The sequence below is a fragment of the Vombatus ursinus genome, unplaced genomic scaffold, assembly GCF_900497805.2.
Source record: "Vombatus ursinus unplaced genomic scaffold, bare-nosed wombat genome assembly UNPS02009173.1, whole genome shotgun sequence".
NCBI lineage: Eukaryota > Metazoa > Chordata > Mammalia > Diprotodontia > Vombatidae > Vombatus > Vombatus ursinus.
In genome coordinates this window covers 4,766,432-4,824,527 of record NW_020948951.1, presented here as the reverse complement: position 1 = coordinate 4,824,527, position 58,096 = coordinate 4,766,432, and the positions used below count along the sequence as shown (strand labels likewise).

Genomic DNA, 58,096 nt, shown 5'->3' with positions numbered 1-58,096 from the left:
GAGAGAGAGAGAGAGAGAGAGAGAGAGAGAGAGAGAGAGAGAAACGTGTTTCCCTGCATATATCAGAGCATGCACGTCTTTTCCTTTGTGTGAGGGGTTGAGAGAGGGTTGCTCTCATTTCTACTGTGCTGAGGTCTTGCCTCACCACAAGTGGGTGAGGCAGGGGGTGCTAGCATTATTATCCCCATTTTATAGATGAAGCTCATCTAGGAGAAGTGACTTGCACAGAGTCACCTAGCTGATGGGTATCTACTCTGATTTTTGAACCTTTAAAGCCCTGCTGTCTTTAGATTATGCCCACAACAGCATGTCTTAATTAGCTCAGGCATATGCGTGCTTGAGGCAGTTGGCTTAGGAATATGTGTGTAGTCAAAAGCCTTGAATGTCAATTTGGATGTTAGCCTGAAGAGGGAGAAGAACTGGAGGTGTTGAAGCCAGAGCCCTGGGTCAAATCCCCTTCTGCCTGACCCTTGGCTTGACCCTCACCTTGACCTTAGCCAACCCCCTACCACATGCTCTTCAGGAAAAAAAAGTGGAAAATTCAGGTATGCAGGACACACCTGCAATTCCCTCCCATCATGGGGATTCCAGATCTCCTGTTACTCCTGCTGTGATTGACCAGGTTGTGGTTGTGATGTGGTTGTGATTGTGAGATGGGTGTGTGTGTATGTGTTTGTGAGTGAGTATTTGTATATGGGTCAGAGGTGGGATCTGTGTCTGCAATTATACAAATGTGCACACATGTGCCTGGGTTTGGGGATGTTCGTGTATCTGTGTGTGAGAGGTACTGTGTAAAGGTGTGTGCTGGTGATGTGTGTGCCTGTGTCGGCATGGTTATCTATAAGGGTATGACTTTGTGTTTCGGAGTCTGTGTGAGCGTGCATCTGTGTGTCAGTGTGAGCATGTTCTAGATTGGGCCTTTGTGTTACAGTGTGGGAGTGTGTGTGTGTCTGTGTGCGCCCCTTTCTCGTCTTTCCCTGACATCTCCCCACCTCTCAGATGACAATGAGAGTGAGTAGGAGGATCCGGGAAGGGGAGGGGAGCAGGGGCAGCAATTACTCTGTCAGTGATGGGAGGAGGGCGGGCGGGAGCCATGTCAGGTTTCATCTAACTATGTTCCCCCAAATCCCCCTGAAACTTAACCCATCCTGAATATACCATGGATTCCATACCCAGACAGACACAGACACACTCACATATGCAGAGACACCCGGTCACAGACACACACACACACACACACACACACATATCCCATCACATTCACATACACAATTACCCTCATACATAGTTACACACCTACTCAAGAAACACCCACACTTACATCTCAGAGCTGGAGGGGACCCCAGGAGGCATCTAATTCTATCCCCAACTCCAAGCAGACCAAGAATCCTGTCTCCAAGATCCCAGATAAGTGTCCACAACTTGAGAGCCCCCCCCATGGGAGCAGCCCATTCTCATTCCAGGCATAGCCTCTGGTTAGCTAGCCTCTCTACAACTTCTCCCCAGTGCTCCCAGGTCAACCTTCTGAGACCAGGTGGGCTACATATGCCTGATCCCTCTCCCCTGGGAGAGCCCTTCCGGGTACCTATTATCAGCCCCCTGGTCTTCTCCAACCTAAACATCCTCAGCTCCTTCAACTGACCGTCTCCTGTCCTCTACTCTTGGCTACCCCTCTGTGGATGCTCCTCAGTTTAACTTCCTCAAATGTGGATGAACACAGTACTCCAGATGTGGCCAGACCCAGGCAGAGGGCAGCTGGGCTGGTCAGTCTCTAGCTCCGGTGCTCTCTGTGCTTCGTTTAATGCAGTCTTCAAGAGGCTTTTTTGGGCTGCTGTATTACGCTCAAGGATATGTCTTTACCCAACTAAGTTGCCAAGGAGCCCTCAGCCTGCCACCTATGTCCAAAGTGAACAGGAAGATTTATGTTTCAAAAGCCCAGAGAGAATGAAGCAGTAATGGGAGTGAGGAGAATTTAGGGGCAGGGATTCAAGCCATAGACAATCTCCAACTCTACCTTGGTATAGATAGGGTGGACCTTAGGCTACAAAGTCCTGAGCAGGAAGGGGAAATGAAGTAAACACAATTTTATTAAGGGCTTACTATGTGCCAGACATTGTGCTAAGAGCTTTATCTTATTTGATCTTTACAACAACCCTGAGTTGGTAGGTGGTATTATTATCTCTATTTTACAGATGGGGAAACTGAGGCAGGCAGAGGTTAAGTGACTTGCCCAAGGTCACACAATTGTGAGTATCTGAATTTGGGGGCAACTGGATATCATAGTGGATAGAGCACCAGGCCTGGATTCAGGAAGATTCATCTTCCTGAGTTTAAATCTGGCCTCAGATACTTACTGGCTGTGTGACCGTGGGCAAATCAGTTAACCCTCTTTGCCTCATTTTCTTCATCTGTAAAATGAGCTGGAGAAGGAATGGCCAAGAAAACCTCAAATGGGGTCACAAAAAGTCGGACACACGTGAAAATGACTGAACAACAACACAATGAGGCTGGATTTGAACTCAAGTCTCCCTGTTTCCAAGCCCATGCTCTATCCACTGTACCACCTGGCTGTCTGGGTTTAGGCCACTGTTTTCATCCCCAGGGCTGGACACCAATTCTAATCCCAACTCTTACTTTGCCACAGTGCAGGGCACTGATCCCAGACTGTCTAGATTGTTCCTTCAATGTACACCCTCCTCCATGGCCAGGCTTCTTTTCCTGCCCTTCCTGCTACTTCTCAATCCATACCCTGGACTGACCAAGTACCAGAGACTGAAGATGGGGAGGAAAGATTATTACAAGCTTGTGTGATGTAGAAGACCTGGGCATGGTGGCCTAGAGAACTCTGGGATTCACAAGGTTGGTACTCAAATCTGGGCTCTGTTACTAACTTATTGAGTGACCTTGGTTATGTCTCTTTTCTTCCATGGGGCTCACTTTTCCTGTCTGAAAAAAATGAGGCAGCCTGACATAGTGAATATAGGACTAGCCTTGGAATCAGCAAGTCCTGGGTTGGAGCTCTGCCTCTCCTTCATACTGGCTGTGCTGCCACAAGCAAGCCCCTTAACTTCTCTGTGTCCTAAGCAAATTTTTAAATCAGGACTCACTCACACTGATAAAATCACCTTTTAAAAATGGAGGCAATAATGCCCACTTCCCAGGGCCGTGGTGAAGCAAGTCTTTACAAACTTTAAAATACTGGAGGAACTGGACTGATTTATTGACTTGACGGTAAAATGATGATACTCAGAGAGAGGGGTGAGGAAATAAATGTCTTTCCTCCTAATCTGTTTCTTTATTTTAATAATAACAACTTACATTTCTATAGCACCTTAAGATTTACAAAGTGGCTTTCTCCCCACCCCCACAGGGTGGGGAGCACAAAGGTTAATAAACCTTTTTTACAGATTGAAACTGAGGGTCAGAAAAGGAAATTTTAGTTTGAAAACTAGGATATTATTCAGTCTTCATTTTATAGATGAAGCTAAGACTTAGGTAGAGAAAAGGTTTCTCTCTTTTTTTGGAGGCAATCAGGGTTAAATGATTTGCCCAGGGTCACATAGCTAATGTCTGAGGTTGAATTTGAACTCAGGTCTTCCTGACTAGTGTTCTATCCACTGTGTCACCTATCTGTCCTGAAAGGGGTTGCTCACAAGGTCAGACCAGTAGTAGCCAGAGTTGGATTCAGGTCCTCTGACTCCCAGATCAGTCAACTGAGTCTTGGAGCCCCTTAGTAAAGGTGAAGTCTATCTTTCCCAGGGCAGCCCATTCTACTTGGGTGTAACTTTCCCCTGCATAGTCTAAATCTGCATCTTCGAACCATTGCTTTCCATTCTGCTGTACAGGGCCAAGAAGGACAAAACTAATCTCTGTCCCATATGACATTCCTTCAGGCACTTGAAGACATCAGTCATGTTCCCCATCCCTCAACCTTCAAATATCATCTTTAGGCTAAACGTGCCCATTTCTTCCAAACCAGTCATTATGTGGGAAGGTCACAAGGTCCTTCACCATTCTCATTGCCTTCCTCTGGATACTCTGCATCTCATCTATGACTTCCATCCACGAGGGCTACCAGGCAGGGACTAATGGCAGCAAAGACAAAGTGTCCCCCAGCAGATGGGGGAAAACCTTCCCACAGGTAGCTCCAGATCAGCCAGGCTAGTCCCCCTTTCCACCTGAGAGTTGGGAGCTGAATTCTTAATATCTTCAATGCCCCTAAAATCCAGGCAGCAGGCCCCAAGAAAATAAGGCAGCCAGCTCCAGAGAAATCAGGCTGCAAGGCCAAAGTGAAACCAGGCAGTGCCCAGGGCGAACAGAAATCGACCTTAGCGTTCCAATGAGTACAACAGTGGTTCCTGCCAGGTTCCTGGGAATGGGGGGGGGGGAAGAGTGGTGGTGGCCAGAGACAAGTGTTTCTGTGTCACCTGGTGATGTGCCCAGAGGAAGAGGGAAGAAGGGAGTGGGCAGGGCCACGGGGGAATGAGGTGTGGCCAGGGTAGATTCCTCCCTGTGCCCAGTAGGTATTCGGCTTCGCCCCCCAACACCCCCGCCCATGTCTTGTCCACACCCCCCCCCCCCCCCCCCCCGCTGGAGTCGTCCTGGAGGACCAGATGGGGTTGGGGCCAATGGGGAAGACTGCCCTGGGCCAAAATAGAGGGCACCGTCCTTGATCTGCCTTGGGAGAGATGGGGCGCTATTCCTGTCTCCAGACTGTCGAGGACCTGCCTGGTAGAGGTTTCTGTCTGGCGCCTGCAGAGTGGGGCTAGGGGTGTTCTCCCAGACCTGCCTGGGGTGGAGGGGCGGGGCTCTATCCGGCACGGGCAGGGGATGGAAATGACCTTGCCCCGGGCCTGCCTGTCTTGGGGATGGCGCCCTCCCGGGATGGCACCCGGAGGGCGATGGGCGGCTTGGATGTTGACAAGGGGCGGCGTGCTTGCTCCTTATCCTCCCCGGGACCCTGCAGCTCCGGTCCTCCGAGTCACCTGCTCCCTGAGCTGCCGGTGGCCTCTGCCGAGGCTGAGCCTCTGGCCCTTGAAGGCAGACGGTCGGAGGCGGGCGTAAGGGAGGCGGGGCGGGACGAGGCGGGGCCGCGGGAAACCCGACCCTCCCAGGCCCCCAGCAGCCCGGGCCGCCCCCTGCTCCGCCCCCCGCGCGCTCGGAGCCTCCTGCGGCTGAGCCCTGCCGCCCCGGGGGAGCCGCAGAGCCGGGAGAGCGGGAGGGTGGGCGAATCGGGTTAGAGGGAGCCCGAGCTCGAGCCGGAACCTGAGCTGGCTAGCAGGGCAAGCCCTAGGCGCCGAGCCCACCGGCAGCCGCCCGCGGGACCCGACACAATCCCCTGGCTGCCCCCGGGACCCCCGGCCTGAACCTCTGCTCCGCCGTCTGGGAGTCGTCGCCTCCAGCTGCCCCGCTAGGAGAGCGCTTGGACATCGCCCGCCGTCTAGGACGTCTGAGGCCCCCGCCGTGTCCGCCGCTGCCCCCCGGGCCCGGCATGACCGGGGCTCGGGGCTGAGGCCGGCGCCGGCGCCAGGACTGGACGGGGCGGCCCCCCGGCCCCATGGGCCAGCCGGCCCAGCCCCCCCGCGGCCGCCCCCTCCGGGCTGGGCCGGGTGGGATGGAGCCGCGGCGCTGCCCAGGGGTTCCCGGGGCTCGGCCGGGCTCGGATGGCCGGGGCCGGCGCCTCTGAGGGACAGCGCGGCCCGGGAGCCAGGTAAGGACGCGCCCTCTCTCCCAGTCCTCCCTCCCTCTCCTCTCCCGGCAGCCTTGGGGTACGGGGAGACCTCACGAAGAGAGCTGGGGTCTGGGCCGCTGTGCCTGGGAAGTGGCCCGTCAGTGACACGGGGAGAAGATCCGGCCGGGGAGCGGGCGGCTCCTGGGGAAGGATTGGTTAGGGGAGTCAAGTAGAAGAAGGAGGATTCGTCCGGGTTTGGGGCTCTGGGACAGTGAGACTGAGGAGTGGGGTCTGTTTGGGATGGGTCAGTGTGTGACCAGAGGGACTTCTGCAGGTGGGGACTGGCTGGAGGGCTAGTGGGAGGGGGTTGGGATCACGGGAGGGAGGGGGTCGGTCTGGGGAATGTGGGGTAGGGGGTTGATAGCCTATGGACTGAGGAGGACTGACTGGAAGGTCAGCGTGGGAAGAGGGGGATTACAGAGGTCTGGATTAGTGGGAGGGGAGGGGTCCTAGTGGAGACGCTCAGCATGAAAGGAGGGGGCCTGTTTGTGTGATGGGGGAATTTGGAGGGTTTGTAGGGAAACCCAGAGGAGGAGGGCCCCCATGGATCTCCTTGGGTCTCAGCTCCCTAAGGGGTGGGGGAGGGCTCTGGTCAGGGGTCTGCTGTCTTCCTCTACCCCTCACTTTAGCCAGGCTTAGGGAGGGCCAGTACCTTCTGTCCCTCCTGAGCACTGAATGCTGCTGAGTTCCTGGGGCTTCCCCTCCTATCTCAGCCCGTTTCCCTCCACCACCACCTTGCCCATTCTGACCGCCGCCACCTCCCCACCTCCCCGCAACCCCGCCTGCCGGGCAGAGGAAACACAGTCCTTGTCCCTTTGTCCCCCCTCCCGGAGTGGGAAGGGCTTGGTCAGGGACAGTAGTGAGGGGTGGCCGCCTGCTCCCCTTCTCAGATACAGCTGTGGTGCAGTAAACATCTGTCGGCAGCCCGTTCCCAGCCACCAGACTGCCTTCTTGCCTGCTCACCCGGGGACACGGTGTCCTCCCCCCAGGGCGAGGCCCTCCCCCCCACTCCTGGGGCGCTGCAGCCAGAGGCCACTTGGGGGCACCAGCGAGTAGGAGAAGCCAATTCTGGTGGGTCTGGGGTGGAGGCGGTGGGGGTGTTCGAAGGTGCTGCTGTCTGGCCTGGAAGGGGGACGGTACCTGGCCTTTCCTGAAACCAGGGAAGCCAGGTGGAGGAGTGTGTGGCTTTAAACAAAACACCAGCTCAGGCGATCTTTCCCAGTTGCTAGGATCTTCCTTTTACAGGCTCTTAGGGACCATTTAGACCAATATCCTTTCCCCTTCCCCACTCTCCGAAACACAACACACTCCTCATACCTGGTTTGGTAAAACCAGGTAAAAACTAGGGGAAACTGAGACCAAGAGAGGGAAGAGACCTAAGGACATAGAGCTAATAAGAAACAAAGTTAGAATAGCGTCTAGTGGGGAAGCTGGGTATACAGAAGGGGGTATAGTTCAATTTTTTTTTTCTTTAAAAAGCTCTGTTTTCAACTAAGAAGGATTTAAGCTTAAGACAGGAAGACTGAAAGAGAGGTACATGGAGCCAGGGAATCTCCTAGTGAGGGAAAATGCCCCATCTCAGTGTGTTTGTCTCCAAAGGGAACAACAACCAGACGTATCCTTGAGCCTAGAATGTAGAGGGCCAGTCCATATCAGCTGGGTCAGTGTTTGTCTACAAAGCTGGCTCAAAGGCCTGGGATCCCAGGGTGGAGGGGGGCGGCAAGCCCGGGCAGGTACAAAGGGTTGTGGGGAGAGGGAGGAGGCTAGGGACTGAGACCCCTGAGGGTCTTCCCTCCATGGCCTGTCTACCCTGTCCTGTGCTGTCCTAGGTCCTGTTACTTTCCTGGCCTCAGTGGGCCTCATAAGCTGCATTGTTGTATCCTAAACATTGCCATGAAGGCGAGGGAAGCTGAGATATGAGAGTTGAGGCTAGAGAAACAGGATGGTGAAAATGAGGAGAGACTTGGCTGTCGAATCTCTGGAGCGTCTTTCTCTCTGAGATTCCCACATCCTTGGAACACAAGATGTTAGATCTGGAAGGGACCTTAGGACATAAAATATCTGAGCTGGGACAGGCTTCAGAGTAGCAGCTAATCTAACTCATTATTCTACAGATGAAGAAACTGAGGCATAGGGAAGTTTAAAAGCTTACCCAAGGTCCCAGAGCAAGTAAGATCTGAACCCAGGACTTCTACCCCTAGAAACTGGGTCTTTTCCACTATGCCATGCTCCCTTCCTATGCCTTATCACAAGTGGGACTCACCCTACCGTCGTCACTTGAGAGTGTGTGATCTGCTTCATGGCTGGAAGTTCCTTACAAAAGCCACAGAATTTCAGATTTGAAAGGGTGCTCAGAGACCATCTTGTCTAAGCCATACACCCCTCATCCCCAAATAAAATACCTAACATGGGGGCAGCGAGGTGGCACAGTGGATAGAGCATAGGCCCTGGAATCAGGAGGATCTGAGTTCAAATGTGGTATCAGACCCTAGTTGTGCGACCTTAGACAAGTCACTTAACCCCAATTGCCTCCAAAAACCAACAACAAAAATTAAAACTGAAATAAAATACCTAACATCTATGTACCACTTCAAGTTTTAGAAAGCACTTTATATTTATATGTATATATACATATGCATGTGTATATATATATACATACATATATGTATGTGTGTGTATGTGTACATATATTATATATACATATATATATATATATATATATATATATCTTACGCACTCCTTCTCACAACAAGCCTGTGAATTAGGTGATAATATTATCCCCATTTTGTAGATGAGGAACTGAGGGTCAGATAGGTTAAATCCTTCTCCCAAGTTACCCCATCCAGTAAGTCTATGGAAAGATTCAAACTCAGGTTTTAGTGACCCCCAAGTCCAGTGCTGTCTCTATTCTGGAAGGAGTTTTATTTTATGTTTTTGGTTAGGCAATGGGGTTAAGTGACTTTTCCAAGGTCACACAGCTAATAAGTGTCAAGTGTCTGAATCTGGATTTGAACTCAGGTCCTCCTGACTCCAGGGCCAGTGCTCTATCCACTCACTATACCACCTAGCTGCCCCAGTGTCTCCATTCTGTCATGTAGTTCCCACCTCTCTACAAAATACCCAACAAATTGGTTGTCTGGCCTCCAGTGAGGGTCAGCTCATCAGCTCTTGAGGCAACCCATGCCCCTCTTGGGTAGCTCCAATTGGTTGAAAGTGTTCCCCATGACATTGACTTCGCAGGTTGTTAAGATGTGCAACCACTTCCTAACAGAAAATCATGACTCCCAAAGGAGAAAAGCCTTGTCAAAGGTCACCGGAAGCAAGATACAGAACTAAGGATTCGAACTCAGGTCTTTTGGAATGCTCTTTCTCTACAATGCAAGCCTGGTCCCCTGCCTCTGAGTCCAAGACTCAAGGGTAGGACTGAGTGGCAGATAGAGACACCCTTGCCCTTTGCTACTACAAAGCTGATAACCTTAGATCCTAGGCTGGCCCAGAGCTCTGATACTTTGCCCACTCATACCCTTGCATAACTGGTGGTGTGACTGACAGAGTCCTGGATTTGAACTCAGAGCAACTGGGTTCAAAGCTCAGTTCTGCCATTAGTAGCTGTGGGACCCTGGGTAAGCCTTTTGACTTTTCAGTAGCATGTAAGCTTCTTGAGGGCAGGGGCTAATTCATTTCTGTATTTATATCCCTGGCACCTAGCACCATGCCTGGCACATAGTAGGTGCTTAATAAATACTTGTGATTTAAAGTCTCAGCATCCTCCCCAGTAAAATGGGGACACTAATACTTTCGACCTCAAAAGATTGTTGGGAGAAGTGATCTGCAAACTTTAATAAGCCTTATACAGAGTGCAGAGCTGGAAGAGACTGTAGAATTAATGTCATTTAGGGAAACTGGAGCCCAGAGAGGGCAAGTACCTTACCCGAGGTCACACAGCTAGCAAGCAGAAGAGCAGAAATTATATAATGCAAGTTACTACGACTGGTGGGAGGCGTTTGGGAGCTGGAATTGGAAAGACTGAGAACAATGGCGGGGGGAGGTTGTGCTGGGGAGGAACTCAGAAGAGGAGGAACCATAGTGATGGATTGGAAGCCCTCTGCAAACCTCAGAGCGCTTGTGTGTGTACATGTTGGCTTTGCTCGATATTCCTGTGGGACTGAGGCAATCAGGGAGGGCTTCCTCGAGCATGTGAGCCTTGAAGGATGGGAAGATTCAGATATAGGAAGAGGACAGGGATGAGCATGAAGGCATGAGATGAGAGCTGATGGGAGAAAGCAGAGAGGAGAAAAGGGGGTCTGGGAGTGGTGGGAGCAGCCCTTACGAGGAGATGGGGAGCTGGAGGGGAGGTTAAAGGTCATGTGGTCCAACCCCCTTGTTGCACTGGGAGGAACAAGACCCAGAGAGGTCACAGAGGCAGCGCAAGGAAGGACCAAAGCAGATGAGCTGGGATTGGAACCCTGGTCCTCTGGCTAGAACCAAGGGTCTTTTCACCCCGCCAAACTGTCCTGAACTGGCTGTCCTCTTTGGAGTAAAAGGCCTGGGATGCTTTTTTCTCCTAGGCTGCAGACCCTGGCACACCCCAGGGCTGGGATGGCCCTTGGAGAACACATCGCACCATTCAAATGCCTCGTTTGACGGCTTCTGGGAAGCTGAAGGCCAAGGCACCAGCGCTGCTGCTGGGGTGTCCCCGCTCCTCGAGCCTGGGGGTGGGATCTGGGGAATTGAGACGATGTGCCGCCTAGGACTGGGTGGTCACCTAGGGCTGAGCGCAGAGGAGATCTTCTTCCTCTCAGTGTTCTTGAGCCTCTGGCAGTATGGCCTAATCCCAGAGTGCCAGGTGCTCCCAGGGGGAGGCGGCCTTGGGCTAGAGGGAGTGGGGTCGCTCTGGGTCACCGAGGGCATCTGAGGCCTGTAGGAGGCAAAGGATAGGGACTGTAGAGATCTTCTAGAGATGGGTTCTGGGTCCCTAATAGAGTGACAGAGCCACGGAATGTTGGGAAATCCATAGAACATAGAATGTCAGAGCTGGGAGGGCCTTTAGAACATGGAATGTCAGAGCTGGGAGGGACCTTAGAATGTGAAATGTCAGAGCTTAGAAGGCTCATAGAACACAGAATTCCCATACCCCTTGAGGACAGGGCCAGTTTTTTTTCTTCACTTCTTTGTATTCCATTGCTTAGCACAATGCCTAGCACATAGTGTTTAGTAAATATTTGTTCCTGATCAACACAGAATGCCAGAGCTAGGAGGGATCTTAGAGGTCATTTCATCTAATCCCCTCATTTTACGGATGAAGGCCCAGAGAGGGGCAGTGACTTACCTAAGGCCACACAGCTTGTAAGTGGCAGCCTGTGACTGGGTGTCAGGTCTTCCCTGCCCTCCCGAGCCCAGATGCCCTTTGCACAGGCAGGGGGACCCTTTGCAGGCAGTTCCGACTTGTCTGCCTTGTAGATCAGTTTCTCTGTCTGTGGGCTCAGGACTCCACAGAAGTCAGGCTCTAAGTACAAACTCTTGGCCTCTAGACTTGACTCTGGACCATTTCCCCAATTAAGGCTTGGGGAAAGGGGGATGTGCTAAGGGTTCAGAGTACATGCGGATGTGTGTTCTCTAAGTTGGCTGGAGTGTGTGTAGGTGGAACCTGAGGGAGAGATGGCAGGGTGGCCCAAGGTAAAGAGATCTAGGAGCTGGGAGCATTGGATCCTTGGTCCAGCTCCGCCACTGATTCCTTGGATTAGTTTAGGGAAGTCCCCTCCCCTCTCTCGGCCTCAGTTTCTCTGTCTGAGAAATGGAGGAATTGGACCAGAAAGTGTGGAAGGTCCCTTTATCCTTTGGCATCTCAAGAATCTAAAATCCCCCTCTCCTCCTCCCCAGGCTTCTAGAAAATTCTCATTGGATTTAGAGCTGGAAGACCTTCTAATCCAGCCCCTCTCATTTTACAGATGAAGAGACCAGGGTCCAGAAGGGCCCCACAAGTCAGTAAGCAGCAGAGCTTAAATTCAAACCCAGGTCTCCTGATTCCACATCCAATGTCCTTTCCACCATCTTCTTCTAATCGCCCTCCGGAGGAGCGATTTCCCGAAGCCCCCGGTGTAAGGGGAGGGGGGGACAGGGAGGCTGCTTCCCCCCCCTCGCCGTCAGGATCCTCCACAGCAGGGCTCGGCCAGGAGGCTCAGCAGTGCCAGCCCCAATTACGCTGATCCTGTCACCTCCCTCCTGCTCCCCTCCCCCGTCCCAGATGCTGCACTGGGCTGGTGCCAGACCAAGGCAGCTTGGTCAAGGTGGGAACTTTATGGGGAGGCCCTGAGGAAATAAGTGGAGATCAAGCCTAACCCCACCTCCCTCCGCACACACTTTACCCAATGCCCGGGACCCATCAGGTTTTTTCCACTCCCCATCACTCTGCCTAACTCCTTCCACTCCCTCCCCCTCAGATTTCCACGCTCTCCAACCCCATTGCATTTGTGTCAGTTGAGGCTGAGACCAAGATGGTTCAGAGTCTTTGGCTTAGGCACTCAATTCTCAGAACAGGAACAGTCCTTAGAGACCCCTTCATCAACCTGCTCATTTTGCACGTAAGGGCACTGAGGCTGATAGCTTCAGGTTACATAGTCACATCTCCTCTGGCTTCAAATCCAGTTCCCCTCTGGTGAGGTAAGACTTTGGGCCTCAGATTTGAGAGCTGCAAAGGGAACTTAGAGGCTGTAGAATCCACCCCTCTGCCTCATTTTACAGAGGGGGAAACTGAGGCTCTCAGGAGTAAGGTAATCACCCAAGTCATTGACAAAGCTTATACAAAGATCTAACTTGGAACTCTGACTTCTAAGTTCTAGGTTTTCTCACCTCCTCTGGAATTCTAGAACACTGGTTTTACAATCAGGAGAACTGGATTCCCATCCCAACATTCCTCCTTCTAAGCTACGTGACCTCGGACAAACCGTTTCTCTTTTCTGGGTATTGGTTTTCTTGTCTGTTAAATAAAGGGGCAGAACTAAATTATTTCTAAGGTCCTTTCTCCTCTAAATCTTAAAACTCAGTGGACCTCTCAGTCCTGCTTGGTTATGTGACCATGGAGAAATTACCTTCTCTGTCTGGCTCTGTTATAACCCCCACCCCACCCCGCAATACCCCATTGTGGTGGAATAAGGGCTGGGGAATGGTGAGGAGCAAAACGCCCAAGTTATCCCACCCTAGGCTCCTGGCAGCCAAAGCAGAATGAGCTTCTAAGGGTAGTGAGCTCCTTGTCACTGGTCATATTCAAGTAGAGCCTTGGATGACATGTCAATTTGGGGATAGATGCCCTTGGAGGTCTCTGTCAACTCTAAGATTCTATAATTCTATGATTACTGTTGTAACTCCCAGTGCCCAGCCCAGAGAGAGAGACTGATATCTGAATCTCAATAAAGCAAATAAATCCAAGCCTACCAGTCTATACTGAACTCCCCTCCTTGCCCCCCTTTGTACCTACCTTTGAGCAGCGCCCTGAGATATGGAGGAGGAGCAGACCCTGTCTTACCCTCAGGGAACTTCCAGTCTAGAGGTTACGAGAAGGGATTGACCCAGGCTCTGCCTGGGGTGACATAAGACCCACACTCAGAAACAGAGAACAAATGAGAATTAAAAATGGAGGGGGGGAAAGGTGAGCAAGTTCTTGGACTTGTGATTCAGACAGTCCGCAAACTAGATGGAAGAGGATTCTGAAAACTTGTAGTGGAAGGTGGGGCTTGAGCCTCGTCTGGATTGGGACGGTTGCTAAAGATTGCTCCAGAAGGTCGGTCAGCCTTCTTCTTGACAGGCCAAAGAGGAAAACCCTTTACGGCTCATCTGGTCCAACTACCTTATCTTACCCAAGGGGAAATGTCTCCCAGATGAGAGAAAGGACTTTTGCCAAAGTGTCTAAGTTACTGATTAAGATTGAGTGGGCTTACCAGGATGGGGAAGGGCTGGAGAGCTGACGGGGAGGGACAGGGCCTCCCAGGAGGAGAGAACAGCTCCTGACCCAAGGTTCATGGGCCAGAATAAATCTAATGTGTTCAAAACAGTGAGGAGCCCAGCCTGGGGGTGAGGGGGTGGGGTGGTGTCAGGATATAAGATGGCAGGAAGGGTTAAATCTGGGGCGAAGGTTGAGGCTAGGCTATCAAAGGTTTTAAATGCTGGACTGAGTTTGGACCTGATCAGGTGGGCAATTGGGAGTCACTGCAGTTTCTTGAATAGGGGAGGGGACTGAATCAGAGTTGGGCTTCAGTGGTCAATATAGAAGGGAGAGATAGGTGGTGGGAAAAGAAGGTAAGATTCTGGCTCTCTGGGGGTGGGGGCTGGTGCCTTTGGGGGCAGTATGGTGTAGTGCTGAGAGTTCTGACATGGGTTCGAATCCCCCTTCTGCAACTATTTTATTGTGTGACCTTGGTCAAGTCATTTCCTCAAGGGCCTCAGTTTCCTAATGTGTACAATGAGGAATTTAGAAGAGATGCCTTTTAAAGTCTGTTGAAGTTCTCAATTCTCTGGTTATGTGATTCCCCCTCTCCACCTTTTCTCACCTCCCACACAACCTTTCACACCTCCCCCCCAGTCCATACAGACTCTCAGGTTTTGTCCCCAGCCTCATCGGAGGTAAGCCGGGCCTCTGCCGTCTGGCCAGACCCCCCTTCCCCCCTTGCAGAGCGGCCCCCGCGTGCCCAGGCCCCAACAGACAGAGCATCGGAAACAGCTGGCCGTCCAGATGTTGTTGGTTTTCTCCCCGCATACTTGCATGTTCCTCGCCGTTCCTGTTGGGTCACCCCTTTCCTTTCTCTGTTCCCTGCCACCCACCCCCAGCTGGCTCAGAGCTAGCTCCCTGTCCAGGCTGGTCCCCTCGGGGGGCTGAGGGAAGGGGGCTCTGCTCTGGGTCAGGACACAGCAAAGCCAGAGCATTCTGAGTCTCCAGGAGAAAGAGAGGGAGAGAAGGAAGAAGGGAGGGATGAGGAGCACAACAGCATTTTTGAGGACTAAGAAATTTGTTTCTTGTTGGTAAGGCTGTTCTTGCTGTGAAGGAGTGGCCCCTCCTTGGCACAGTGCTCAAGGGGATTAGGCCCCCATTAGGGAGACTGAGTCGGCTAGTGGTAAGAGCAGATGTATGGGGGTGGGGAGTGGGGATCTGGGCTCCAGGCCTGGTCCTGTGTGACCTCAGGAAAATCACTGTACCTCTCTGACCCTTTTTCTTCTCAGCCAGACCAGGCTAATCCTTCTGGCAATGCCGGCCTCTGAAGCTTTTTACGAGGCTCAGACAGATAATGGATGTCAAGGGCTCTATACACCGGACAGCCCAGTAGAAATGTCGGCTGGTGTCCCTGCTCATGGATGAATCCAGGAACTTGGAAGGACAGACTCTTGAGCTCCCCGGGCTGGAAGGCCCCCCAAGGCCTTCTGGGGCGACCTGGGCCCTTCTCCACTGCCCTGACAAGGGCTTATCCAGACTCCGATGGAGAAGGCCAGAGGCAGGCGGCTCATTCCACTTTGGGACAGCTCGGACGCTTGGGAAGTTTTTCCTTACATGGAGCCCCAGTCCGCTTCTTGGCCGCTCCCCGTGTTCCCTCCATCAGGGCAGACCATGGCCCCTTCGTGACTTCTCCTCTTGTCTGTGTCTATTGTTTTTATTATTTTTGGACTGGGACCTGTGATTTCATCGCTATAAGGGAGCTCCTGGTAGGAAAACTCCCTCTACCAATTCAGGTCAGCACACTTAACTTAACTCACAACTTAGAAGTCTTGGAGTTGTCCCTTAGGCCTAGGGAGGTTATTAAGTGACTTGTCCAGGGTCACACAGCCGGCAAATGTCCGAGACAGCACCCGCACCCGGGTTGGCTGGACCTCAAGATTGGCTGGTCTTTCTACTATGTCTCATTATCTTTTGTTAATAATGGAACTTGGCAGTTCTGACTTGTTTCTTGCTTATCTTAGGACTCCCTGCTCCCCACATCCCCACAAACAACTTGATTTCTTCAAGCCTCTCTTTACCTACCTATAAAATGGGAATGCTAAGGTGACCCTGTATCTGTGGGTAAGGGACCTGGTCCCTGTGGGTTGAAGTTTCTCAATTCATTCATTAACAAGGTGATAACTCCTCCCACCCCCAGATACCCTCGGCTTGAGGAAAGGAAAAGATGATGGGTTCCAAAGGTCCAGAGCCAGTACTAGGCCCATAGAAGTGGAGGGAACTTCACAGGCCATCTGGTGCAAGGCTTTTGTTTTTCAAGCAGGAGAATCGGGGCCCTGCAGGGCAGGGGATGCTGCAGACACCCTGTGGTACCCTAGAGACATCGTTCCTTCTGGAGCTACTTTGTCCTTATCTGTTAAAGGAAGGGGTTGGATTGGATGGGGAACCTGCAGCCTCGAGGCCACATGTGGCCTTCTAGGCCCTCAAGTGCAGCCCTTTGACTGAGTCCAAATGTCACAGAACAAATCCCCTAAATAAAAGGATTTGTTCTGTAAAACTTGGACTCAATCAAAAGGCCGCACCCGAGAACCTAGAAGGCCACATGTGGCCTCCGATCATTCCTCAGGTCCTTCTGGCTTGAAATCTTATTACCCTCTGGTCCCGGTGAGGACCCATCCAGAACAGTGTAGATGGTGTATGGGAGGCATTCTGGTTGAGCTGGAAGAGCATTTGATTTGGAATCCAAGGACCGAGGATAGAATCTCTGCTATGTGTGACTTTGGGCGAGTTAACTTCCTTCCCATAGGCCCTAAATGAGGTAGACGAATTGATTTCTCAGATCTCTCCCAGTGCCAGGCTTGCCCAGGGTTACACAATGGGTCAATGGCAGAGCTGGGGCTCAGACCCAGGGCAAGGTGTGCTTTAAAAAAAAAAAGTAGCCCTGTCCCTTTGAAGTTTAATCTGCATTAACATTTTCTGTATCACCTTCTTAAATCTAGATAATCAGCAAAACAACAAATCAAGCCCTGATTTGGAGCCTTTGATGATTTTCCAAGGTGTCAGTGTTAAGGCTGAAGATTTAACCATTGGCTGTCAATAGCCAGTAGGAGCTGGTTTCAGCACGGCGCAGAGCCCAGGACGCCTAACTCCCAGTCCAGTGTCATCCCCCATTATGTGATGCTGTCTCTTATGACAGAACATCTCCGGAGCCCATAGACTCAGAGAGCAAGATCCCACCCTGGAGGTGGCTGGCTGTGAGTGGATAGTCACAGTCTGACTGCCTGAGGCTCTCTTAGGGCTCTGAATGAACACAAGCCTGGTCTCCTCCAGTGTCAGGCCTGGTTATGCCAGGAGAACATATAATACATTGGAAGGCGTATGGGGTTCGGGGTCACGGGAAACAAGGTTCAAATTCCAGCTTCCTGTCCACGTGACCTTGGGCCAGTCCCTTGACCTCTAGGCCTCACATTCCTCATCTGTAGAAAGGGAAGGTTAGCTTCTGAGGTACCTCCAGATGGTTTTATGATCTTTTGATGCCATAATCTGTTTTCCCCAAGGGTAGAGCCCTAATCTCCTCCTCCTCCTCCTCTGTCTCCCCTGGATTAACCCCCTGAGGGCAGGGCCCACACTGGCTTCCCTGCTCTCTCTCCTTCTCCAGGTTGGCAAGACCCAGGCCTAGGCACACAGAAGCCTTCAAGACAGATGTATTGAAAGGCATTGAGGAAGAAGACATACAGATACAAACTCAGATCAGCTCCGCTCAGCTACTCTTCCACCATTTTGGGCTCCCATGCTTTAAAGGGAAGAAAAACATCCCAGGGCAGCAGCACACGTGGTCTCCTCTGAAACTGGACGAGATGACACCATGTGGGAACGGTCCCTCCCAGGCTGTCCCTGGGCTCAGCCCTGGGGTGGGGCAGCTGCGGGAGGGGCTGCTAGAGCTGCTGTCCCTGACTGCCTCTCTCAGCATTCTGCTAGTCTTACCCAGTCTCTCCACATCCAAACCACAGAAGTTCAGGGACCCCTGGGCCAGAGCAGGTGCCCCACTGATACAACCTTTCAAGATTCAGGTCCTGAGTGCATTCCCTGAGGGCAGGGAAAGTCCCCATCCCACTGTCAGTGGAGTGCTGCTCGGCTTATCTCAGAACGGGCAGGCTGGCGGGGCTGTTGTTGGTATTTTTTGGGCATCTTTCCATGGGGCTAATGATGCCTGCAGGTGCTGGCAAGGGAGGTAATTAGCAGTTTCTGGTTGCCCCTGCCGGCAGCCTGCCTGACTCAAGGAGCAGGGACTCCCACGGCTCATTCCCCTCTGTTCTGAGGTTGGCGTTAGGGCCTGAGACAGAGCACACCTCCATGTCTTCTCTCAAATCGATCAGTCAGTCAATCAGCAAGTATTCATTAAGTGCCTACTATGTGCCAGCCAGCCACCGTGCTCAGTCCTGGGGATACAAACAGAAAAGAAACAGCAGTCCCTGCCCTGGGGGGGTTTACATTTCATCAAGGGAAACAACCAGCACACATATAAGCAAACACAAAATATTGACAAAGGGAAAATGAAGTAATTGGGGGGAAGCAGCTGGAAAGGGTGGGGATCAGTAAAGGCCTCATGTAGGAGGTGGCTCCTAAGCTGAGCTTTCCAAGAAGCTCGGGATTTTAAGAGGCAGAGGTGAAGAAAGAAGGCATTCCAGGCATGGGGGATAGCCTGTGCAAAGGCAAGGAGGTGGGAGACCAATTACATATGAGAAACCACCAGAAGATCAGTTTGGCCAGACCATAGCATATACAGAGGAATGATGTCAAAGTCTGGAGCCAAGTTGTGAAGGGATTTAAATGGCAAATAATGGAGTTTGTATTTGATGCCAGAGGCCATCTAGAGTTTATTGAATAGGGGAGTGGCATGGTCACACATGCTTTAGGAAAATGACTTTGGCAGCTGGGAAGAGGATGGATTTGAGCTGAGAGAGAGATTGGAGGTAGGGGAACTAACTAGAAGGCTATTGTAGTGATCCAGCTGAGAGGTGATAGGTCTGAACTAGAACTGTGACTGTGTGAGTTGAGGGAGGGAGGGAAGGAAGGAAGGAAGGAAGGAAGGAGAAAGAGAGAGAGGGTAGGAGAGATAGAGGAAGGAAAGAAGGAAGGAAAGAGGGAGGGAAGAAAGAAAGAAAGAAAAGGAAGGGAGGAAGGAAAAAGGGAGGTAGGAAAGGAAGAAGGAAAGAAGGGAGGGAAGGAGGCAGAGAGGAAAGCAGCATTCGTTAAACATTTACTATCTGCCAAGTACTATGCTAAACATATGTTAAGTGCTTTGCAAATATTATAGGAAAACTAGGTGCTACTATTATCCTTATTTTACAGTTAAGCAAAATGAGGCAAGAAGAGGCTAAGTGATTTGCCCAGGGTCACACAGCTAGTAAGTGTCCGAAGTGGGATTTGAACACAGGTCTTCCTGATTCCAGGCCCAGTGCTCTATCCACTTCGACACCTAGCTGCCTAAAAGGGGAGGGATGCTGAAAAAATGACAAGCATTAGAAACTGGTTGGATATATGGGGTCAAGAATGACTCTAAGATTGAGAACTTGGATGACTAGAGGCCTGGTGGTGCCCTCTGCAGAAACAGTTCAATCAGCAAGGGGGGTGGGCTCGATAATGAATTTGTTTGGACACATCAAGTATAAGCTGTCCATACGACATCCAATTGGAAACATCCAATAGGCGGTTGGTGATGGGGTCCTGGTGCTCAGGAGGGATACTGGGGCTGGATGTAGGGATCTGGGAGTCATCTGGATAGCCATGAAGATTAGACCCACGACAGCTGCTGAGGTCACTAAGAGAGGGAGATGTCAAAAGAGAAAAGAAGGCTCAGGACAGAGCCTGAGGGCAGAGTCAACTACAGAGCCAGGCCTGGTATTTATTCCTGCCCCTACCTACTTCATTTTGCTCAGGGTTGGGCAGAAGGTCTGACTTGTTCAGAAAGTCTGCCCAGAAAGGGGTTGGTGTGAGCCTGGGCTGAAAGTCAGGAGAACTGAATTCTAGTCCAAAGGATTATGGGATTTTCAGGTTGAAAAAGACGATAAAGGTTACCTAGTCTCACACACACTCCATCATCATTTTTCACATAGGGAAACTGAGGTCCAGAGAGGGTAAATAACCCCCCAAAGAGCCAAGCTTTACCCCTCTGGGTCTCTGACTCCAAATCCAGTGCACTTTCTGGTACACTTCAATGCCCCAGTGCCCTCTGTAAGACTGTTTTCCTCTCTGTAAAAAGAGGAATCTTTCAGGCTCCATAAGCGACCTCCGCCAAGCCCTCCTCCCTTTTAGTGTCTTCAGCCAGGGGTTTCTTTCTGGTATTTCTCCCAGATCATTTTTTATGTAGCTCAATCCTATATACAGGGTGTCCCAAAAGTCCGAATGTGGGTTTAAGCTAGTAAAACTTAAAACCGCACTCGGACTTTTGGGACACGCTGGACTTCAAACGGGCCCTTGATAGGGCTGGAGGACAGCACATTCCAACGTCTTGGTGAGAGCCTGTATGAGCTTCCCCCTTCCCTGGCTCAGTGACCCTCCCCCACTTCTGGAGGCCAGGATTGAGCTCTTTTCAGTGGTCCCCATGGCTTGCACAGTGTCTTGGACCCTAGAAAGGGGCTGAAGGGCCTGAAGGAAATAAGCATCAAAAACCAAAGGGACAACCTCGTCCTAGACCCTGGCCCAGCTGGGCCCCAAGAACTGATAGTGCCTCTGATTCCAAGGAGCCAGGCTGGAGCCAGGAAAACCTTAGAGAAGGCCCAGTGTGGGGGCTGTCCCACAAATCCCTCCAACTTCTCCCCTTTCCCTTCCTGTTCACCTCCGACTGAAACCCACCTCAGCCAAGAATCCTTCCCACATTCATGCAGAACTAGGCCAGTGCCTGCATGCACGTGCCCGCAGATCCACATGAGAGTCTGTGTACATTTGTTACCTAAACGTACTTCTGTGCATGTTGACGTTTGGGGTCGCTTATACCTGTGCATTAGTGATAATAACAGTATGGATGGGGCAGCTAGGTGGCCCAGCCTGGAGTCAGGAAGACCTGAGTTCAAATCTGGCCTCAGACACTTACTAGCTGTGTGACTCTAGGCAAGTCACTTAACCTCTGTCTGCCTCAGTTTCCTCAACTGTAAAATGGGGATAATAATAGCACCTATATCCTAGGGTTGTCGTGAGGGTCTAATGAGATAATATATATAAAGTGCTCAGCAAGTGCCTGACACATAGTAGGGGCTTCTTGTTGTTGTTCTGTCATTTCAGTCACGTCTGACTCTTCATGACCCCATTTGGGGCTTTCTTGGCCAAGATACTGGAGTGGTTTGCCATTTCGTTCCACAGCTCATTTTACAGATGAGGAAACCAAGGCAAACAGAAGTGACTCGCCCAGGGTCACACAGCTAGTAAATATCTGAGGTCAGATTTGAACTCAGGTCTTCCTGACTTCAGGCCCAGTGCTCTGTCCACTGCAGCCACCTCAAATGCTTCTTCCCTTCTTCCCTTCTATCCAATTAAATAGTATTTGACACTTTCCTTAAGTACTTTATATTCATTGTTCCATTTGAGCCTCACCATGGCCTGAGAGAAAGGTAATAATAATGATAACTGACATTTATGAGTGTGTTAACGTTTTGCAAAGTGTTTTGTATACATTACCTCAGTTGGAGTTTTGCAACAATCCCGTGAGGGAAGATACTACAGGTGTCATTACACCCATTTTGCAGATAGTAAAACTGAGTCTTCGATAGCAAAGTGATTTGCTCAGGGTCACACAGCAAGTAAGGTCTTCCTGACTGCATGTCCAGCCCTCTGTCCACTGCCCTATTTCTCCCTACTTTACAGATAAGGAAATCGAGTCTTGGAGAAATCATCCATATCCTAGATCTCCCAGCTAATAAGTAGCAGAGCTGGAATCCAGGTCCTAGGGAGTGGCTCCTAACACTGGACTAACTCCATTTCTTATACTACACTTTCTTCTTGTGTATTCATGAGGCATGTGTGTGCACTGCCATGTACATGTATCTATGTACCCATGTGCAAGTCTGTGTATACCTACAGAAGGACAGGTACCATGTTCAGACCCGTCTCTGCATGTGTGCACATATATGTGTGTATATGTGGCCACCTGACCAGGAGCCGACTGATGTCAAAGGTACCAGACAGAGCAGGATTTAGAGCTGAAAGGGCCCTGAGACCTCCTCATTTGGAAGCCCAGGGAAGGGAAGGGACTTTCTCAGGGTTACACAGCTAGTAAGTAGCCACAGCCAAGATTCAGACTCGGGACTGTGCTTTCCAGTATAACTTGTTGCTATCCTTAAGGGGATATGAGGGAATAAAGGTGGGAGACCCCCATACCCCCTGATGCTGGAACCCTAAAAGGTTAAGATAGTGGAGAGAGCTCTGGGCAGGGAGTCAGGGGACCCGGGACCAAGCCTCAGTTTCACTCTCTGTCAAAATCGGACAGATGGTCTCTAAGCACCCTGTTGGCTCTGATTTTCTAGTATTCTGGAGGGTGCATCTGGAACTCCACCAAATGTCTTTGTCCTAGATTGGTGATGGTGCCCACCTCCACCCCTACCGCCCCTTCCCTGGTCAGGGATGTTTGCTTTTAGGAGAGGGCCGTGAGAAGAAGCAGGAATCCCAGGCCCATGGGAGCAGCCCAAGTTGTCTGAGCCGACAGCCGCTGGCAGGTTCACGGGATTTAGAGTTGGAAGGGCCCTTAAAGACTGCTTAGATTTTGCAGAGGGGGAGAAACTGAAGTGTGGCAGGGGGGAGGGGCTTGCCCACAGCAGCACAGATAGCCTCTGACTCCCAGCCGAGTGCTCTTTCCTGTGTCTCACACTAGCTTCTTGGGATGGGGAAGAGGGAGGCAGCCCTCACCCCAAATTCCTGGTTTATAGCCTGAGCCCAGCCTTCCTAACGACTCTCACAATGGGCGGGAGGGCAAGCAGGGAGGCTGTGCCAGGGAGAAACCTGTTGGGTGACCCCCTGAGGAGAAAGGCCCCATTGTTACAAGAACCTTATCAGGTCCTGGTGCTGTCTACCCCCTCCCAACAATTCCTTCCCCTTACCCCCAGACCTGAGATTGAAGGCTGGCTCATAGTGGGGGGCGGGCATTCCAGGCAGAGGCCTACCCTTACCCCCACTGAGCGCAGGGGGTCTCAGGTACCAAAGTTCTCAGCTTCTCTGGCCCCTTACGGGGGCCTCTTGGTGTAGTGGGGGAAGGCAACAAGGCTCAGGGTAGGTTATCCTCTTGACCCCCATTCCATTTCTCCTTCCCTTCTCCCCCTCTATGACCATCCATTATATAGACAGAAAAACAGAGGCCCACAGGAGGGTCGGAAGGCTGGAGGTCAGGGAGTCAGGTACATTTGGGAATCAGCTGTCTTATCTGCAGACACTAGGCTGTTATCTATATCCATTGTATGGCTGGAGAAACTGAGGACCAAAATGAAACCAAGTGACTAGAGGATGTGGGTATTTCCAGTTAAGCCTACCCCAGAGGCAGGGACAGTGGTGACCATTTTCTCCTTTATCTAAACTATCCTGCAGCACCCCATCAATTTTGGATTATCCAGATGGATGGAAGGAGAGGGGAGACCAGTTGTCACCATGTGTCAGATAATCCAGAGGTGACCAGTGAGTGATTCATTCCCAAACCCTTCTCTTCAGATCGGGACAGTGTCCTTGGGCTGATGATGTGAGAACAAAGGTGTGTCCCACCTTCTGGAAACCAGCTCTCGCCAAAGATAACACCATAGTTCCAAGCCAAGAGCTCCAACAGAAGGAGCTGGGCCAATGTCCGGTTTCCCCATTCTGCCTCACCCTCTCTCTAAGCACCCTCCTCGACTCCCAGCCAGTCCCTAATTCCTCCCTGCTCCCCATCCCATGGAAACAATCAGTTCCCTTTCAGACCAAGGCAAAGTACCAGCCAACGTAGAGATCCCTTTCCCAAATGCAGGAGTGATTGGCTGACATGGAACTTCCTTGCCGAGGAGAATCCAGCTGTTAATAGAGCACGTAATGAAGAGATGAGCAGGCTTGGCTGGAACCCAAAGAATCATATGAGTCTCAGCTCCTTCTGCTTGGGGCAAGTTCCAATGGTCAGAGGGGCTTTTCATCAATTGACCCTAAGTTTGCCTTCTTCTGCACTTTTAGGTTCAATCCCAGGTCTTCAGCTACTTGACCACAGCCTTCTCATCCCTTTTCCATGTGAACGAAAAATCCCTGTTTCCTGTACCATTACCTCTCTGACCCTGGGCCATGGGCCTTTCTTTGGGCTTATTGGCTGCCAGATCTAACCATAAACACACACACACACACACACACACACAGCGCTCCATCCACTGTTCCACCTAGCTGCCTGTAAATACATATACACAGCCAAACAATATACATTTATACACATACACACATCTGTACATTGACCTTGCAGGTTCACTAAAACCAAGATCTTTCTTGAATGGATCACTGTCCAGCTATGTCTACCACCTTGTTCTTTTGAAGCTGATCTTTTGAGTTCAAGTGGAATATTTTGCACTTACACCAATTACGTTTCATTTTGCTAGACTGGGTTTCGAGTTCTAGCCAATCCTGGCCTTTCTGAATCTTGACTCTGTCATCCAGTGTCTTAAGACAGACTGTGGAACAACTGAGTTCAAATCTCAGTTCCACTTCTTGCTAGCCATGGAAATGGAAGCTTCTCTGAGACTCGGTTTTTTCATCTGTAAAATGTTGTAGGCACCCAATGGCAGCTGGGTCTAGAGTCAGGAAGACCTGAGTTCAGATGCAGCACCAGACGCTTACTAGCTGTGTGACCCTGGGCCAATCACTTAACCTCAGCCTGCCTCAGTTTCCACAACTGTAAAATGGGGATAATAACAGCACCTATCTCTCAGTTGTTGTAAGGATCAAACAAGATAATATTTGTAAAGTGCTTAGCACTGTGCCTGGCACATAGGAAGTGCTATATAAATATTAGCTATTATTATTACTGTCATTACGAAGGGTGATGATTTATAGGGTTGTTTCATTATTGAATCTTATATTCAGCTCTCAAGAAGCAAGATATTGTGGGGCCATCCTGTCCTCCATCCCTCAAGTCATGAGCATTAAAGTTGAAAGGAACCTTTAATGATCACTGAGTACAATCCCTTTATTTTACATATAGGGAAACTGAGGCCAAAGAAGGGTTAGGTCCCATCGGCAATAAGCATTCTTCAGACTCAGATCTGACTCTGAATCCAGTGTTCCTTCTGCTCAACGATGCTGCTCCTCTGTTCAATCCTCATTAAGAAGAATTATTATCTCTCACTTTTACCTCACCTTTATTTCCAAATATATACACCACGGCCGCCACCACCTCTCTCTCCCCGCACGCAGGGAGCCATCCTCTATAACAAAGAATAAAAAAAGATAGGAAAAAAGCAGGTCAGCCAAATTAATCAATGTGTCCACAGTATCTCTGACCGGACTCAATGGTCTGTATCCGTAGTTCCCCACCTCTGTAAAAATGAAACGACATCAAATAAACCCACCAACCCCTTTATTTTATAGATGGGAAAACTAAAATCCAGAGAGTCAGAGAAAGAGGTGCTGGATTTCAAGTCAGGTACAGGTCCCGACTTTGCAACTTGCTCCTTGTATCTGTTTCCTCATCTATACAATGAGGGGTCTGGGCTCCATGACTCTGAGGTCCTTTTCCAGCTCTGGCCATGGTTCTAGGTGAAGGACTCGCCCAGGATCCCCCAGAGCGTCAAAGGGCACGTCTGGGAGCAGAGCCCACATCTCTGGCCCTCTGCTCCCTCTCCAGCCTGTTATCCCACTGCGCCTCTGCAGTAAAAGCCTGTAAAACCAGGCTTTTAATCTCAAGGAGAGGCTGGCTGAGGGTGGGGAGTTGGGGAAGGAGGGAAGGGGCAGTGCTGGATGCTCTTCAAATCCCAGACTGGGGCTTTACACTTGAAATCGGCTGCCCTGCGCTCTTAGAACCTCAGAGCTAGAAAGGACTTCAGAATTCCCTTCTTTTCCTTACAGTGGTGCAGGAGAATATCTCCTCCAGAAGTTCTTAACCTTGTTTGCAGGGCAGTCAGTCTGGTGTCTGGACCCCTTTTTCAGAACAATGTTTCTGAATGCATAAAATAAAATCCATAGGATTTAAAAGGAAACCAATTATATCGAAATGCAGTTATCACAGGATTTAAAAAAAAAACAACAATTCCTGGACCCAGGTTAAGAAAACCTGTCACAGTATCTCAAAGAGGTGGTCATCCACCTTGAGCTTGAAGACCTCCAAAGACAGGGAGTTGAGGCCGCTCATTCCTCTGCTGGGCAGCTCTGGTGGTTAAGAAACCCTGAGTTTCTTAACCACCTCGCCCTGAGTTCGAATCTGTCTCCCCCAGACCTCTTTGTCAGGGACGGGTCGCTAGCATGGTGCAGCGGCTTGGAGTTGGAAGAGCTGGATTTGAGTCTCAGCTGTATGGTCTTGGGCAAGTTCTTCCACCTCAGTTTTTCTATCTGTAAAATGGGAAGGAAACTAGATGATCTCTCTGAGGACCTTTTCAGGTCTGACATTCTATGTTCCATGTTCTCAGATGGCTTCCTCCTTCTCTGATATTCTGTTCCCTTCCAGTTTTGGCATTTTCCTGTTCTAGGATTCCTGCCAGGTCTGATACTTTTGGTCCTAGGAGATGCCGTCATTAGCCTTGGTCCTGCCTAATGGGGCCACACAGGACAAATTTGCCCCTTCAGCTAAACAAACAATGGATGAGGATATCAGTCACAATTGAGCCCTGCACTTACTCCCCAGATCCCCCTTCTCTTCTGGTCCCAGGGAGGAACACAAACCCTTTCTTTCCTTGATTCCCTCCCTCCCTTTATCCCTTCCAGCAGGGAAGGTTTTCTAAGAAGAAAACTACTTGAGATTTCATAACAAAGGTCAGATTTAGTGTAGGTGAGCTCAGGATGTCACAGTGGAAAAACGAACAAAACAAAACACTGGACTTAGAGACCTGGGTTCAAATTCAGCCTTGGGAACTTAGGAGCCAATGTAACCTTGACTTTGCCGGTCTGAGCCTTAGTTTCCCCAAGTATCATAGTGTTTTTGTCATTGTTACTAGCTATCGTGAGGAAACTCCTGCATAAATCTTAGGCTATAGAAATGTGGCTACCCTTGTTTGCCTAACCCTGGGAGACCTGGTCTCCCTAATGCTTCCCTTACCAGACCTCCCTAGGCGCTATTTGAGATGAAGCATTGGGAAAGTGCTTTTAGGCTAAGGAGGCCAGGCAAGGGCCTTCTCTGTCCTCCCATTCGCTCTGCAACCTTTTCACACAACTTAGCTAGTGCCCTCCACCTCCAGGTCCTGGCTCTGTGGACATGATGAGAAGGAAGGAGAAAAAATAGAGCAGGAAAAAATGATTTCTTAACCCAACCTTTCAAATGCTGGAAGATGAGCAGTCTTCCAGAAGACAGGAGGATAGACTCTAATTCTTACTTGTTCCTTCAAGCTTTTACTAAACACCTGCTCTGTGTCAGACACAGTCCTAGGCTCTGGGACTATAAAGACAAGAACAAAACAATCCCTGCCCTAAAGAGGCTTCCATTCTGTTAGGGGAGATGACAGGTCCTATTACCTAGCAAAGTACATACAAAATCCACATAAGCTAATGATGACTAGCTAATTAATAGTACTTTAAGGTTTACAAAGAGCTTTACAAATATTGAGATGCCTTTAATGTCTTCTCCTACGACAGGATCTCCAGCCCCTCCACCTTCCTCCAATGTGTCAGTCTCTTACCTAAAATATGGCTCCCAGCACTGAGGACCATCATCTCCTTATTCCTGGATACTATGATTCTCAATGCAGCCCCTGATGTCATTAGCTTTAAGGGCTATTGCTTTGAGCTTGTGGCTTGTTAAGTTGTCTTTATAGAATTTGTGGTCACCTCAGACCCCTGACTCAACTCAGATTCCTACCATGGTGGGGTGCTAACGAGGCAGGTATGATATTCCTTGAGCAAAGATCTGACCATGCTACTCCCCTACCCAATAAACTCCAGTGGCTGACTGTTGCCTCTAGGATCAAATATAAACTCCCCTGTTTAGCTTTGAAAACCCTTCAAAGCCTGGACCCGATCTCTCTTTCCAGCCTCATTGGATATAAGTTCCCTGTCCTGCACTATATGATGCAGTCAAAGTGGCTTTGATCTCTCTGTGCCTTACACCAACACTTAGTCTCCCATCTCTGTGCCTTAGCACTGTCTATCCCCCCAGTGCCTAGAAGTACTCCCCTCTCCCCTCTGTCTTCACGAATCCCTCTTTTCCCTCAAACACTTCCTTCTACGTGAAGCCTTTTCTGGTCCCCTGAACCACTGATGACTTCCTTTTTGAGCTACTTTGTCATTAGCTACCTTTAATTTATTTATATTTATTATCTTTATAATATGTATGTATGTATAATATATACATATATAATATACTTATATATAATATACACACATACACATATAAATATACATATATTTCTATATATGCACATATACATATATAAGCTAGGAAAACAAGTATATAAATATAATACATATATATAATACACATAATATGTAGGGAGACACTTTCTCCCCAGTTGGATTAAGCTCCTTGAAAATAGGGATTGTTCATTCTTTGTATTTGTAACTCCAAGGGAATAAGCATTTTAATAGTACCTACTATGTGCCAGGTACTATGCTAAGTGCTTCTACAAATATTATCTCGCGATAATCCAGTGAGGTAGGTACTATTATTATCCCCATTTTACAGCTGGGGAAACTGAAGCAAAGAGAAGTTAAGTGACTTGCCCAGAGTCACACAAATAGCAAGTGTCTGAGACTGGATTTAAACTTAGATCTTCCTGACTCCAGGTCCAGAGCTCTACCTGCTGTGCCACATGTCTTCTGACACATAGTAGTGCTTAATAAATGTTTGTTGACTGGTTGATTGACATGGGGAAGAAATGAGGTTGTAGTAAAGAGGGAACATTATACATGATGTGGGGAGAGGAATAAGATGGCATGAAATGTGGAGAGGGGAAGGCAGGGTCATAGGATAAATTTCCTCCAACTTTGGAGTTCCACATTGGCCCAAACCTTGCCATCAGTAGTGGGGCAGCCTGGAAGGTGTATATTGTGTGGCTAGGTATTGTTTCTGATAGCATTCTATTGCATTCACGTACCACACTTTGGCTTTCCCCAGTCAATGGGCATCTGATTTGTTCCTATTTCTTGGCTCCCACACAAAGGGCTGCTATAAATATTTCATTGTGTATGGAAGCTATTTTTTTGTTGTTGTTGTTGTTAATGACCTCCTTAGGGTATATACCTAGAAGTGGATTCTCAGAGTCAGAAGGTATGGATCTTTTAGTGACTTTATTTGCATAATTTCAAATTGCTTTCCATGATTGGCTATACCAATTCACAGAGGAATTGGCATTCTAATAAGATGAGACAAAACATTTGGGGGAGTGGTGACCAGGAAAGGGAGTTTTGATCTGGAGAGTTCTAGGGATGGTGTGCTGATCCATCGGATAGTACTGAAATGTCCTGTCCAGAAGCAATGGTGGTGTTGAGCTGACTACTACTCCCAGAGCATGGGGGAGGGGAGGATTGGGAGTATGGGCTGCACATGTGGCATCAGGGCAGATGGCCAGCGTGGCCTAGGTGGACTCCTTTAGGGGGTGGGAAGCGTGGTTTGGTTTGGGGCTAGCAGAAGAATGAGTCAGGTAAATGTACACTCACTCACTAGTTAAGACAGCTCAACTCCAATGGGGAGTTCCAAAGCTGAGTGGATGGATAGGGGGTAAAGGAGAGAGGTGGAATAGGAAGAGAGTAGGGCCATCCCCTACCTCCCTCAGCTCCCCAGCAGTTCCTACGCATAACTAAAGACAACCTGGGTTCTTCCAGTAACAGCCCTCCCCGACCCTTCAAGCTTTTGCCTCTTAATGCTTATGTGTCTCTGCCTAGCAGTGTTGATGGAGATCGTGGGGTGGATGGCAGAGCAGAGAGAAGCTGCCGGGCAGAGGTAGGCATGATCTTTCCCCCTCACATTGGTGACCCTGGAGGACCAGATAAACCTGGGCCCAGAAGAGGAGATGGTCTCCTTACCTATTGCTCCAGAAAGAAAGATGCCAACTTGACCTGGCCCCTTTGAACTTGGGGGACTGGAAAGAACCTTCCACTCACAGTCCTAAGACCTGGATTCTAATTCTGGTCCTGCCACTGACTAGTTGTGTGACACTGGGCAAGTCCTTCCCCTCTCTGGGTCTCAGTTTCTTCATCTGTAAAATGAAAGGGTTGGATTAGGTCAGGCCAGCACAACCTGGGGCCCACCAAAGGATTTTGGGCAGCCTGCAAAAAAATGTAGAGGAAAACATCCTCTATATTTTTCAAGGGCCTACTAAAATTCTTCGGCATGCCTGCAGGCTGTAAGCAGCCCTCTGACCATAGGTTGTGTAGGACTGGACTACATGGTCTCAAAGTTCCCCTCCAGCACCAGAGGCAGCTACATGACACAGTAGATAGAGCACTGGGCCTGAAGTCAGGAAGATCTGAATTCAAATCCTGCCTTTGACATTTACTAGCTATGTGACCCTGGGCAAGTCACTGAACTCTGCCTGCCTCAGTGTCCTCAACTGTAAAATGGGGATAATAAGAGCATCTACCTCACAGGGTTGTTGTTGTGAGGATCAAATGAAATAATATTGGTAAAGCACTTAACATAGTACCTGGCGTATAGTAGGTGCTATCTAAATGTTTTTTCCCCTTCTTCCCTCCCTCCAACCTCCATCCCTGCTCTCTCCCCTTTGAATACTGGTTTGGATGTTGTCTGGGCCTCTGTTTCCTCCTCTGGACAATGAGGGGGTCTAGACTAGAGCAGGGCTTCTTATTCATTTTGTGTGTATGTCATAGACCCCTTTTGGCAGTCATGGGAAGCCTATGGTATGTACTCCTTACCAGAAGAATGGTTTTATTGCCTACATTCATAAAAGGAAATGCTAAACATCAGTTAGAAGGTAGAAAAAAAAAAGATGTAGTTTTTCCCCCCTCCTATCCAAGTTTCCGGTCTCCCTGAAATCTATTCATAGACCCCTTGGATGTCCATGGACCTCAGGTTACAAGCCCTGGACTTCAGTGGTCCCTAAGGTTCTCTTCACCTTGAAGATTCTCTGTCTGATCCTAGGGTCCAACATCTGTTTTTCCAGACAGAGCCCGAGAAAAGGGATCTCAGTGCACACTGCCAGCACCTACCCTGCCTCTCCCCGTCACCGCTAAGCCCACACGGTGACCCCGTTCTGGCCACCACACTGTCTGCCCACCCACCCACTAGCCCAGGCCGCTAGACACCCCAGCCTGGCTCTCCTGATGCTCCATTCTAGGGCCTGGACCTGGCAGGCCCTGACTTCCTGTTCTGGAGAAAGTATTCAGAGCTGAGGCCCAGTGTAAATGTTTACCCGGCAGCCTGGGAATGTAAACGGAGCCTCAGCCATCCTAGGAAGCCTTCCGCCCCTAGCCCTGCCCTGGCCCCTGGCTTTCCTCTCCCCCCACCCCATAGTTCATTGCCCCCACCTTCGACCCCCATTGTGCATTTCTCAGCCCTCTCCCCCTAAAAAGTGGTCCAAAGGATCCTAGGACTTGGAGCGGGAAGGGACGTTAATGTCTAGTCCAATCGCTGCATCTTACCAATGAGGGAAACTGAGGCTGCCCCCAACCCTGCTTCCCATAAAAATAGCAGTTTCCATCTTTCTAGGACTTTCGAGTTTATAAAATGCTTTCCTGGGAAGCAGGTAGTTGGAGGATCATACCCATTTCACAGAGGTGAGGGGAACTGAGGCTCAGAGAAGGCTGACTTTTCCAGGACCCCATAGCCAGTAAGAGGCAGAGCCAGAGTCCTCTGTCAGAGTCCCAGGTCTCTCCTGACTGACTCTCCCTCAGCTCCCTTGCCCTGAGGGTAGTACTTATGTGGACCTGACCGGGAGCTCTGTGACTCAGCGGTGTCCTCTCTGTATAGGGGCTGGAGGAAAGCCGAAGGTTGAAATCAGGGCCCAGCTGTCAAATGAGCATGGGAGCATGGGATTTATAGCTGGAGGAGACTTTAGGTATCATCCAGCCCCTCCTCCTTCCACCCCTCTTTTTATAGCCAACCATCCCAAGTGCCTGCCAATATCCACTGCTTCTGCAACCTTCAGAAGGCCTTTGTTCTATAATCTCCCCTAAGTGGCTTGAGAATGGCCTTTTAACATGGGAGGGAGCCTCTCAAATCCAAGTCGTCTTGGAAGGATTAGGATCCCAGGACTCAGAGCTGGAAGGAATCAATCTCAGCAGCCACCTCCTCCAATGCCCTCATTCTGCAGATGGGGGACATCGAGGCCCAGAAAGCTTAGTCGACTTGCTTGTGGGCACATAAGGCAGGACTCCCCCCACCACAAACACACACAAGGGCTCCATCTGCCCACCAGTTCTTTCCTCCTAAACGCAGCAGCTGCTTTTTGTGTCTCTCCCTGCCTCAAGAAGAGAGGCTGCCCCCTCCCCAGGCTCTTTCTCCATCCTGGTACTGGTGCCAAGAGTCTTCCCGGCCTGCCCCCTGTCCCCCACCCCAGACTGCAGGCATTTTTCCATGGAGCCTTGGTGAGCAAGTCCGAACAGGGCTGTCTGTTAGGGCAATTCCTAATCCCAGATCTGGCAAGGACCCGGCCCAGGGCCAGGGGGGCCCCATCCCAGCATGAGGGATACCATCCATCTCTCCCTCTCCTGTCTCTACAAGGAAAAATGTCGGTCTTCTGGGACCCTGCACACCACCTCTCATTCCAGATTCTCAGTCTGCTTTGTGACCTTGGGCAGCTCCTTTTCTCTTTCTGGGCCTCAGTTTCCCCAATGAAAGGGCTGGATTAGATGATATCTAAGCTTCCTTCTAATGCTAACATTCTGAAATTTCCCAGGACACCTTCCACTGCAGGTTTGTCTCCTGTTTCAGTAATTTCCTGAAGCCCAGAGCATTACATCTAGACCTCTTGACCCTGAACTCAAAGCCCCCCTCCTATCTTCAGTTCAGTACAGTAGGGTGGGAAAGAACCAATCTTCCCCAGCCCTTTATTTTACAGATGAGGAAAATGGGGTCCAGGGAGGAGAAGGGCCTCGAAAGTCAATGGCAGGGCCAAGGCAGAACCCAGGTCATGCTAGGCACATCTCCACCTCTGCCCTCAGCCTGTGCCAGCTTTTGCTCAGGCTGCCCGCCGCCCCCCCCTGCCTGAAATGTTCTCCCCTTTCTTTTCCCTTCTGCAGATCTTCCTTATCCTTCAAGGCCTGGCTTATGTCCCCCTCCCCTCCCCCTCCCCCAAGCCCTCCCTGATCATTAAGGCCCCTGGAGAGATCTCCCTCAGAGCTCTCCTGCACTTAGAGCCTGACTCTCAGACTCAGACCTCCAAGGGCCTCTTGGGCACTGAGGATCTTCCCTGGGCTAAGTGCTGCTGCCCACGTGTCTTACAGGAGGCCAATGTCCCGTGGCGACTGACAATGAAGCTATGGAAGGTGGCGGCCCTGGTCTCTGTGCTCTGCAGCTCCATGCTCTCCGTCTGGGTGTTTAGAGACCTGGCCGGCAGTGACCGAAGACTGGGACCTGGTGCTCGAGCCATGCTGCGTAGGCCTCCGCGGGCCTTGGACCCCCGCTGGCCCCTCATCTCACAGTGTAAGGCTCTCTCTCCCCAGCTCTCTGGACCTGGTCTGCTTTCCCTCTTGCTCTTTATCTGTCTCCCCCCTCTCCAGTCTTTTTTTCTCCCTGTCTCTCTCTCCATCTCTCTCTTTTTAGTCTCTCCCTCTACTGTCTCTCTCTCTCTCCCTCTGTTTCTCCTGTTTTGTCCACAGTCTCCCTCTCTTGTTCTCTTCTCATTTGTCTCCTTCCTGCCCTCTGCCCCCCAACCACCAAAATTGAAGTCAACAGACCTTTATTAATCTCCTGCTTCTTGCCAAGCCCCAGGCTAGGGGCCTTGTGAGGATGATTCCCAGGTGGAGAGTGGGCTGCCATCTGCAGGGGCCTCATCTTCCTTCCACCCTGGGCCAGCAGGCACTGAGGTTGACTTCACGTGTGTCTAGGAGCTCCACTGTGCCCTAGGGCCTCCCACCCAGCCTGCACCCTTGGTGGTGTTCCATGACCCTTCCTCTTGGTTATCATGCCACACCTTCTCATCTTCCTACAGAGACCTTCTAGGTTTGGAGACAGAGGACTTGAGTGTGGATTGTAGCTCCCCGTAAAATGAAGGGATTTAACTATATATATGATCTTGAACGTCCCTTCCAAATCCCAGTCTTGTGGTTCTGATGGCTCTCCTGCCATTGCCCTGGGACTGAGAGAGGTTTGTTGTGGGGCTGGGAGGTGGGACAGGGTACTTATATTAGGCCAGGTGGACAGCCTCATATTGTAGCTAGGCATAGGGCCAGTCCAACCCTTGCCCAGCCCCTCACTGCCACAGTGCCTTACAAATCCAAGCTCTATAGAAGTCACCCCCAGACCATACTGACTGCTAAGTGAAGGCTGAAAAGTAAGCTGAAATCCAGGATTTATCCTCACCCCACCCCCCCTTCACCAGTCCTGGGAGCTAGCCAGTGCCCAAGGCCTTTCCCCCTACCTCCCAGCACCACCACCCTAAGACCTGACCCAATGTCAATAAACTCACCACCCCCTCCCCTTGGAGCCCCTGCCCCACCCCACCCATTCCCCAGCGCCAAGCTTTGCTCCGCACAGTCCATGGCCCTGTGCCTGGTCCCTGAGCCCAAACTGGAGAATAAAAGCATGTCATACACCTACACACACACACAGATCTCCTCCCAGATGTAGGCAGAGACATACTCAGAAAGAATATGAAGGCTCCTAGGACCACAGACTTCAAGCTGAAAGGCCCAGCCTAACAGAGTCACATGGAAAAGACAGAGAGATATATGGAGACAGAAGTACACACAGAGACGTGCCTGAGATAAACTCAGAGACAGATGCACGCTGAGCTTGGGACTCACAGATGAGCTCACAGTCACAAGTTACAGATACAAGTTTATAGACACATAATCACAAATAATAATCAAGAAACATTTATTAAACACCTGCTGTGTGCCAGAAATTATGCTAAGGCTGGGAATATAGTGAAATAGTCTGTATATTCAAAGAACTTCCATTCTAATGGGGGAGGTAATAGGTACAGGTGTCTGTGTGTGTGTGTGTGTGTGTGTGTGTGTGTGTGTGTGTGTGTGTAGATAAGACACACAGAAGGCAGGCAGGCAGAAGGTAACCTTGTTGGGGGGGGGGGGGCACTGGTAACTGGAGGCCCAGGCAAGACCTGCTGCCCCAGCTAGGGCTTGACCTGAGTCTTGAAGGAAACCAGGGATTTCACTTACTTGCCCAGGCCAGGCTGCCATTCTCATGGCATCTTTTCAGGGGATTATCACTAAGCTGTGTTCCCAGCAATGGGAATTCAGGAGGCCATCCACACTTCCTAGCCTTGGAGATGATGGGACCTAGAGCTGGGGCCGTGGGCATCTCCCAATCCAGACGCTGTCAGCTTTTTCTGTGCCCTCCGCTCTCTGGCAGACAGTCCAGGGACGTTCCTGGACTCCTACAGAAAATAAAATGCAGAGGGTTACAAAGGAGCCCAATAATGTTGAACTATAGTTATCAACGTATTTTAAAAAACAAGGCGCTGGGATCCAGGTTAAGAGCCCCTGATCTAGGCCAACCCCCGATTCTACTGATGAAGGAAACTGAGGTCCGAAGTGACCCTCTGGAGGCTGTGCAGGGAAGAAGGGGCCCAAGCAAGATTCTAGTCTAGAACCTTTGACTGACTCTCTGTCCAAGGTTCTTCCCACCTCGCGAGGATGCTGCTGAACTGTAACCATTCTGTGCTCAGGGCCTCGAGGAGGCCAAGTGTCTGAGTCCGTGGCATTCCACGCTCAAGGACCAGCCCTGCTGTGGGGCCAGTTCCATTAGCAGCTGAATTTGGCTTCCGGAGCCGTGAGCAACTGTGCAAATGAGAAAGATGGGTGTTTTTCACACGGTGGATATGTGAGGACATGTTCATGCTCTTGTATGTGTGCTTGTACAACTGAGCACATGTACATTGTGTGTCGTGTCTGCATGAGTGCATGCATATGTGTGTGTGTGTGTGTGTGTGGCTTCTGTACAAGTTGGTGTGAAGCTGTGTGCTTAGATAGGTTTGGACTGGCGAGTACACATGCCTGCACATCACACACGTGTGTGCATGTAGTACACATTCAGGCATGCATGCATGGTTCGTTGAACATACAATGTGGAGTGTACAAGTGTCGGGGCCCCTGTGCATGCCTGCATCCCTCTGTCCCTGAGCACCTGCACACTTATGCTGTCAGAGTGTGTGAGTATTCATGCTCCCAAAGACCGTGTCTGTGTACACCACGACAGTGTGCCTGTGTACGTGGGTGTGGTGGCATGTGCCCGTGCCCATCAGCTTTACCCTCTGATGCCCTAAGCTGCCCTTTTACATAAAACAATCAAGCTTTATTGCATTCACAATTGACAAACAGGAGACAGCCACAGAGGCAACCACACTTCCTTCCCTGCCGCAGGCAGGAGCTTGGAAAAGCCTTCATGGGGCCGTGGCTTACACAGGGAGCAACTTTTACACCCTAGGCAGGGGGCCAAGGGCCGGAGGGGCCCCAGGCAGCGCCTCTGGAGAGCTGCCCCAGAGACAAGGCAGGGCCCTGGGGGCCCCGTGGCAGCATCCACCTGCTTCCAACTCCTTCCCAGGACGGAGCCCGACCTGGTCCATCCACCAGGGCATGCTGCTCCCCCTTCCCCCATGTGCCCAGTCTTGTGCAGACTAGGCTGTGGGAAAGATATGGGCGGTGCTCTTTTGGAGCTCCCAGGCTCAGGATAGACATGACAGCTTAGAATTCAGGCACAGAAAGCCAGAGCTAAAAGAGACCTTAGAACACAGAACATAGCATGTTGGTACTGGAAGGGTCCTTAGAATGGGCATCCCGGAATGTCAGAGCTAGAAGGGCCCTTAAAACATAGAATGAACTAGAAAGAAACTGAGGCTTTATCACATCCAACCCTTTCCTTTTACAGCTAGAGAAACTGAGGCCAAGAGGTGAGAAGTGACTTGCCCAAGGTCACACAATGCATCAAGGGCAGGGCTAGGATTAGAACCCGGGGCTCTGTTCATTGCACTACACGACCTCTGTGAAATAATGAGAGAGAAGATCTGGGTGTACTAAAAGGAATGTCCTCAGAGCCGTGACTCTCTCAGACATGACAGCACCATTTGGGGCATGGGTGGCCCTCAGCATCCCATGCCTCTCTCCCCAGGGCTAGGCAGCTGTCCCATCTGTCCGTCTTAGCTTCCCCACTCCCACCCTGCCTGGGGATTCAGCAGGCACATCTGGAGATCATAAGCACAGCAGGGGTTGCTTGTCTTTCCCGCTCCCACCCCCCACCATGATGTTGGCTGCCAGCCTTGGCTGTAAGTGACATCCTCTGGCCAAGCTGAGCCACCTGTTTACCCAGACAGAGGGTGTGGGCAGGAGGAGAGCCAGCCCACAGCAAGGTGGACAGGCTGGGCACCACCAGAGCTGAGAGCCCACAGCATACGGGGTGTTTAAAAAAAATCAGAATGTGGAGGACACAGTGAGTTCCAGGGGTAGAGACCTCAGAATATGGAGGACAGGGAAGCCAACACGGAGCCCCATGGAAGAGGGAAACTTCAGGGATCACGGAGCCCAGACTTCTGCCTGCCTTTCATGGGCTCAGTTCCTGGGGTGGAGCCCCACCAGACCCGAGCCAGGGCTGCCGGGAAACAAACTGGAAGCCACCAGCTGAGCCGGCCACCCTGGGCCAGGTCCTCACTAGCAGGTGCCCCCAAGCACAAACCATGCACATGCTTGGGCTACTTAAATGGGTACAACCCATGGTGGGGGAGCCCCAAAGGCCCCTCTTTCCTGCTGCAGCTACACATCTGCCCACACATTAGGCAGTGACAGGTGTGTTTATAAACGAACGGCTGCAAATTCCGAATTCCTCCCCAAGAGGCCCCAGCCCAGTTCACTGTGGGCCCCACTAAGGGGCATGCCTGGATACAAGGGGAGGGACTGGGTCACCCCTCATCTCAGGAACACCCTCGCCCCCTACCCTATCTCATCCTAGGGCAGTCTAATGGTGTGGACACACACAGGCGCCGGTCAGATATGCCCCATCTTGGAAGCCAGGAAATCAGTCATCAGCACCTCTTCCCCTGGGGGCTTCTGAGAGATGCTGGGAAACAGAATAACCCCAAGGACTAGGGAGGAGGCCATTCCAGCCAGGCCCCTGTTTCTGAAAAAGCCCAATTTCCAAAGAGCAGGTTCCCTCCCCTTCACCAGGACCACCTAGCAGAAGGGGGATGTTCCTCCCCAGAGGCCTGTCTCAATCCTTTGTCCATTCTTTCCTCTTGCCTGCCCTGCCCTGCCCTGCCCTGCCCCTCGGCTTCCTTTTAATGAAATGCTTAAAATCCCACTCAGTGACTGTAGGCTTAGTGAAGCTGCCATATGTAACTTCGGAGAGCCCCCTGTAGAGGGAAGAGGAAGCAAGTGGGAAGATACACAGAAGAAGAGTGAGATGTGATGGTTATACAGAACCTCGGTTGAGACCCTTCCCCTCTTCTAGCCTCCAAGTATCTATTGAAAGGGGGCACTGACTAGCCAACCCCTAACTTCTTCTCTGTTCGAAAGCCTGAGGTTCTAAGCCCAGAGAGGTTCTGGCAGTTCCACGGTCCAAGTTTCCTGAGGGACAGTTTGGCGTAATGGATAAAGCGCTGGGCTTGGAGTCAAGAAGACTGTGCTCCAGCCCCGCTTCTAGCCCTCCCTAATGGTGTGATCCTGGGCAAGACATTTAACTCCTGGAGCCTCAGTTTCTTCATCTTTAAAATGGCTATACTACTACCTGTAGTGCCTGCCTCAGGGTGGGGGCCTGGAGCATTCTGCAAACTCGAATGTGCCATGTGAATGTCGACTCCTAGTCCAGTGTCTTGCACTGAATAAATGTTTGAATAGAATTGGACTGTCCTCTGGACTCAGTTTCCTGAGGGAGAGTTGAATTAGATAGTCACTAAGGCCCCTTCCAGCTCTGTCTGTGGTCCTAAGTGACGGGGCAAGACAGAGAAGAATGAGAAGAGACAGAGTGTGGAAGCCATAAACTAAGAAGAAACCAAAAGCGGAGGTAGAAAAAGAATGAGTCAGAAACCAAACAGAATGTGAATGGAGAGAGACTTTGCAGTCTGCAGCAAGGGTTTCTTTCTGTCAAAAAATTAAATTTAGTTTAATATTATTTTTGCAGTCAACAGATATCTCTTTTCTCTCCCTCCCATCTCTCTTTCCCTGCCCTCACTGAAAAAGAAAGAACAAAATTCTTGTAGCAAATACATATAGCCACACTGAACAAAGTCCTTCGTCAGCCACGTCCAAAGAATGTGTGTCTCAATGTGCTTCTCCAGTCCATGCCCTCTGTCAGGAAGCAGGCAATGTGCTACGTTATGAATTCTCTGGAATCACGATTGGTCACTGCCTTGTTTGATCTCTTCGTGCCTCAAAGTTGACCGTCTTTATGATGCTGTTGCTATTATATAAATTGTTCTCCTGGTTCTGTAGAGTAGACGTTCTTAATCTGGAGCCATGAACTTGTTTGTTTAAAATATGTGTATACACACACACACAGTGTACACATGCGCATGCATGCACATTCCACATATAGCACATATAATGCATGTGTGCACGCATGTTACACACACTATATGCATAATATACAGGTATATGTCTATCGTAATGCATATACATGCATACATGTATGCATACGCATCACATATACATACAGTGCACACATATACATGTATATGCATATGTAATACTTATATAGTATATGCACATACAGTATATATTTATATATATGTATATACACACACACTTTATATATATATATATACACACACTATATTGCAATAGAATTGGTTTTCTTTGCAATCTTATGTATTTTATTTTGTACATTTAAAAATATTCTTCTGAGCAGGGGCCCCTAGGCTTCCCCAGAATGACTGCCAGAGGAGGACCCCAGGCTAAGTACCCCTGCCCTGCATTAGAACCAGAGGCTGAAAGCTTCCTGATCAGGAGGCCAACCTCTACTGGGAGCCTTGGTGGGCCTTTTCTCGGTGTGTCCCTGACCCAGCCTCATACCTAACAGGGTCCAGCTGCCTGGAAGGCTCCCCCACCCCATCTCCAAAAAGATCAGGCCAGAGCAGATGCCTGGGGCCCCCAAAACATTTTCTATTCCTCCCTTTGAAATCCAGGTGTGGCCCCATGCTGCCTCTGGCGGGAGCAGGGTTTAATCCTAGGATTTCCTCCCTGAGCCACAAAGGATGAACAGGGCTGTGTTCCAGCTCCTGTCCTGAGCCCCACTGGTAAATCTTAGTTGTTTGGGATCCCTGACTGGAAAAAGCAGGCTTGGGCAAGGCGAGATGGGAAGCCCCAAGCCTGGGTGGCCCTCTACGCGGTGAGGATCTTGCAGAGGTATCACAACATAGTGGAGAAACCGCTGGACTTGGAATCAGGAAGACCTGGGTTCAAATCCAAACCAGCTGCTCAGTAGTAACTTACTTAGTAGTAGTAACTTGTTTATACTTAGTGGAATTCTGGGTAAGGCACTTAGTTGCTCTTCTGGAAATGAGGGGTTTGGACTTGAGGGCCTTCTAAGTTTCCTTCTTGCTCTGAATCTGGGGTCCTGTCTTCCTCTTCTCAGCAATCATGATGCCTGAAATTGCACCATTGGGGCTCATTTATAAATCCCAAACTGAAAACTATCAGAGCTGAAAAGGAAATTTGAGACCATCTAGTCCAACCCTTTCATTTTACAGATGAGAAAACTGAGGTCCAGAGACGGGGAGGGACTTGTCCAAGGTCACACAACCAGTCAGTGGCAGGATCACAACTGGAATCCAGGTCTTAGGACTAGAATCCTTCGCACTACAAAGAAGGTTAGAGCTAGAAGGAGTCTTAGGGTTCACCTGGTCTGATCTCTACCTGCCTTATGACTGCTCCTTTCTGGGTCTCAGTGCTCTTATCTGTAAGGGGGGACAGATGGCCCCTTCCCTGCTTGCCTCATGGCAGCACTTGTAAGGGTCCAAGCTGAGCATTGGTTAAGGACCCCAAGGACCATGACGTGTGTATACACATGAAATGGGGGGGCTTGTTACCCCAGGAGGGAAGTTCTGGCAGTGTGGCTCCTCTGATTGGCTAAGGTCAGCAGGGCCCATGCAGCTTGGCCCCCTTCCAGCTGCCCCAGAAATCCCACCCTTGCTAAGCCATTGGGCAGTCGGGAAAATGCAGCTGATGGAGGGTCAGTCATAAGAACCAGATGTGTAACAGCTAGGTCCCCACAGATGCTAGGGCTTCAGGCCCAGAGAACGTTCCACAGGAATAGAAGTTCTGGAAATAAGGAGCATCTGGGACATAATGGCAGAAACAGTTCCCTACGGGGTGTGGCAACCCTCTCCCCTTTTTCCCTCTCCCACTGGGTTTTCCATGCCTGGCAGCCACTGGCTGGGCTTGGCCCCAGCTAGCCAGAGCGCTGTCCTAGGATCAGACTCAGTGAGACAGCAGAGTAACTGGTTTCCTAATGATAAGCTAATCTGAAGTGAACAAGGCATTGGATTTGCAAGTAGAAGGCCAGGGTTTGAATCCTGGCTCTGCTAGCCTGTGTCATGCTGGGCAAGGCTCTTCCCTACCTCAGGTCTCAGTTTCCTCATTTGTAAAATGAGAACGTTGAACTAGACAATCTCTGTGACCTGTTAGAGGCAATGCATCACCTTGGAAAGAATCCTGACCATGTATCTATCCAAAAGACCTGGGTTCAAGTGTCAACTCTGACACTAGAAATATGACCTCGGGCAAGTCTTGACCTCTCCAACCCTCCCATTCCTTGTCTATAAAATGAAGAAAGGGGTAAGACTAGATAACCTACAAGGTTTCTTCCAATTCCAAATCCTGTATTGTATCAAAATCTGTTTATCTGCAACATCTATACACTATTCCACCTCCCTTATCTTACAAAAGAGAAAAATGAGATCCAGAGATGGAGAGGAAGGAAGGAAGAAGGGAGAAAGGAGGGAAGAAGCAAGAAAAGAGAGGAAGGAAGGAGGGAAAGGAGGAAGGAAATATTAAGTACCTACCATGTGCCAAGCACTGTGCTAAATCCTTTACAAATAATATCTCATTTAATTCACACAACAACCTTGGAAGGTAGGTGTATTATTATCCCCATTTCATAGTTGAGGAAACTGAAGCAGAGGCAAAGTGACTTGCCCAGGGTCACACAGCCACTAAGCATTTGAGGCCAGATTCAAACCCAGCTCTCCCAACTCCATATCCAGCATTCTTTATTTGCCCCAGGTAACGCCAAAGGCAGGGCAGGCTCCTGTGGCCGTACTAACCCCCATCTCCGTGTCTCTCTTCCCTCGTAGACCGAGCCCTGTTTGAGAGCTACACAGAAGGTGAGATCCGGGAGCTCATATCTGCACTTGTGGAGAGGTCAAGCCCATCAGGGCACTCTGGCGAGCACGCACTGCCCTTTTCAGGCCAGGCAGGGGCTCGGCGAAAGCGGGCCCGGGTCCGCCACCAGCCTTGTGGCCTGCGGGAATTGGAGGTCAGCGTCAGTGAACTTGGTCTGGGCTATGTATCAGATGAGACCATTCTTTTCCGATACTGCAGCGGCACATGTGAAGCAGCCGCAAGGATCTACGACCTTGGGCTGCGCCGATTACGGCAGCGGCGCCGTGTGCGCAAGGAGAAAATAAGGGCTCGGCCCTGCTGCAGGCCCCTGGCCTATGAGGAAGAAGTGTCATTCCTGGACTCCCGGAATCGCTACCACACAGTCAGCGAACTGTCAGCCAAGGAGTGTGGGTGCGTGTGAGAGCCCCTGGGATCTGCATTGTCTACCTCACCTGGGGGCTAACACTCCCAGATGGGAGGCCCCCACAGGGTACTCCTCTGACCTCCCTCCCTCGCCACCCCACCACGCTGATGATATGGTGATCCTGAACCTTGGCCATGGGTAATCTCCTCAGAACACCTGACCAGACACCCTGAACCCCATCCTCTGGACCAAGGGGGTCAAGATGCCAACCAGGGCAAGCCATGAGGGGCTCAAGGGGCCCTGAAACAGAAGACACATGGTGTTGGCATCCCAGGAACCAAAGGGCTCCTGCAACTGGTGGTGACCCTGCCAGGCCTGATTGTATATACTTCATTGAGTAACTAACTGACCTTGTACAGGAAATTGTATTCTATATATGTGAATCTTGCAATATCTATATCTATATAAAATACCAGTGGATACTTCTGTCCGTCTCCTTCTAGCCTCAGCAGGATGCTGATACAGCTCAGGGAGAGGATAGCATTGGCCTCAAGGTGGAGAGAGGAAGGAGGGTTGCCTTCCTGTTGGCCCCAACTTGAGCAGGCTGTGAAACTGTCATTCCAGCTGTCCCAAGGGCCCTACCTGAACCCTCTCTACTTCTCTCCCTCACCTCAGTCCCTAAGAATCTCCTTCCACCTAACCATAATCTGGAAGTGGAATGGCTGGGATAGAGTTTCCATGGGTGTAATAAGGGAATGGGATGGAAGGAGTGAAATTTCCACTGACAAGGAAGTAGGGTGTGGGTGGGTTGGTTTCATTAGAGTGCTAAGCAGGCAGAATAATTAGGATAGTTTCCACTGAAATAAAAAGGAAGTGGGGTGGTGGGAGTAAAGTTTCCATCAGAGTGAGGAAGTGGGATGGTTGGAGTGTTTTCCATTGGTGGAGAAGGCAGTAGGAATGACTGAGTTAGAGTTTCCATCGGGGAGATAAGAAAGTAGGATGGTCAGGCTAAGGTTTTCATTGGGATAATAAGGTAGTGGGATGGTTTCAGGTCAAGTTCCCCTCGCTTTACCCATTATACTAATTGTCCACACCCCAACCCCACCTCCCCATGCCACCAGGCTCTGGGACCCAAGGCCAGCACCCATTCCCAGCAGCCTTGGTCCCTCTGAAGACCCAACAAGGTCCGGGTCCAGGGAAGGGAGGCAATGACGCCAACAGCCACACTGAGTGGTTGGGGGTGGTTACAGGGTCCCAGGTTACCCTAGGGCAGGGGCTGGGGCTGGTTCCTGGGATTTGGAGCCACCTCATCTACTCTCCCTTTGGGGCTATCCCCAACCACATTTACCTTCCGCTCTCCCCCTTAACACTCTCCCTGCCCCGAGGCAGTGCACCTGGGGAAGGGGTACTGAAGTCTGTGCACCCCAGCCAGAGACAGAAGAGCTGAGGACTGGCATTGGTGGCAAAGGACCCCAAATCATAGGATCATAGGATTTAAAGTTGTAAATGACCTTCAAGACCATCCAGGCCAGCTTCTTCAGAAGAAGTTGAAGCCCAGAGAGGACAAGGGATTTGCCAAAGATCTGGTGACTGGAAAGAACCGATTTTTCTAATGCTTTAAGGACTTTGCAGGCCCAGACTCTGAGGTGGATAGAGCAGGCATTATCAGCCCTGTTTTGTAGCTGAGATACCCAGCCAACTAACAAGGCCTCAAGCCAGGATTCAAACTCAGGTCTCCCAATTCCAAGTTCCAGAGGGGTGCGCTTTCTACTGCCTCATTCTGCCTAGGCAAGCAGGAAGGGTGCCTGGAGACTAGTCCAATCTCTTCATTTTACAGAGGGGGTGACTGGGTCCCAGGGAGGGAGAGGGAGAGGGAGAGGGAGAGTGATTTCCCCAAGGTTGCACAGCCGGCCATGGGCTTTGGTTTCCCAGCTTCCAGGCCTGGATTCTTTCTAATACCAAGCTGTCCTTTCAGTTAGCACCCTACTCCACCATAGCTGCCTTCCTCCCCTCCCCTCGGCCCCCTAAGCAAATTCTAAATCAACCATCTCCTTTCTTGGGCTAAAAATACCTACCTTCACCCTCTCCCTCTCCAGGGCCTGGGGGGAAATTGTTTGGGCCCCAGAGTACCCGGCCCAGCATGGGGCCAAAGCTGGTGGTGGCGCCCGGCTAAATGGAGGCCCATCCCCCTGCTGGGCCTGGCTGCTGGGGCTGAGCAAGGGGGTGGCAGGGGACGGGACATTTATGAGTGTTCCCAGATAGAAGGACCCAGGTTTTATTTCTGTGCTGTTGTTGCCCCAATTCCTGACAGTCCCAGGCCCCCGGGGGGTATCAGATTTCCGGACTGTTGGCAGAACCCAATCAATCTTCCCATGGCACAGGAGAAAGGCCTGATCCCACGGCCCAGAGCCTGGAGTAGGAGGGAGAAGGGCCCCTTGGGGGTTTGGGGGAGGGTGGGGGAGATGTGCAATGTAAGAAAGCAGGGCCCTCTGGACCCTGACAGCTAGGGACCCAATGGGCCTGAGAGCAAGCTTGTGCCTGGGGCATGTGAGACTGAAGCATCTATTCCCAAGGGGAGGTAGGGAGGGCATGCAATCCTTCCCTCCATTGGCATTTTCTGCCTCTCTAAAAGCTAACTTAGTCAGCATGGTAGAGTGCTGGACACAGATCAGAAGACAGGGGTTCAAATCCAGCTCTGCCACTGATTTGCCTGTGTGACCTTGGGCAAGTCACTTACCTCCTTGGGACCTCAGTTTCCTGAGAGAGTTGGACTAGAGGTCCTCCAAGATGCCTCCCCAGCTCTGAGTCTATGATCCCAGTTCTGACACTAGCTGTGTGACCCTTCTGAGTCTCACCTTCCATCTAGATGATTCCTGATCCCCCCTTTCTTCTAACTCCTATGATTATTTTAGGTGGCATTTACAGAAGCACAGCACCCAGAACAAGGGTGTGCAGAGCCACTGAACATACCCCTGGCCAGGCCACACCTGGATCACTGGGCTCCGTTCAGTCTTTCTTCAGTCATGTCTGATTCTTCATGACCCCATTTGGAGTTTTCTTGGCAAGGATACTGGAGTGGTTTGCCATTTTCTTCTCCAGCTCATTTTACAGATGAGGAAACTGAGGCAAACAGGGTTATGTTACTGGCCCAGAGTCACATAGTTAGGAAGTATCTGAGGTCAGGTTTGAACTCAGGAAGATATGTCTTTCTCAATCCAGGTCTGGTGCTCTATTCACTATGCCACCCAGTTGTTCTACAGGGCTCCATACTGGGGCCACATTTGATGAACGAGGACATTGCTGAATTGGGATATGTCTAGAAGACACTGAGCCAAGATGATAGGGGAGAATGACTGTGTCGCAGGGTCAGCTGAAGGACTTGGGGGTATTTGGTGTGCAGAATACTTAGGGGAATCATGATTGCTGTCTTCAGGTATCTGAAGGGCCTTTGGGAGACAGAGGGAGTAGAATTGTTCAGGGAAGTCCCATAAAGGACCAACAGTGGGAGGGGGAAGAAATCAGGACGGGGTAGATTTTAGCTCAACATAAAGATGATTTCTTTTTAACCTTCAAGGCTACCCCACAATGAAACCAACTGTCTTAGAAGAAAGAGTGTTGAAATTGGAATTGGAGGGCCCAGGTTAAGATCCCAGCTCTGCCACTTACTAGCTATGTGACCTAAGGCCTGTCACAACCTTGATGGGCCTCAGTTTTCATAGCTGTTAAAAGAGGAGGTTGAAGTAGGTGGCCTCATGGTTCATTTCAAGCTCTTCATCTACAATCCCATGATCTTCAGAAAATGAGCTTCCTGTCACTGAATGTGTTCAAGGGGAAACTAGATGAACCCCCATTGGGGGATCTGCAGAGGAAATTTCTGACCTGGGTGGTAGAGTGGGCCAGACAATCGCTGTGGCCCCTTCTAGTTGTGAAAACCCAGGATCCCACCTCCCAGCCCGTGGACGGCTTCTGAGGCAGCAGCGAAGGAGAGGAGGCTAGAGGGATCCTGAGGGAGTCAGGACTCAGAACATCAGCCCCGCAAGGCACCCTGGCCAGCCATCTCATCTTACATGATATAAACTGAGGCCCACGAAGGAGGAGAGACTTGTCCAACATCAGCAGAGGCAGGGGGAAGCATGTTCAAGTTGAAAGAGAGACGTACACAGAAAGAGGCTGGTAAAGAGATGAGAGAGTCAGAGCAATGGAGAGAGACCCAGAAGATTGCAGACAGACAGTGAGAAAGTGAGAGCCGTTTCCCTCAGGGTTGGGGAAGGGGGTGTGACCAACCCAGGAGTCCTAAGGGAACCTTCTGAGGGAGTCACCAGAAGCGCTGGGTGCTTTTAGCAGCTGCATAGTCAGATTGTGGGGGTGGGCTGGGAAGGGCTGCTGGCTTTGTTTCTGGAATGGCCCCAGCCAGTGCTGACCCATCTGATCCAGGCTGAGGCATCTCCACTCCTTGCCGGTGGGGAGCAGATGAGAGTGAGTGGCCCTGGGGAGCACAAGCTGACCCTTCTGCTCCAAGGTTGTTTGCTATGCTTTGGCTCATGACTCAAAGGGGAAGGCCTGGATCTGGGGGTTTCTTGGCTGTACCTAGGCCCTCACCCCTAACCTCTGACTCCTGGGAGATTTTAAGCTGGGGCCCAGATCTAGCTGGGATGAGTACTGGGAATCCCTCAGTCCCAAATAATGCCAGGATTGTGTCTGGCTTAGGTCCTCATGCACCCCAAAATGCATCACCTACAATCCACAGCAGGGAGAAAGGCAGCACGTGGTTTCTCATTCCTATTTAACATATGAGCAAATGGAGGAGAATCACAGAAACGCAGAATTGGGACCTTCTGAGATCATCTGGTCAATCCTTCTACGTATGGGGCCACAGCCCAGAGAAGAAGCAACTTGTCCAAAATCACACAGCTAATAAGTGGCAAAGTCACTTGTCAAAAGTCGGCAGTGGAACCAAGAATTAGAACCCACCATTAGACCTCTTTCTCCCATACCAGAGGACTTGAAATAGCTGCTCTCTGACGAAAATGGGACGGGCAGAGGAAGGGCTTCCCATGAGGTGAAGAAGCTCAGGGGCCACGAGCACAGCGAGGATAGGGCAGTGGAAGGGCCGTGGCCTTCCAGTCAAAGTACCCAGGGAGGAATAGTTTATACTGACTTATTTCTGCTCCTGTGGACTTCCCCTTTCTGGACCTCAGTTTCCCCATGTGTAAGATGAGGGGTTTAGATGATTTCTAAAGGACCTTTCAGTTCAATATTTTTTAAAAATGCTTATTCTGAGAAGGGGTCCATCAACTGTGCCAGACTGCCAAAGGAGTCCATGACACGCAAAAAACTAAGAACCCCTGTTCTAAGTGGAATGGACTGCCTCGGTGTTCTAGCCCTAACATTCTATGTTCTAAGGGCCTCCCAGCTCCAACATTCTGTGTTCTATGTCCAAATATCCCTCCCAGTTCTGACATACTCTGATTGCCGAACTCTTCCTGTGGGGAAAGGGGAAATTCAGGGTGACCACTGCTGGCAGGGGCCAGGGACCAGACAGTCTCTTGGAGAGACAGTGGGGGACCCGCCCCTCAGGCAGGCCCACCAGGGTGGTCTGCTGTGGGAAGCCCTCCCTGTGAGCTTGGCTGGGAAGGTCCCATTCCCACTGGCCCTCAAGCCTGAGGTCTGAATCTGCTGGGGCTGTGGTCAAGCTGTGGTTTAAAACTGGGGTTCTCAGGAACCTCCTACTGCTGATTCTGCAGAGGTCTCAGCCACTGGGGGGAGATGAGCTTTGGTGCCTGTCCCAGCCCCACCCCCACTCCCCATCCTTAGAATGAGGGTGATGGGGGGGAGCCTAGGATCCCAGGCCCTGTTGGAAAAGCCCAAAGTGGGGAGTTGGATGTGTGCAGGGGTGAGCAGGAGGCCCCACATTCTGAGCCCCAGCCCAAACTGGCAGTTGAGGGGAAACCTTGGCCCTGGGCCAGAGCATCTCCAGAACATGGGGGGAGGGAAAGGTTTTCCTGTGTGCCCTCCCATATCCTGATTTCAGCTGGCCTAGAGGGCCCCTGGGTGTGGCAGGAGGTGGGGGATCCTGGTTCACAGAGCAAACCCCTGTCACCACCCCACTACCCCATCCCTGAGTCCCCACCCAGGCTCTATTCCAGAAAAAAAGCCAAAGAGAAAACATAGAGATGTGTATGAAGACACAGACATATTCAGTCAGTCAACAAACATTTAAGAGTGCTTATAACATGCAGAAACATACATACACATAGATATAGAAACATACAAACATAAGATAATATACACATGTACAAAGACACACACAGATACACCCAGAAATGCAGAGACATGTAGACACAAAAATGCCAAATGCAGATTCTCTGGTTCCCACTTATCCTGGACCCTATAAACTCTGCCTGGCCTGCTTCCCCTCCTTTCCACTCCTTCTCCCCTCATCCATGCTGGGGTTCTTACATGTCACCTCTCACATCTATCCTCTGAAGGGATCTGAAGCATGACACTTGTCTGAGCCCTGGGATGAGCTGTTCTGGGGTGACTGTTCCCTTCCTGCTGCCAGAATGCCCAAGCTTGGCCTGGGAGTCATTACTAACCTCTGGAGCACCATGAAAGGACCCCTTGTCCCCAGGGCCAGCCCCAGCCTCACCCACTGAGCCTCAAAGAGGGCTCTCTGTTTTGCACAGTCCCCTGTGGTCCCCCTCTCTGTTCTACTACTCTTTTTTCCCCCACCGGGCCAAATTCCAGCCAGGATTCTTCTCTCAGAGTATAAATTCTACTTGAGTTTGAAGGCAGGAAATGCTCACTTCGGAGCAGAGCTCTCTGAGTGGGGCTGGGCTGCCTCTGAGGTAGTGACTGCCCTTCGCACCTCTAGCCCCCACCTGCAGGTTTTCAGGAGGAGACAAAATGACCACTGGTTGGGTATGTTACAGTGGGGATGCCTTTTGGGGTATGGGTTGGACTAGATTATCTATCAATTTTCTTCCAACATTAATATTCCACGATCAGTGATCACAGGTCCTGACATTCCTTTCTCCCAGCCAAAGTGATGTCTTCTGACTGATGGGGCTCAGTCCAGAGATCTGGAGGGAGGCACACTTGGAAACAGGCAGACTGAGAATGAGGACGTCCCTCCTCATCTCATTCAATTCAATGAACCTTTATTAGCACCTTCTACACAGCAGGCACTGAGCCCAGCCAACCCAATTCCAGGGACAATATGGTTGAGCAGAGAGCTGAATTTGCTGTTGGAGGACATGGGTTTGAATTACTTTTCTGATACTTACTACCTCATAACCTTGGGCAAGTAACTTCGACTCTCTGGTCCACAGCATCTCTTCCTGTCAAAAGACAGAGGCAGGCTAAGGGATCTCCAGGGTCTATGATATGATTTGGGGGAGCTTCCTCTGACTAGAGAGAAAGACAACTTCAGGCTCATACTTGGATGTCAGCGTGACCCAAGGAACGGGGCCTTAGTTTCCCAGTTTGTGCAGTATGGATCCCATAAGGTTGGGGGATTCATCAAGAGCCAATTCAAGTCAAGAAGGTTTTATTAAGGACCTACTATGGGCCAGGCACAGCGCTAGTCACTGGGGATACAAAAGAAGGCAAAACCAGCCCCTGCTCTCAAGTAATTCACAAGCTAATGGGGGAAACAGTATGCAAACAACTGTGTGCAAACAAGAGGCATACAGGACAAATGGGAGGCAGTCTCAGAGAGAAGTTCCTAAGATTAGCAGGACTGGGAAAAACTTATTGCAGAAGTGGGACTTTAACTGAGGCTTGAAGGTAGCCGGGGAAGCCAGGAGGTGGAGATGAGGAGGGAGAATATTCGATGGACAGCCAATGAAAACACTGGCAGTTGGGAGATGGTGGCCACTGTCACTGGGTCAAAGAGTAAAGCACGAGAAGACTGGAAAGGAGGAAGGGCCAAGTTCTGAAGGGATGTGAAAGCCAAGGAGAAGGTTTTATGTTTGATTCTGGAGGTGACAAGGAACCACTGGAGTTTACTGGAGGAGAATGACACGATCAGGCGTTTAGGAGGACCAATCTGATGGCTGAGTAGAGGTTCAGCTGGAGTGAGGAGAGACTGGAGGCAGAGAGATCAACCTGAAGGCTATTGCAATGGTATTGTCCTGAGGACCAATGGTACCACTATCTTCCCAGGCCCTCAAGTCCCAAACTTGACTCCCCTCTCTCTGTCACCACCCCCATATCCAAGCTGTCCATCTCAACTCTCCCACATCTCTTGAATAGGCCCCCTTCTCTCCTCTGACACTGCCACCGCTCTGCTGCAGGCCCTCATCACCTGGATGATTGCAATGGCTGCTGGGGGGAGGGGGCTGCCGGCCTCAAGTCTGTCCCATTCAGCTACTAAAGTGATTTTTCTAAGTGCAGGTTCGACCATGTCACCTCCCTATTCAGGAAATTCAGTGGCTCCCTATTACCTCCAGGATCAAATACAAAATGCTCTGTTGACATTCAAAGCCCTTTATAACCTCTCTCCTCCCTACCTTTCCATTCTTCTTCTTTTTATTATTTTTGGCTGGGCAGTGGGGTTAAGTGACTTGCCCAGGTTTACACAGCTAGTAAGTATCAAGTGTCTGAGGCTGCATTTGAACTCGGGTCCTCCTGACTCCAAGGCTGGTGCTCTACACACTGCACTTTCCGGTGTTCTTATACCTTACACCTCCTCTCATACTTTGATCCAGTGACATTGGCCTCCTGGCTATTCCACAAAGAAGGCACTCCATCTCTCAGCTCAGGGCATTTTCTCTGATTGTGCCCCATGCCTGGAATGCTTCTCCTCCTCATCTCTGTCTCCTGGCTTCCCTGGCTTCTTTCAAGTTCAAACTAAAATCCTATCTTCTATAGGGAAGTCATTTTCAATCTCTCTTAATTCTAGTGCCTTTTCTTTGTTAATTATTTCCTATCCCGTATATAGCTTGTGTATACACACACACACACACACACACACACACACACACACACACACACACGTTTGCCTATTAGCCCTGGCACATAGTAGGCGCTTAATAAGTGTTGACTGACTGATTGTTGTCTCTCCCATTAGATTGTGAGCTCCTTAAGGGCTGGGACTGTCTTTTGCCTTTCTTTGCAACTCCAGCCCTTAGCACAGTGCCTGGCACATAGTAGAGACTTAATAAATGCTTATTGACTGACTAAATGATCCAATATGGAAAGGTGAAAGGAGTGAGGAGTTGAGGATTACACCTAGGTGTGAGCCTGGATGACTGGGGAGATGTTGGTATCCTCAATAGCAATGGGGAAATTAGGAAGAGGGAAGGGTTTTGGGGGAAAGATAACGAGTTCACTTTTGGACATGTTGAGCTTGAGATGCCTAAAGCATATCCAGTTCAAGATGTCCAATAGGCAGTTGGAGATGTGAGTCTGGAGGTCAGCAGACAGATTGGGGCTGGATAAATAGGCCTGAGAATCCCTTGTATAAAGAGGATCATAGGAAAACAGCATAGAGGGAGAAGAGAAGAAGGCCAAGGCCAGAGCCTCAGAGGACATCCGTGGTTAGCAAGTGTGATAAAAATCCAGGAAAGGAGACTGAGGAACAGCCAGACAGGTATGAGAAGAACCAGAAGAGAGCAGTATCACAAAAATAGAGAGAACTCAGTATCAAGGAGAAGAGGGTGATCAGTGAAAAGACTGCAGAGAGGGCAAGAAGGCTGAGGACTGAGAAAATAGAACAGAGAGGAAATCACTTTGTCTGATCAACACTGGCTCAGAATTACAGATCACAGAATTTGAATGTTTTAATGTTTAATGTCAACCTTGGAAATGATCTAGTCGAGGAGTGGGGAACCTGTGGCCTCGAGGCCACACATGGTCTTCTAGGTCCTCGGGTGCGGCCTTTTGACTGAGTCCAAGTTTTACAGAACAAATTCTTTATAGAACAAATCCTCTTATTAAGGGATTTGTTCTGTAAAACTTGGACTCAGTCAAAAAGCCACATTCAAGGACCTAGAGGGCCATATGTGGCCTCCAGGCTGCAGGTTCCCCATCCCTGATTCTACTTCAATGCATATCCAAAAAGGCATCCTCATCGTAACCTCCCTGACAAGTGGTTGACCAGCTTGTGCTCGAAGACCTCCAAGAAGCGGGAAGCCATCATCTCCAGGTGGAATAGTGACCCATTCCCTTTTGGGGCAGATCTCACGGTGAGGAAGTTCTTCCTGACATACAGCCTCAATGTGCCTCTTTACAACACCCACCCACTGCTCCTGATTTTGCCTTCTGGGGCCAATCCCTCCTCCACATGACCAGCCTTTCAGATAAATGGGGGCTATCATATGTCATTCTCCCCTCCCTCCACCCCATCCACACACCCACCCTACCCCCAACCAATTTTCATGTGATATGAATTTAAGATGGCCATGCTCTAGACCCACTCCAGCTTTTCAATATCCTTTCTAAATTGTCACGCCCAGATGTGAACATGGTGCTCCAGATGGGGCCTGACCAGGGCAGAGGACAGTGGAACTCTCACCTCCCTATTCCTGGGAGTGGTGCCTTTCTTAATAAAGCCCAAGGCCACGTTAGCTTTTTTGGTGGCCACATCACATTGCTAACTCATACTGACTTTGCAGTCCATTAAAGCCCCCAGCTCTTTTTCAGAGAACCTACTCTCTAACAGTCCCTCCCCCATCCTGTTTGCCAAGTTGAGTTTTTTAACCCAAGTGTAAGATTTGACATCTATCCCTATTGGATTTCATCACTTAATTCAATCTAGTCTTCTAGCCCAGAGATGTCAAACTTGTTATTTCCCACTGTTCCCAAATCAGATCAAACTGTATTTGGGAAGTGCTTAATAAAATAAAAACACAATACAACATATATGTAATCAGACTATTCATTGGAAGGTCAAATACTGAAGCTGAAGCTTAAATACTCTGACCACATAATGAAAAAATGGGACTCACTGGAGAAGACCCTGATGTTGGAAAAGATCAAAGGCAGAAAGAAAAGGGGATGACAGAGGATGAGATGGATAGATACTGTCATGTCAACAATGAACATGAACTTGGAAAGACTCTGAGAGATAGTGGAGGATAGAAGGGCCTGGCATGCTGCACGGGGTCACAAAGAGCCAGACGTGACTGAATGACTGACCAACAACAAAAGTTGATATGGGACTGCATCTCTTTCTGTCTGAGTTTTCCACCACTGCTCTAACTTTTCTGCATCTTGACTCTGACATTTAGGGTATCTGCTTGACTTTGCATCATCAAGGCCTTATTGGGGGAGGGAGTGCCTTGGGAAGAAGCCTAGGCTAGAAGTCAGGGAACTGGGTTCTAATCTAGGATCAGCCCTTGATCCCTTGAGTGTACCTCTGTTAAGCTCCTTCCCCTTTCTAGGTCTCAATTTTCCTGTGTTTACATGGGCAGGCTGTGTGTGTGTATGTGGGGGGGGAAGGTTGATTTGATTAGATAGTCTCTAAGGTCATTCCAATGGCACATTTTGTGTTCTAAGACATGTCCTATTTACTGGCTTTTCTGGGACCTCATCCCAAGAAGCAGACAGAGCAAGACCTGCATAATCAGCTCCTCTCATCAACCTGCCCAGATAACCCTGGGGATCCTCCCTGGGCCTGACTCTTACCACCCTCATCTGTATCCTCATCAACAAACATTTATTGAGCTCTTGCTCAGTATCAGGATCACAAAAGGGAAGTCAGGAACTGTGTCCCCAGGATATCAGAGAGAATATCAGGATGCTAGGGGAAGGGTCAACAAAGATTATTGTAGGGGATGTCTTTAAAAGTCACCAGCAGACGGCTGACCAATAGTGGATGTTACTGAAAATCCGTATCGCTCCCTTGGGGTTACCAGTGGGCAAGGTCACTAGTGGGAAACATCAGCAGAGGTTACTTTTGATGTCTCTGCAAGTCATGGGTGGGAAAATCTCAGGTCACTGGATATAACCACAGGTCATCAGAGGGAGACATTGCCAAAGGTCATTAGTAAGAGATGTCATCAGATGGAAAGATCACCAAAGGTCACTACTGAGACATGCCACTGAAGGTCACAAGTGGGAGACAACACTGTCATGGTCACCAGTGCGGAATGTGACCCAACATCACCAGTGGAAGGACATCACAAAAGGATGTCGCTAGTGAGAGATATCGCTAAAGATATCCAGTAGGAGAAAAGGCTGCTAGCAAGGCAACACCCCCCCCCCTTTAGAACATCCAACTAATTCACTGCCACTAGAAGACCCAAGGGCTATGGATGGGGAGGGATTCACCTCAGGAGAACCATTTGGACAGCATCGGCAGAGTGCGGTAGGTGGGTGGCTCCTGTAGAATCTGGCAAGCCTTACAGAATTCCTGGTACCAGCCAGACCTGGTTACCACCTCCAGGTGCTTCCGCCACTGGAAGTATGCTAGGTAACGCTTCTCATCCTTATTCAGCTTCATTAGATAGATGGCTAGTTCCTTGGGGCTCCTAAAGTCACTCACATGGATAAAGGCGTCAGATGGCAGGAAGCACTCATAGCTGTACCTTGGTGGCCCATACACTATGGGGACAGCCCAGGCTGCCAAGGCATTGTGCCAAAGCCTCTCTGTGATGTAGTCTTTGTGCACAGAGTTCTCAAAAGCCAAGCAGAACTTGTACTTAGATAAAACAGACTGCTGGATTTTGGTTGGTAATGGCATGTGATGTTTCCCATAGATATCCACGGACAGATAGGGCTGTAGCTTTCGGAAATATATTACCCGTGTGGAGTCTTCCTTCCAATTACTCACCACCCAGGCCACCAGCTTGGTTTTGGGATAGGGAGGTCTAGTTAAGGAAATGTTTTCCTGCTGTGGTTTGAGCCACCCATAAGGGGTGAAGATGTCTGAGTCGCTGTGGTAGGTCATGGTCAAGTTGAAGAGGCCATCCATAGCAGCCAGGTTATTCAAATGGCTAGGTGACTCAAGGCTGAACCAGACCCATCGCTGGCCAGCTGGCCATGGTTTAGAAGGCAGCTGCGTGGAGGGCCTAGTACTCACATCGGGGTGGTGGATGATGACTGCATGGGCCGTCTTATACCAGGTACGGTTCAATGTGATTCGGCAGTTCGCCTCCTTGATCCAGGGGCCCATGCAGCGGAGTCCTTGAAAGGACGCTTGCTGATTAAAAGGCCATGTCCATAGCAGGATGACGAGCACAGGGGTGACAGATGGTGCTACCTGCACAGGGAGGCAAGGTTTCTGCACAGACCAAGGTAACAGGTACCAATATGAGAGAAGGCTCAGGGTAAACAATAATTGCAAAAGCAGAAACAGGAACAGCTGAGAATCGAAGTATTTTTTCTTGAGAGATGAGGTGGCCTGGGCCTTCATGAAGCAGCTGGTACTGGAGAAAAGTGGGGAAGGATAGGGCTGTTAAGCCAGTCAGTGACAAAGTGAGCATTTGCCTAGTCCTTACTCATCCCCTGCTTCTACCTCCCCTTTTCTCCCATTTTCTCTTCTTCCCCTACTTCATATTTCCTTCCAGTTCCCTATCCCCCACCCTCTGTCTCTCATCTCCCTCCATCCATCACCTCACAAAATCTCACAGCTGTAATGGACCTCTGAGGCCACTCAGTCCAATCCCTACCCAACTGAGAATACCCTCTATAACATTACGGAAAAAGTGACTGTTCAGTCCCCACTTGGAGATCTCTAGTGATTGGGAAATTCATTACCTTACGAGGCGGGGTTCATTCCACTTTTGTATAACTTTAACTTCACGTTTCTTTTCTTAAGCCTAAATCTGCCTCTAGGTACCTCCCACCCCTAGCTCCAAGTTCTCCCTCTAGAGCCAAGCCAAATAGGTCTAGTACAGGGGTGGGGAACCCGCTGCTTCGAGGCCACATGTGGCCTAGTCTCCTCCAGCCTACCCACAGATGGCAGGCCATCCTCCTCTGGTCACTTGGCGGATTGTTTGCCATGCCCAGGACTTACCTCCTTGCTACAGAAGTGGTCTGAGCAAATGACTGATACGGAATCTTACATGATTGCACACGTATAACCCAGTTCTGATTGCTTACCATCTCAGAGAGGGGGGAGGGGAAGGAGGAAGGAAAGGGTAGAATTTAGAACTTAAAACTTAAAAAAAAGTTTAAAAATTGTTTTAGCATGTAAGTGGGGGAAAGTAAAATATTATATATATTTTAAATATATTTTTATATTTATATATTAAAATATATAAATATATTTTATTTATTTACTATATATAATATATTAAAATATATATATAAATATATTAAAAATATTTTTAAAAATTAGTGGAGTGAGCAGGGCTGACGACAGCGGGGCTATGAGGATCCTCATCCCAGCCATCCCAGCCCCTCACAACCCAGGTGTCCCCGGTGCCCCCAAAGTCCCACAGGCTTTAAAGGCTGCCCCCTCCCACCGGCCACCCAGGCCCCTCTCCTCCCTCCCCCATATCCTAAAAAGAGGCCCTACCTCTGAGGGGCCAGGACCTGCCCCTCGAGCAACTCTCCGTCAGACATGTGCCCAACGATCCCGAGGCTTGCGCTGTGCGGGGAGGACTTCCTGCCAGACAGGAAGTAGGGAAGGGCCAAGCCCCACCCTCCTCCTCCTCGCCCTCCTGATTGGCTGCCTGGTCTCGGTCTGCACCCTTCCCCCTCCCCCATCCTGGGCTCCTGAGACTGAGACTCGGAGACTTTTATGAAAATCCAGAGGCTCTGAGATTCCGAGAATCCCCGAGAGTCTAAGGGTCTAAGGTTCTGAGAGTCTGTGAGAGTCTGAGGTTCTGAGGGTATGAGGTTCTGAGAGTCTGAGGTTCTGAGAGTTTATGGGAATCTGAGGTTCTGAGAGTCCATAAGAGTCCAAGGGTCTAAGATTCTGAGAGTCTTGAGAGTTTAAGGTTCTAAGATTCTAACAGTCCATGAGAGTCTGAGGTTCTGAGAATCTAATGAGAGTCTGAGGTTCCAAGATTCTGAGAGTCCATGAGAGTGTGAGGTTCTGAGAATTTGTGAGAGTGTGAGGTTCTGAGAGTCTAATGAGAGTCTAAGGTTCTAAGATTCTAAGAGTCCATGAGAGTCTGAGGTTCTGAGAATCTAATGAGAGTCTGAGGTTCCAAGATTCTGAGAGTCCATGAGAGTGTGAGGTTCTGAGAGTCTGTGAGAGTCTGAGGTTCTGAGGGTATGAGGTTCTGAGAGTTGTCTGTGGTTCAAAGAGTCTGAGGTTCTGAGAGTCCATAAGAGTCCAAGGGTCTAAGATTCTGAGAGTCTTGAGAGTTTAAGGTTCTGAGCATCCATAAAAATCTATGAGTATAAAGTTCTAAGAGTATAATATTCAGTCAGTCAGTCAATAAGCATTTATTAAGCACCTGTTATGTGCCAGGCATAGTCTTCAGTCCTAGGGATACAAAGAAAAGCAAAAGATAGTCCTAGTTCTCAAAAAGCTCACAGTTTAATGGGGTGAGAGATGGATGGATAGATAGATAGATAGATAGATAGATAGATAGATAGATAGATAGAT

The 58,096-nt window shown here is 50.1% G+C and overlaps 2 protein-coding genes across 3 annotated transcripts in view; one reads left to right on the top strand and one right to left on the bottom strand.

Annotated features, from left to right (window-relative positions):
* The first annotated feature begins 15,344 nt into the window (after positions 1–15,344).
* NRTN (neurturin) lies at positions 15,345–43,058 on the top strand. 2 transcript variants are annotated; one of them, XM_027851258.1, is made up of 3 exons: positions 15,345–15,445; positions 33,180–33,378; positions 42,197–43,058. In XM_027851258.1, exons 2-3 carry the CDS (start codon positions 33,207–33,209, stop codon positions 42,643–42,645), a joined length of 621 nt encoding a protein of 206 aa, XP_027707059.1. In that variant the 5' UTR covers positions 15,345–15,445; positions 33,180–33,206; the 3' UTR covers positions 42,646–43,058. The 2 variants fall into 2 exon arrangements, with proteins under 2 accessions (XP_027707059.1, XP_027707060.1); XM_027851259.1 differs by lacking the exon at positions 15,345–15,445 and adding an exon at positions 31,744–31,792.
* Positions 43,059–54,865: 11,807 nt separating this feature from the next.
* FUT6 (fucosyltransferase 6) overlaps positions 54,866–58,096 on the bottom strand; it is a 71,313-nt gene continuing 68,082 nt past the window's right edge. The window contains exons 3-4 of the mRNA XM_027851291.1: positions 57,056–57,365; positions 54,866–55,961 (exon numbers count right to left, since the gene is read on the bottom strand). Coding sequence (XP_027707092.1) covers positions 54,866–55,961; positions 57,056–57,365 — 1,406 coding nt within the window. The remainder of the gene's footprint in view (positions 55,962–57,055; positions 57,366–58,096) is intronic.

Excerpts from the sequence above, each read along its gene's own strand:
- NRTN (XM_027851258.1), top strand. The coding sequence starts at position 33,207 with ATGAAGCTATGGAAGGTGGCGGCCCTGGTCTCTGTGCTCTGCAGCTCC. Across the intron at positions 33,379-42,196 it reads CTGGCCCCTCATCTCACAGT|ACCGAGCCCTGTTTGAGAGC; the intron begins GTAAGGCTCTCT and ends CTTCCCTCGTAG.